The sequence below is a fragment of the Dipodomys ordii genome, unplaced genomic scaffold (assembly GCF_000151885.1).
Source record: "Dipodomys ordii isolate 6190 unplaced genomic scaffold, Dord_2.0 Scaffold196, whole genome shotgun sequence".
NCBI lineage: Eukaryota > Metazoa > Chordata > Mammalia > Rodentia > Heteromyidae > Dipodomys > Dipodomys ordii.
Window position 1 is genome coordinate 2,324,744 of NW_012267412.1, and position 69,820 is coordinate 2,394,563.

Sequence of the window (69,820 nt, forward strand, 5' to 3'; positions counted from 1 at the left end):
CTGCTTCAAATAAAGATGCTTTTTATCTTCTACAGATACTATTATCATGTTTTGCCTAAAGTAGGAATTACAGTAGTCCCTACCTCATAAAAATGGTTACAAAGACTGAATGAAATTGATGTATGTAAAAGCACTTACACTACAAACTCTGGCATATAGAAAAAAATGATATATGTTTACTATTAACACTAGTTCATCTGGTATCAAAAGGTGAGAATATGTATATCTGTTGCCTAATCCAGGATCCCTATTGGTACTTTCAGGAGACTAGTCTGGCTGAACTAGAGCTTGTAAAAGTTAGTTACTTTCTGCTGCAGCCCTCCTTCCCTTTGTTTGTGTCACAAATAATTGAAGTAAACGTTGCCTCACATATTGCTTACTACACTCATCCATGTCCATTTTCTTGTAAATTTTCCCGCCTTCCTGAGCAACTTCTCTTTCATACATACATATATATATATATATATATATATATATATATATATAATTTTTTTGTCAGTCATAGGCCTGAACTCTGGGCCTGGGCACTGTCCCTCAGCTCTTCAGCTCAAGGCTAGCCCCTCTACCACTTGAGCCACAGTGCCACTTCTGGCTTTTTCTGCTTATGTGATGCTGAGGAACTGAACCCAGGGCCTCATGCATGCGAGGCAAGCACTCTACCACTGAGCCACCTTCCCAGCCCTCTCTCTATATTTCAATACATATATCTTTCTTGTAAAGATACTGGACAGAGGGGTCACAGTTACATGAGTAAGATAATGAGTACATTTCCCATCAAGCATTGTTACCTCCTCCTTGGTTTTTTCCCTACCATCCCTTCCCTCCCCACTACCCTTCCAGGGTTCTTATCTTCCTTTTCAGAGGAGAGAAGGCTCTCTGCTCTGGAGGCCTGACGCCCTTCAGAATTCTTCTAAACAACATTTGTTGTGGGGAAGAAACATCAGTGCATACCCTGTATAGAAGAAGTAACATCAGGCTAGGTAAATGCATACGGACTGGAAAGCAGTGGTGGAGAAGGTGCTCTAGGCATAGCCCCAGGTCAACTGGCTCCGGCTCTAAAGATTGGAGAACATATCTGGCATTCCTAGACAGTCACCAAAGTACATAGACTTTGGGGAATTATGTACTTCTCTTTTTAAGTGACTGAAACTTTTAGATGGAAATCTTTGAAGAACTGTGAGGTGAATTTGTCAGCAATCTCAAAAATCCCAGACAGGAGAGGATCCTTCCTTCCTTTTCCTTCCATGTGGTTATCTTAAGGAAGGACTGATGTAGTCACCAAAGCTGCTTTGTGTTTACCATACTGTGAATCCTTCCTCTAGACCCAAAAAGGTCAAAACTAAGAAAACAGTTAAACCACAAGACCAAAGTAAAATGAGTGTCCAGGGTAGCTAAAGACAGATAGCTGTTGCTGGATTTCTTTTTGCAGAATAGAACCCTTTGCTCTAATCTCACACCAGCCATTCTCCTGTCAAACTATGGTTGAATACCATGTCCCACTGGATCCCTTCTTTTTACATCATCCAGCTGGAAAGTATTAATCTTCCATGTGAGTGGACTCCCACATTTTCTCTGTCCTCTCCTGGGACATTTAGCTCTTTCTGTCTTGTTACATGTTGTTAGTCCACATGTGTTAGCTTCTTGACCTCAGACATCATCCCATTCTGCAGGATTAGCTGAGGTCCCCTGAGAACCAATGTAACCCCTTTTACAGGCCTCTTCTGCAACATTTGATTCATTTCCTCTTAGTTATTTGCTACTCTACCAACCTCCACCCATTCTCCCTCACTACTTCTGAATCCCACTGGGCCACAAAAGGTGTTTTCTCATCATTGTGTCTCCAAAGCTTTTCACTCAGTGTCAGTAGTCATTAACTAAACCCTGTGAGATCAGAGATTGAGGTTGAGTTATTTCTTAATGTACCTGGCCCATAGAAACTTATTTCTTAATTGAAAGAAAATTCTAAGCTAGTGGCAATTTCTAAGCAAAGCTTCAATACTTTTCAAATTTACATAATTTAGATGGTAGTGGCTCATGATGAATGCCACATATGAGTAGAAGGAATAGTTTTGGGAAAAAATGTTTTGGTTCCTGATAGTTACATTTTCTGTTGCTTTGAAAGATGACTAGCCCTTGAAGTTTATAAGTCATAGGCCAGGAAGCAGTCTTGAGCCTTGCATGTAGTTCAGCTCAAATCTGATAGCTAAAAATCCAGGTGAACATGTATGTATGTATGTATGCATGTATGTATATATATATATATATATATATATGTAAAATGCTAATGTTTTAAGCAACAATCTCAACCATTGGGCCTCTATGTTAGAAAATTCACCCTGTATCTATACTCCTGCTAAAGACAATGATTGGAATTTTAATGTTGTTTTGATTGTTTTTTTATTTGCTGTTCTAGTATGGCCAGAGATGTTGAACATCTCTTTGTGTGTCTATTGACCATTCTTATTTCTTCTTCAGAGAAGTCTCTCTATAAGTCTTTAGCCCATTTATTAATTGGGTTGTTGTTTCTTTGAGGATTTGTTTTGGGGAGGTTTAATTTTTTGAGCTCTTAGTATATTTTAGATATGAGGCCCTTGTCTGATGCATAGCTAGTAAAGATCTTCTCCCATTCTGTGGGCTTTCTATTTATCTTGCTATGTCCTTTTGGCATGAAGAAACTCTTCAGTTTGATGCAATCCCATTTATCTAGTCTTTCTTTGATTTGTTCTGATGTTGGATCTTTACTTAGGAAGTTTTGACCTGTGCCAAGGAGCCCTAGTGTTTCTCATGCTTTCCTGTAATATTTTCAGGGTATGTGATCTCACATTGCGGTTTTTGATCCATTTGACATTGATTCATGTGCAGGATAATATATAAGGATCTAACTTCAATTTTCTGCACATGTATAGCCTACCCCAATCCAAAAGCCTATTATCAAGAAAACTAATAATAACAGATGCTGTCAGAGGCCAAAAGGGAAAGCTACTAAATTTGTTCAACCACTCTGGAAAACAGTATGGAGGTTCCACAAAAGACTAAACATAGAGCTTCCCTATGACCCAGTAATCCCACTGGTGGGCATTTACTCAAATGACCACAAACCAGGCTGCACTAAAACTATCAACACAATCATGTTCATTGCATCATTGTTTACCATAGTAAGATATGGAATCAACCCAGATGCCCTTCAGTGGACAAATAGATCAAGAAAATGAAATCCTATGTTTCCATCAGAAAGAATGGCAGTTCCCTATTGGCAAGGAAATGAAAAGACTTAGAAAATATACAATGCAAAGTAAGCCAGACCCAAAGAAACATAGGATGCATTGTTTCCCTCATTTATAATAATTAGAATGTGCCTATAAATCTACAAGTAAACCCAATAGATGGTAAAGGCAAATAATTGTCTTTTTAATTATTTGGACATGATTGATTAAACGACACTCTAAACATTCACACAATGAGAACAAAGGAGGATATTCTTAGGAGAGGATCACAAGGGCTCAATAGTTACGTACTTCTTTGGTTTATTCCTTATGTCACTGTGTTTTATTTCTGTACACTTTGTTCTATATGTAAGTCTATCTGATTTGAGGAGAAGGGGAGGCATAGAAACAGTGAGACAAAGGGTGAGCCAATTCAGCAGTGAAACCCATTAGACACTATGTTGGAAATGAACTGCACAACTTGTGGGGGGGGCGGTGGGGAGGGAAATTGGGAAGAGAAAAATGGAGAAAATAAGGGAGGGTGATACTTTTTAGAGGAGATGTACTCTTTACCTGATGTATGTAACTGTAACCCCTCAGTATATCACCTGTACAATAAAAATTTTTAAAGTAAAAAAAAAAAGATTAATTAAGAAAAACAAAGACAGTGATTGCTAGGCACCAATGGCTTGCACCTGAAATCTTAACTACTTAGGAGGCAGAGATTTGAGGATTGTGGTCCAAAGCCACAATCTCCAACTAACTAAAAAAAGGCTGGAAATGGAGTCATAGCTCAAGCATCAGCTTGGAGTAGCAAAAGCTAAAAAATAGCTTCCAGGCCCTAAGTTCAAGCCCCAGTAAATAAGTACACACACACACACACACATGACAAGGATTAATAGACTCTGTAGCCCAAAGGAGTATATTTTACATAATGAAATGCATGCATGCATGTATGTGTATATACATACTCACGTGCACATACACACACACCATTATGAATATACACATGAAAACTAGGCATACAGGTAAATGAATAGAAAAAATGCATCAAAATTATGATTCATGCATTCTCTTCCAGTTGAACAATACAAAAGCCTTATTACATGCTAGACATGAAAATATTATATGAACAAATAATAAATACTATGAATGTGTTGTGGTGATAAAAATGAGATGAATGTCCTTTATTATTTTTTATCCTAGTTTTTGGCCTAGGCTTATATTGATAAAAAATAAAATTCTTTAGGGCATAAAATATGTTTTTACAGTGAAAGCATACATAATTTTTTGTTTGTTATATCCTGGACACTTTAGAAATGTATTGTACCAGCTGAGTATCTATAGCTTATGCCTATAATCCTAGCTACTCAGGAGGCTGATGTCTGGAGGATTCATTCAAGACCAGCCTGGGGAGAAAAGTTAATTAGACTCCATTTGAAAATAATCTGCAAAAACTGAACTGAGAGCATGGTTCGAATGGTAGAGCACCACTATAAGCAAGCAAGCCAAGTAAGTTCAAGTTAAAATCTCTGTATCAAGAAGAAAGAAAGAAAGGAACAGAAGAATTATTTCATGGTTCTCATGAATAAGATGCTGAGTTTCTATCAAAGAAGAAATTATTGTGTCTCCGAGGAATTATCAGTTGAGAAATTCAATTTAAGAAACAAGAAAGAATGACCACACAACTCTTAAGTTGAAAAGAACTTCCTAATTTATTGATTTAGATTATCTCAATTAAGAATATAACTAGAACAACAAACCTGAGGGTCATGTTAACAAAACCTTAGAATTGAATACTTGGCCAGTTTCTCTGACAGTGTTCATCTGACATCATTTCAAAGTCATCTAAAGGCAAACCATCCCTTTTATTTGATGAATTATTGTAGAAGAGAAATTTATCTCATTGAAATCATTTTCCTGTGGTGGGCAGTTGTTTTTCTCTGTCTGTCTGTTTGTCTGTCTGTATGTCTCTCTCTGTCTCTGTCTCTCTCTCACACACACACACACATACACATGCATATGCACACGCACACACACACACACACACACACACACACACACACACACACTGGTCTAGGAGCTTGAAATTCAGGGTCTGTGTGCTGTTCCAGAGCCTTTTCACTCAATGTTAGTGCTCCACCTCTTGAACCACAACTCCACTTCCAGCTCTGTGTATGTGTGTGTGTGTGTGTGTGTGTGTGTGTGTGTGTGTGTGTGTGTGTAGTTAAATGGAGATAAGTCTTGTGGATTTTTCTGACTGGGCTGGCTTTGAGCCATGATTCTCTGATCTCAGCCTCCTGACTAGTTAGGATTTCAGGTGTGAGCCACCAGTACCCAGCTTGTTTGCGCTCTCTTGCTTCTCTTGTTCTCTCTCTCTCTCTCTTCCTTCCTTCCTTTCCTTTTTCTTTTCTTTTTTCTAAAATTTATTTTATTGCCTTTAAATTTTATTACCTTTAAATCAATTCTTCATATCAGTTGATGAATAGCATGCATCTTGATCAGTGTTCCATCTATGACAGTCCCACTCATCCTCTCCATTTTTACAAATGCACAATGAACATTATGACTGTGTTACTTGGAGCGGGCAGTCCTGTGCTTCAAGTAGTGTTTCCTTCAGTATTTGGTTGCCTTCTAGAGGAACTAGTTTAGGATGTGTGTAAACATCTGTCCCATAAGTTATGTGAAATTGTCCTCATGCATCACTACTAATATAGGTCCTCCCTGCAATATGGCCATGAATGATAAGCAGTATTTTCTACATGAGAAATGCTTGCAGTAAGATAACTGCCAGTCAAGCTGGGGATTTTTGTCTGGAAATATAGCATAGAATTTACAGAAGTCTGATAATGCAAGCTGCCTTAGTTGAAACTCCCTGAAAAATCAATAAAAATATTATCCAGATGTTATATTCACCAGTAATGGAATTCATTCAAATAATCATTACTGGTCTACGCCGACAGCTTCAAAATTGAATTTTTCTTGTGCTTACTGAAGCGAATAAAACTTGCCCTGGTAGCTAGCTGCTTTTACAATCTTTATAATCCACATCCTCACAGCTATGCAATGTCAGAACCAGTAGTGATATTTGACAGGGGGAGCATTAATGGCGACCACATGGATGGTCTAGGGGGAGCTATCTTTTCTGCTTGTCTGATAAAATTTGTAACATCATCTTCATTCACAAAGGATTACTTACTGACAAGAGTCTGTTTTAGAATCCTGTTCCAAGCTTTGTAAAACTTCTCTGACTCCAGATGGGTGCTGGTAATTCAGACCTATAATCATAGCTACTTAGGAAGCTGAGATCTGAGAATTGTGGTTCAAAGCCTGCCTGGGCAGGAAAGTCCATGAGACTCTCACCTCCAATTAACCACCAAAAACAAATGAACAAAAAGCTGGAAGTAAAGCCCTGGCTCAAGTGGTAGAAAGCTAGCTTTAAGGCAAAAAATTCAAGGACAGTGCCCAGGCCCTGAGTTCAAGCCCCAGGACCAAAACACATACACACACACACACACACACACACACACACACACACACACACACAATTCACCCAACCCGAGCTCTTATCTCTCCTCCCCCCCGCACCCCCAGTGCTCTGCAAAATATTAAGGGGATTGTATTAAATCACAGCCTCCTTAGAAAGAACATTTTGTTATGGTCAGGGGACAGCAAACTTCAAGGGCTTATTGGTTCAGGTCTGCTTGCAATGTGTTCCTTTTGATGTAGGGTAATATTTTTCCCTATGGTAGTTCTTGCTTCAACTATCTTATTTAAAAAATAATTAATATAATAATTCACTCAACCTTGCATAGAAAGGCTCTCAGCCAGATTGGAAATTAAATAACTATTTTCTATTGATGACATTTCCTTTTAAGTGGAAGTTCCAGAAATGGATGTTCCTGGGACAGCTCTAACTCATAAGAATTGAGGAGAGTATTAATTGCCCTTTTGCTATTTATAATAACAGTGTCACCACAGTTGAACATGTTGTCCATGAAAGTAATGTTTGTGAAGAAAAACTAGAGAGAATTAAGAAATAAAAGATAAAATCTATTCACAGAAGCAAAGATGAAAGGTCTTTCTGCCAAGATTCTTTCTGACAATTGATCTGCACCGGGAAAACAACAGAACACGGACACAAAATAAACCTGTTAGTAATGCCCAATTGTTTTGTTGGTTGTTCTTGTCACACGTTTTGAGCCTCTTGGTTGCTCTTCTAGAGTTACAGAGGGTGGAGGGAATCTCTTCTCTAATCCAGCAAGCAATGAGCAGTATGTAAAGGAAAAATCACTGATTCAGTGCTTAGCCATGAGATTTGCCCATGATTCTCTGAATCTGTTTCTTCACTGTGAAACAGGATCCTAATTTCTGGTGTGGTCACTCTACTGGCTTATACCAAAGATCAAATAAACTAACAAGCATAGAGAGGGATTCAAACTATAAAATGCTCCCATACCACTAAAATAATATCCCAACTTCACCATTTTGTATCATAATTTATCTGAATACATCTGTCTCCCTGATATGAGGTCCAAGTTAATCAGTTTGCCTACCAAATTAACAGGGCATTCCTGAGTCTCTTAAGGAACTAAGGTCTACATGACACTAAATGATACACAAAGGAAAAAGGAATCATACTCAATTTCCCACAATAAAGAACAAACATGGAAATACTTCACTGCATGATATCCTTTTTTTTTGAATAGCAGGTAAATATTTGTCCTTTAGTTCCTAATTAACCTCAGAAATTTCTTAGCTGCCACTAAGGATCTACTTGGAAGTGATGGGGAGACTTATGAACAAACATATGAATGCCCCGGGGTTCAGTGTCAAAATGCAGCACAGGAGAGAAAGAGAGAGAGAGATACATAGAGAATATATAATATATATGTCACGTATATGTTATAATATATGTGATATATTTATATACACAATATATACTTATATATTGCATATAAAACATATAAATATATATAACAGCATATTGAAGCCCACTAAAAACCATCATAATAGAGGAGTAAATTTAATCAAAGTCCACCTATAGCCTGGGCATTAGTCCTGCAGCTTTCTGATATAACATGGTTCAGGGCAGTTTACCGCAATAATATAAAGCACAGATAGAGATCTGTCTAGGAGACAAGCACACTCAAGTTTCCAGACACAGCATAGAATATGGGAGCATTGAGATTTGGGAACATCTACCTTGTGGGTCTCCATAAAGGACACAGTATGACAGACAATGTTTACATACTTCAAACAAATGAAATGTTTTGACTCTACCATACCAATGCCAGTAAAATCCTTCTACAAATCTTGCAGACCATGTTGTAAAACCAAAGCCCTATCACCTCAGTGTCTAGAAATTTTCAGAGTATTTATTGCTATGAAACCTTGGGCATACTGAAAAATCATTTCTGTTTGAGTTTTCACATCTGAGAAAGAAATAACCTTATTTAACTTGACAAGGTTTTGAGGAGCCTGAGCACTGTCCCTTAGCTTTTGTACTCAATGCTGGTGCTCTACCACTTGAACCATACCTCTATTTCCTTTTTGGTGGTTATTTGGAGACAAAAGCCTCACAGACTTTTCTGCCCCAGTCAACTTCAAACCACAGTCCTCAGATCTCAGCTCCTGAGTAGCTAGGATTACAGGCGTGAGCCACTGGTACCTCAACATTGAAGGAAAAATGTATGTGCCAATCACATAGTAAGGTTCTCAATCCATATGTCTTGTGCCTCCCATACAAGAGAGCCCATGCAACTCTTTGTCATGAATGAAAGGCTACTTTAGACTATGACTTTGACCCTGACCATGAGTGGGCAGTGGGTAGATCATGTCACACCCTTAATACAGAATCAAAATTAGTTTTCCAGTACTCAGCCATTGACTTCACATCACTTTCAAGAGCCTACTACATTAGAACATAATTTATAATCAGTGGCTTGGTAGCTCAGCTCTCTGCTCACTCTCTTTTCATCTGCTCAGTGTGACCACTGGCATTAACACCATGGATATATTCTACATTTTGAAAAGGAAAAAATAACCCCCACAAAACTAACCACCTCTGGGGAACTCACTCCTTCAAGAAAATCTCAGACCTCAGGAACAGCAAAGTATTGGTGGGTAGGACCCCCACAGCTTCCACACATTTCTGAAGCTTGTAAAAAATGATCTGTTTCACTGGACTCTTGCAGTGATCAATCATGCCCTCAGTAGTTGGTGCCAATTAAAAGCTAGTGTGATGCAAAAAAATAAAGGATATTCTAAACACTGACACCAAGTACTTCTCTGACACCAAGTACTTCTCTGATCTCTTTCCTCCTCCTCTTTTTCCAACTCTCAATTCTTTTACCAACTACCTTTCCAACCACTTTCATCTTTAACTATGGCTGGACTCTGAAAATCCTAGAATATAATGAAGCTAACATCATCTGAACCTTTTTACAAAAGGATGCTATTCCTAAGTGATTTCACATTGGCTAATATTATCTCCCCAAAACTTGGTGTAAGAGGGAAGCAGAGATTATTAGTGCTTTAGCCTCCTTCCCATCTTCCCAGAGCCCAAATCCATTCTCACACAGCTACCAGTTAATCTGCTAAAGATAACATTGGATTAAGTTATTCTTTTGCTTAAAATAAATCCCTAGCTCTTCCTCTTTGCCTAGAAAGTAAAGCCCTCCTAGGGCCAATCCATTCTTTGCAATTACTGGAATACATTAAGTGGCTTCTTGTCTTCCAAGACTTCCTTGTTCCCACATTCATCATACACCCTGGTCATCTAAGTAACTAACTTATAGTAGACATTAAGAATCAACTGAAGTCCAGCATTCGTGGCTTATCCCTGTAATCCTATCGTCCCAGGAGGCTAACGTCTGAAGACTTGGATTTGAAGCAAACCGATGTCCACTTCGAAGTTTTATCTCCAATTAACCAGCAGAAAAGCTGTAAATGAAGATATGGTTCAAGTGGTAGAGCACCAGCCTTGAACAAAGAAAGCTAAGGGACATTGCCCAGGCAGTGTTCAAGGACCAGCATCTCTCAGCAAAAGAAAAGAAAATAAAATCTTTTTCCCTTTAGAAATTCTTACCAAGCCTTCTTGAAATGCTTTAAGTGTCTCATGCTATAGTACTCTGGTACTAGTACTCGATTCTAAAAGCATTTTAAAGACTGTCTATTATAGCCAGTTAGTTTGCCTGCCTCATCTCCTCACCTCTAACTAGAATTCCTTTGGGGCAAGAATAGCCTTTATACTGTTTCCATTCTACTGTCTATGCAGCATCTTAGACAGGTTAAGCCATGAGTTCCCAACTTGGCTGCTTGTCATAGTCAGTTGAGCAGAGTGTTCACAATGCAGATTCCCTAAGATTTACCTTAAACCAAGTATAGGGGGTGGAACCTAGATGTAATGTTTTGTTGCAGCCTCACTAACAATGTGCAGTTGTGCTTAAGAAGAGTAATAAGGGTCAGGCGCTGGTGGCTCATGCCTGTAATCCTAGCTACTCAGGAGGCTGAGATCTGAGGATCGAGGTTCAAAGCCAGCCCGGGCAGGAGAGACTGTGAGACTCCTATCTCCAATAAACCACCAGAAAACCGGAAGTGGCGCTGTAGCTCAAGTGGTAGAGCGCTCGCCTTGAACTAAAGAGCTGAGGGACAGCGCCCAGGCCCAGAGTTCAAGCCCCAAGACCGACAAAAAAAAACAACAAAAAGAATAGTAATAAGGTTGGGTTGGGAATGTGGCTTATTGGTAGAGTGCTTGCCTTGCATTCATAAAGCCCTGGGTTCAATTCCTCAGTACCACATACACAGAAAACGCTAGAATTAGCACTGTGGCTCAAGTGGTAGAGTGATAGCCTTGAGCAAAAGAATCTCAGGGACAGTGCCTAGGCCCTGAGTTCAAGCCCCAGGACTGGCAATAAATAAATAAATAAATAAATGTATAGTAATAAGGTGATAGGTAGGTGCTGATTAATACTGAATAATGAATTAATGAATACACTAATAAAACCATTTTAGAAATGCTGAAATAAATTTTAAAAGTTGGAAATTTAAAGCAAAATGTACAAGAGAGAAAGAGAGAGACACACACAGAGAGGGACATACAAGGAGGGAGGAAGGGAGGAAAGAAGGGAGGGAGGGAGGAAGGAAGGAAGGAAGGTAGGTAGGAAGGAAGGAAGGAAGGAGGGAGGGAGGGAAGAGAAGGAGGGAAGGAGGAAGGAAGACAGGCAGGCAGGTGAGAGAGAGAAAGAAGGAAAGAAAGAGAGAAAGAACAAAAGAAAGAAAGAAAGAAAGGAAAGGAAGGAAGGAAGGAAGGAAGAAAGGAAGGAAGAAAAAGAGAGAGAGGGAGGGCAGGAAGGGGGAGGAAGGGAAAAGGAAAAAGAAATATTCTAGTAGAATACAAGAAAGATGTTATTACTCACTTCTAGTATAGCATTTATTTATAAATATGGGTGGAATAGAGTCTGTCTTGATCTAGAATTACTTGCTATTAACCTGGGCCATGCTAAGCTTTTACAGGAAAGGTTATGCCTTTTCATCCCGACATCGCTTAATCTCAATTTTGTAGAGCTGCAGCATCATGATATGACTCAAATAGCACCATACTTGGAGCTGGGAGGCTTGAGTTTCAAGTTTGGTTGTAGCATTCATTATTGCTTATTCTCAGCCAAGGATTGTCTCTAGTGTCTGATGTTCCATTAACAAAACCAAAGAAGTAGACTAGATTTATTTTTTAGGTCTAACACTTTTATTTCTGATGAATCTCAGAATGAAAATAACTAATTGATATTATACATATATATTATCTATTTTATTTCCCTAGTAATTCATTTTTTTCTTCTTTGGGGAGTAGGGTAACAAGGGGGTTTGGAGGAGCCTTGTACTTCCTAGGCTCTACCACTTGTGTTATACTCACAGCTCCCCTTCTTTTTTATTTATTTATTTATTTTTATTGTGAAAATACTGTACAGAGGGGTTATAATTACATGGACAAGATAGTGAGTACATTTCTTATCAAGCATTGTAGCCCTCTATGATGAAAACTTTAGATTTTTTTTTTAAACTGCTATTTCTAATTCAATGAGTGTAGGAGAACTTGGGTGAACACTGGCTTGGGTGATAGATATAAGACCCTAAGTATGATTAAGTGAGAAAGTACCTGAGGCCCAGAGCTCAAAGAGAGACTAGTTCCTTAACTACATCTTACTTTTCAGTTCAGCATGAATATGCCTAGAAGGAAGCATGACATTTTGTTCCTCTGAAAGAAAAATGAGTATTCAGCCCTGAGCCACCTTGAGGGCCACTAGAGATGCTCACCTTGGCATTCAGACACCAGCTGATTACATGGCAACATCACCACAGAAACTTCTCATGTAAGACCTGACTCCCTGGAGGAGCATAGTAGCATTCTGAGCAATGAGGAGGGAAGGCAAATTTTTTCTGACACCTCACAGGAAGGACACAAACTTCATTCATGTAGCCAAAATGATAGCATATAAATCAGAAAGATCATTTTTGTCAAGTGATTTTCATAACCTTATGAAAAAGAAGAAAAGCATGTTTGATCACTTTTTTACCTTTACAGCTTGGGGAATTGAATCTCAGAAAAGTTCTGCACCTTGGAAGGACGTCTGCAGATGTATACTCTGACTCAATGGTAGGGAATTGAAAGGAAATAATCTGGCTCTAAATGTAGTGTCCCTTTGGCTACATCATGTTGGCTCTTTTTCTTCTCATTTCTATTGGATCCTAACAAAAATCCTACCAGGAAAAAAGGGCGGGTATTTGTATGTCTATTTTACAGAGTAGGAAATTGGAGTTGAAAAGGACTTCTCAGTCTCATGGTAAAAAGCAGAGACATGTTGTGTCCTGTTTTGTTTTGTTTACAACATCATCACTCCTTCAAAATAAGTATCTTGTATAAACCTACCCATCAGAGAAGCAGAACAGAACAGGATGGATTGCAATTCTTAATTTTCAAACAACAAAACTGAGTTTTAGAGAAGTAACTCTGGAGGAAATTGTTTGAGAGTAATTTATGAGTTTGAACTGATATAAGTATGATCTTCTGGAAATTGGATTTGTTCTTGGCGGAAATGAGTCTCCAATCCATTGGAGGATTAAGGATCTCTTAGAAATATGGTATATGCACTAGAAGCATGACTTAGATTTCCAAAGAACCTCATCACATTCTTTCCAAAAGAGGGCTATCATTCACTCCTTATCCCAAATCCCATAGCTAGGATGTTATATCAGGATATGAACCCAAGACCTCCAATTTCTACATTCCATCATCTTTGACTAAATGACTTCTACAAAGATTTCAGATTTTATTTAGTCACTCTAAGTGTATATGGAACATTGGCCAGAGCAGTAAGAATATTGTGCAGATTTATTGGATAAAACATTGCTGAACTGTCCACTCACCCTATCCCTAGTACTGAATATGAGACAGGCTTTCTGGACAACATGGCATGATAGAATATTCCCTAATTTAGACTTTTCAAAGTCTGGACCTAGCTTGTAGTCCTGATTTCTCCATCAAAATCCTTGTAGGAACCTAAGCAAAGTTACTTTCCCTCCATGACACTGAGCAGTAGCTTTCTTTGTATAATGAAACTCTTATATGAGAGATTCCTTCTAATCATATTGGACTAGATAGTTTTGTTACTGGCCAAGTGAAAGCTGGAAGAGAATGAACTTGAAGTAAAAAGTTCATTCTAAGCTAAGCAGGTAGGTGTCTGCCTGTATTCTGCTAGACCTAAATCTATTTGCAGTTGAGAAATAATGAAATACTACTAATAATGAAATACTACTAATAATGAAACCACAGATTCTCTAGCCTCTTAAGTCCTAGATTTAAAAAAAATTTATTGTCAAGGTGCTGTACAGAGAGGTTACAGTCACATAAGGTAGTGATTGCATTTCTTGTCAAACTTGTTACCCCTTCCCTCATTTTTATTCCTCTTTCCCTCACCCCTTTTCCCTCCAAGTTGTACAGATCATTTCCAACATATCGTCTTATGAGTATTGCTGTTGCATAGGTTCCCCCTTTGTCCTTTGTCTCACCATTTTGTTGTTCTCCTTCCCTTCCCTAGTTCAGATAAACGTGTATACAATAACCAGGATATCAAAATTAACAAGGGGTGTTGACAACAAGGGGTAAAATGTAAGTGGAAAAACACAAAAGAAAAAAGAAATCACATAGTATATTGAGAACAACAACAACAACAACAAAACCTCTTGTGCCCATGTCTTAGAATTCATTTTGCTTAGCATCATTTTATATGTTCATATGTACACAGATATTGAGCTATTCTGCTCATCTGCTAAGGTTATCCTAGATATATACTATTTATTACAAATAAGGGAGACCATGGGACCTGTTTCTTTGGGTCTGGCTTACTTCACTTAATATGAATTATTCCAAGTCCTTCCATTTCCTTACAAATGGGGCAGTGTCATTCTTTCTGATGGAAGCATAGAATTCCATTGTATACATATATAACACATTTTCTTGCTCCATTCATCTACTGAAGGGCATCTGGGTTGGTTCCATGTCTTATTAATGGTGAATAATGCTGTGCTGGTAGCTTAGTGTGGCCTTGTTTGTGGTCATTTGAGTTAATGCCCAGAAGTGAGATTGCTGGGTTATAGGGAAGCTCTATGTGTAGTCTTTTGAGGAACCTTCATACTGCTTTCCAGTGTGGTTGAACTAGTTTACACTCCCACCAACAGTATAGTAGCAATAAGCAATAGATTATGATGAACCTTTGAGCTCCCTCCTCTCATCTCAGGTTGCCTCCATCTTTTGTCAATGGTTATCACTTTTTTCCCTGACATGGCCTATCTGTAACATATGAATCTCCCTGTTTTCATTATTGCCATTTTGTGACTGGCAATCAATTCTGCTCATTAACTCTTCCATCTGTCTCAGCTGAGACCTCCAAACACCAAAAGAAAAACAAAGTCTCTGAAAAGTTATTTTCTGAGGTAGAATAATTGAAACTTGCATATCTAGAGAATCTTTTGTCTGAAGCTCTCAGACAAAATTTTTAAATGTCAGCAGAAGCACATATTTTATACTAGTGAAGCAGGCATCATCATTCCAACCTAACCAAAAGAAAAGTAAAAAGAGGAAACCACTCAGCAACTTGCTTTTATCCTGTTTTCAATTTGTGATTCACAGAATGTGATCTCTTTCCTCTTTTTTCTTTATTTCATCACTTTGATCTTTATTCATATATATATCTATATATATGTATGTATGTATGTATGTATATAATCGCTAACAATCCATTCAGACCTAACCTCAGAGGCAGTTAATTCAGGATCATCACTATAAAGATGAAAATTCTGAAGAGGCCTTCCCATGCTATTCTTCAAAGATTTCCATGAAATACTTGATAGGAGACTATAGAGAGACTCCTCAGCACTGTGAGTAGTAATGAAGAGTCAGACTGCTGTATAGAGAGACTCCTCAGCACTGTGAGTAGTAATGAAGAGTCAGACTGCTGTATCACCAGCCAAAGTCAACAGCCCAAAGAATGATGCCATGCTCAGCTAACTCACATACAGAATCTCACTTTATTCTTGATGATCCTACATGTGGAGCATGCTTTCCCCAATATCAACCTGGCCTTCCCAGCACCTTTTTATCTTTGAGGCTATGAGAAAGGTTGCAACTGCTCTCACACCACCTAGAACTCTCTAACTCCCTCCCATGATGTACTTTCCTACCTGACATTCTTGTCATCTGATTTACAACTATATGTTCTCCTGGCAGATTGTGAGCTCCTGAGCACTAGGGGCTATATCTTTTACTGCCTTATTTCTGCACTGCCTGAAATACAGGAGTCACAGCACTAACATGTACTAAAGGACTAAACAAATGCCCCTCAACACCATGAGGAGCAGAAGGCATCACTCTTCTTATTTTGCAGATGAACTATCTGAGGCTCAGAGGAAACAAATGGCCAGGCCACTTGGCTCATAGGATCAGTCCTAGATCTTCTTTCACTGGCTTACTCTGCGCTCCAGGACATGCTCAGAAAGAAACACATTACCAAGTGCACACATTCCCACTCAGGAAGGAGTATCTAAGTCCAATGAGCTCTAAGAGCCCTGTGCCTCTAGGCACCCACCTCACCTGCTCTCTGGGGAGGCCAGTTCCCAGGCACCCACAGTATTTGATGAAGGCCTGCCAATCTAATCACCCCATTAAGGGAGAGCAAATAAAAAAAGGAAAGGAAGAAATAATTGCCAAGTCAACAAACCTAAATAGTCAGGGGGAATAAGGTCAACATGGTAATTATACTTCTCCAGAAAGGAAAACATGGGAATTAAGTGTTTCTAGTTCTTTTCTCTGCCAAATGAAGCCTCCTCTCCCAGTGAGCTGTGGAGCAGATCACCTAAACTAATAGCTTCTCTCCCCTCACCCTGCCATATTGCCTGTGTTGACAGAGGTGGGCCATTACTCTTCAGTGAAATTCATTGTCTGAACACTAGTTACTTGTCACCCTTCTGGAAACTGACCTACTCAAATATTTTCACAGCTAAATTGAGACAATTTTTCCTTCCACTTGTCCATATCAGGGTATTAAGGGATAGACTCATTGGTGAAAGGAAAATTACACTTTTCAGAGAAGAAAGAGAAGTCTCATGGGAAGAAGACAATGAAAAATTTTGGTGATGTTGAACAATTAAGTAGAAAATATTACGTGTGTGTGTGTGTGTGTGTGTATGTTGATATTAGGGCTTGAACACAAGGCCTTATGGTGTTGCTTGGCTTTTTCACTCAAGGATAACACTCTACCCCTTGAGACACAATTCCACTTTTGGCTTTTTGGTGGTTAATTGGAGATATGAGTTTCACATGATAATGGCTATTGTAACTGGGGTAAAGTGGAATCTCAATGTTGTTTTGATTTGCATTTCTTTTATGGCCAGAGATGTTGAGCACTTCTTCATGTGTCTGCTGGCCAGTCTTATTTCCTCTTCAGAGAAGCCTCTCTTTAAGCCTTTCACCCACTTGTTAATGGGAATTTGTTTCTTTGAGGATTTGTTTTGGGGGGATTTGATTTTCTGAGCTCTAAGTATATTTTAGATATGAAGCCCTTGGCTGTTGTATGGCTGGTGAAGATCTTCTCCCAATCTGTGAGCTTTCTATTTATCTTGCTAGCTATGTCCTTTGCCATGTAGAAGCTCTGCAGTTTAATGCAATCCCATTATTCACCATTCTTTGATTTGCTGTGTTTTGGGGTCTTTATTAAAAAAGTTTCAAACTGTGTCAAGGATCCCTAGTGTTTCCCCTATTACTTTCTGTAATATATTCAGGGTATCTACTTTTACCTTGAAGTCTTTGATCCATTTGAAATTGATCCTGGTACAAGGTAATAGATACATAGAGATCTAACTTCAGTTTTCTACAATTCTGGCCAATTCTGCCAGCACCATTTGTTGAAGAGGCTTTCTTCCATCCTGTTTTGTTTTGGGCTCTCTTATGAAAGATTAGGTGGCCATTGGTCTGCAGGTTTGTTTCTGGATCTTTAGTTCTATTCTATTGATTTTCGGGCCTTTCTTATGACAATACCAAGCTGGTTTTATTACTTAGGCTTTGTAATTGAGTTTGAAGTTTGGTTTTGATACTTTTTTCCCAGCACTGTTCTTCCTGCTAAGGATTGTTTTTGCTATTGGGGTGGCAGAATGTGGCCGAAAGGGAATGCTACTACACTGTTGGTGGTAGTATAAACTTGTTCAACCACTCTGGAAAGCAGTATGGAGGTTCTTCACAAAACTAAACATAGAGCTCCCCTAAACCTCAGCAATCCCACTCCTGGACATTTACTCAAATGACCATAAACAAGACCATACTAAACACAACCATGTTCATTGTAGAATTATTTACTGTAGCTAAGATATGGAACCAACCCAGATACCCTTCAGTGGATAAATAGATCAAGAAAATGTGGTATATATACACAATGGAGTTCTATGCTTCCATCAGAAAGAATGACCTGGCCCCATTCATAAGGAAATGGAAGACGTGGAAATAATTATATTAAGCAAAGCAAGCCAGGCCTTCATTTGTAATAACTAGAATATGTCTATGGTATTCTTAGCAGGGGATCACAATAGCCAAATTTCTAAGTGATAGGACCATATATAATGAAGCATATCAAAATGAACTCCAAGAATTGGAAACAAGATGTTCTCATTATATCTTAAATGCAGATATTTCTATTTTTTTCTTCCTGTCTTAGTTTTCTCTACCCTTTGTCTTATAGATAAGCTTATCTGATCCATGGAAGGGAAGGGAGATCACAGAAACAGCAGGACAAAGAATGATACTCACTAGACACTATGTTGGAAATGAACTTTACAGCTTGGGGGAGGAGAGTAGGGAGTGGTAAGTGGGAGAAAAAGAGGGAAGGGCTTATAGTGTTTAGAAAGAAATGTAGTCATTACTTACATAACTGTAACCTCCCTGTTCATCACCTTTATAAAAAATAAAAATAATAGAAATGAACTATACAACTTGGTGGGGGAGCTTGGGAGGGAAAAACTGGGAGAAAATGAGGGAGGGAGTGACACTGTTAAGAAAGAAATATATTCATGGGGCTTGGAAGGTAGCTCAGTGCTAGAGTGCTTGCCTTGCATGCATGAGACCCTGGGTTCAATTCCTCAGTACCACATAAGCAGAAAAAGCTGGAAGTGGTGCTATAGCTCAAGAGGTAGAGTGCTAGCCTTGAGCTGAAGAGCTGAGGGGCAGAGCCCAGGCTCAGAGTTCAGGTACCATGACCAACAAAAAAAAAAAAGAAAGAAAGAAAGAAAGAAATGTACTCATTACTTGGCTTATGTAACTGTAAGCTCTATATATATCACCTTTACAATAAAATCTTTAAAAAAATCTTTTGCAGACTTTCTTGCTCAGGCTGGCTTTGAATTGTGATTCTTAGACTCTTGAATAGCTAGGATTTCAGTGTGAACCACTGGTGCTTGGCTGTCACGTATCTGTCCAACTGCTTAAATGACATTCAGGTGTAGTCTTTGTCAGGTTTAAGCCCCTATAATACCTTGGTAGAAAGTTGAAGATAACGTGACTCTCCTCTATGTAGAAGAAAGAACTAAGAAAGAAGGAACATAGTTCTTTCTCTTCACATCAAGTGGTGTGAACTTACCTCAGTTCACACCTCTCTAGGTAAAAAGCATATTCTAGAATCCAAGTTTTAACTCTAGGTGAAATGTTTTACATCATTGGGATGATGTTATGTGGGTGTGCACACACACATGTGCATGTGTGTATAGAGTGGGAGACACTGGTTCTTTGCTCCCATCTACCTGCATCTTCTCTCCAAGTTGTCCTTTATATACACTCCTCATCTAGCCATAGCTCCACATCCACAGACAGCTCTCTCATAGACCCATAAGTGCTCCAGCTGTGTCACAGGTAAGAGTTTTTGCAGTTCCACAGGGTGTTTTGTCTTTGGAGCATTGACTGGGTTCCAGCAAGAATAGATTGCTCTGAATTTCAACACTCATAACTGCCCCACAGAATTACATGAAAAGAATCTGTATGTTGCTCAGTACAGTGCAGTACACAGGGAAAATGCTCATTAAATGTGAATGATTATTACTCATACCATGTTCACTCCTGAATCCTATTTGTGAAGTAGATGGACAGCTTATATCTCATCTAACATTATTGTTCTAAAGATTTTTACCAGATTTGATCTATGAATTGCCTCTTTCTAATCAGAAATGCGAGCTCTGTGGGGACAGGGACTTGGTCTGGAAAATTCACTGTTATTTTCTTGGTGCTTAGAGCTAAGCCTAATATACAATAAGTACAAGTAATAGTGTGGTTGGAAAAGATGGGGGAGAATGATAGAAGGAATGACATTGCTCAAGATGCAAACTCACAAATTTATGTGTTGAATTGAAACCCTTCTATACAACTAAAGATAGTATTTTAAATAAATATTGAACATAGGTAAATAATGAACATTCTATATCCTTAATCAAGAATTTAATTCACAAACTGATCAAAACCTATCCATCAATATGTAACTTCCATTTAGAGTATATTTGGCTCATTTTATGAACTGAAGGGGTAGAATGGTGACAAAGATGAATGTGATAAATCTCTGATCTCAAGAAGTTATGAGTTACTTATGTCTAAATGTCTAAACATGTGACTGTGACACAGCTGAAGGGCAAATATAAGATTCAAAAATATAAGATTCAAAAAATAAAGCTACTGAAGACTGAATGCAAGGGAAAGTCACAAAAGGCACAGTATTTGATAAATATAATCTATCAGTAAAAGTTCAGCCTCCAATACCTCAGCCACCCTGTGAGCTTCCCAAACACCTCCATGATGCCAAGGAATATGAAGCTGGCTAGCATGACTCCCAACTTAGTATCTGAAGAAAGCACACAGTTGCCAGCACTTCCTCTGTGAATGACAGTCTGCTAGCTGAGAGGTGCAGTCCCAGGTTTTCCTAATGACAACGCTGCCTTCAGGGAGATATCACAAGTTTACTGTAGATCTATGAAAACTGACTCTGGGATGGGGAACTATTTCATCCAAAGTGACACAGCCAATGGAGCCCATGACACCTGCCTCTGCAGCCTCTCACATTTTCCCAGTTGATACTTCTTCCCCCTCACTTGAAGCTGTAGACTTGTTCAAATTCACTTGGTCTGTTAGTTTGCAAAAGAGGTACTCTTCTAAAACATGCGTGAGAGGAACAAGAACTAAACCTCTATGTCTCCTTTGCCCAGTGAAAAGGGACCCTTAGGTATTTCATCAAAGACAAAAAGAAGGATTAATGAAATGCAAAAAGATTCACTGCACTGGAATTCATTTGGCTTGCCAGTTCTACCCTTTTCCCTGATGAGATTATTCCCTGGTGACAAGCTCTTTCAAAAATTTCTCTCAATTCCTTTCTGCAATGCAGAGTAATTGTGTGTCATCAAAAGCCTAGGAATAGACAAGATTACAAAATTGTTGCTGTGCTCTCAGTAAAATCATTATTACTCACTAGCTAATGTTTGGAAATCGAAATGCTCCCTTTAAGTGTCATTAAACACAAATATTTATCAATGCTGCAGTAGAATGTTCTCCTGAGGGAGGCTAAGTGTTTGTGGGGGTGTATATGTGTGTGCATAATTAGACTCTGGCTTTCAATGCATACAAGATGGCTTACTAAAGTTATAACCTTCACATGCCCACCTGTGGGCAAATGAAGTATTTTGTTTGTTCTTAGAATATATTGAAAATCTCTAAAGTATTTTCCAAAGAGAGCCAGGGAAATTCTGTTTCTCTGTCATTATGAGAAGTTCTGCCTATGATAAAATGAAGTTGATTTCCTTGTCAGGCCTTCTCTGACTAGTCTAGTCCTCCAACAAGACTGGTGGAAGAGATGAAGGTGAGCATGAAAATAATGAATAAATAATGATTCGGTATAACTGTGGCTAATAGATGTGTCATTGGTAAGATCTCCCACCACTGCTTGAAGAAAATAAAAATTTAAATCTGTCTTTAGCTTACCTACATGAAGACTTTCAAGTTAGCATCTTTTAAAATGGGTGAGCTTATGAGTTACTTATGCCAGGTTCCCACAAAGCCAAGTCAGAGACTCAGGTTGTTGTTCCGTTGATGTATTGCTTGTACTATGTTTGGGATAAAGGGGGAAAGAGAGGCAGGACAGGGTAAGGAGAAAAGCCAAGTCAGGTCCAATCCCACAGAAGCATTAGTCACAGACAGAATCTGTCCCACCCCTATGTACGCCGAAGCCAGACTACGATTGGCTGAGGACTATCCCCAGAAAGGTTCCCATTTGTCAAAAAAATTACATAATTGGGGTAGGTGAACATGCACAACAGCTGGGATGGGCAAAGGGATCAGTGTGGTGCACAGAAAGCATCCATCATGGGAGGTGTTATTACCCTCTTCTAAGAACATTGTCTTTAATTCTGTAGAGTAAGGTACATAGTCTTCACCTTGAAATCTGAAGAAACCCTTTGTATTCTTGTTTCAACCTCACATGTGTGAACTAGATTTCCTAAAATTCTAAGACTACTGAAATATTTATTCAAATGTCTATATGTAGCTGGGAACTGGTTGCTCACACCTGTAATCCTAGCTTCTCAGAAGGCTGAGATCTGGGGATCATAATTTGAAACCAGTCAGAGCAAGAAAGGCCAGGAGACTCTGATCTCCAATTCACAACCAAAAAGCTGGAAGTGGAGCCATGGTTCAACCAATAGAGTGCTAACCCGGGCCATGAGTTTTTAAAACCCCTGGACCAGCACAAAAAAACAAGACAAATGAACAAACAAACAAATATCTATATTATATTGAACAACCAGGAGACTAGAGTTGGAGAATATCCCTTACTTCCTGCTGGCATTAGCTCTCCCTGCCTTAGAAGGAATTCTCAGCCTGACCTCCTGTGTGACTTTATCTTACCTGCCAGCCATACCCTTTCTCACCCCTATCACAGCCCAACCTTTACCAGTATAATAGATTTTAGACACCTCTCCAAAGTGCTGTGTTCTTTCAACTCTTCTCTACTTTATGACATTTATGACCAATATAAGACAGAATAGTACAACAAACTAAAATCCACTTAGTCAAACTTTTTTGTAACCAGTCTTTTTTTCCTAAAAGCACAGATTATATTAATCTGTTGCCTTCTTTATACTGCTCATGGTCTTTTTCTTAAAGAACCAAGTCATAAATCCCTAGTGTGGAAAGCTCTTTAAACGCTTTGCTGCCTTCATTCTCCAAATTTAGCCCTAATCTAAATGCCAACTCCTCTATGAAGCCTCTCTGGCCCTACTCAAGTTTCCCCATCCCTCTGAAGCATATTGGTATCTTGACTAATCACTGGCTTTATTATGTTATATAAGATGATTTTCAGGTATCTACCTCCCTTATCAGATTGTGAGCTTCCTAAAGGCAATACTTCCACAGAAGCTTTGAACCCAGCTCACTGAGCGAAAACATGTTGAATGTATGGAAGAATGTACTTCAGAATCTTGGGCTCCTGAAAAAGACCTAATTGACTTGTTGAGACTTCCACAGAGAATTTGTTTAAAAGGACTTTAGATTAGCATAATAACAGAAACGACAATGAAATATCCTAAAACTTTTTGAATATTTATTATATTATAATCTGTGCTTACCAGTTTATATGGATTAACTGATTTAAACTTACCACACAGGGACTTTTTCATCTCTATTTTACAAATGTAGAAACTTTAACACAGAAATTGTCTTTCTACTTCTAGATCACCCAGCTGTAAGTGTAAGAACAAGGGCCTCAGAGCTGAAGTTTGGGCTTCAACTCCATGCTCTTAACCACTAAGTGAGCAGGAAGGGGAAGATTTTAAACTCACACATTCATCTGAACCATCAAATTAGGAGCATGCAAACCCATTCAAAAGACTTTTGTGATAAACAGGTAGGAATGCCTCACCTACTTTTTTCAAAAGGAGTAAGTAATTGAATGAGAATGAGAACAAAGAAAGCAGATTCTGAGATACATCCCCATTCCATAGAACAGGTTCTTGAATACGATTTATATTTTTATATTTATAACTGCTGTTTTGTTTTGATTTTCCAGAAAGGCTCTGAACCGGAATAGGGAGAATATTCTCTGGATCTTGTTTTTTTCATAACAAAATGGACTCACCCTGTTCTATTCATCTAAGAATGCCTTTGTCCAGAGTCAGTTATAAGTTTATAAGCAATACAGATTTGGAAATTGTATTCGATCCACCTATCACTATATTACCAGATTCTAACATAGTACCAAGCATATAATAGGGCTCCAGAAATACTCACAGGTGGAATGAATCAAGGAAGAGCTAGTAGGGTAACACAATGTTTCTCAAAGTGTAGTTCAGGGACCCCTGCTCCAAGATTACCTAGACACCTTTCTTTTTTTTTATTGTGAAAATACTGTACAGAGGGGTTACAATTACATGGGCAAGCTAATGAGTACATTTCTTATCAAGCATTGTAGCCTCCTCCTTTGTTTCCCCTTCCCATCTCTTACCCCCCCCCACCTAATCCTCCCCCCCCACACCAAAGTTGTAAAGTTTGTTTTTCCACATAACGACTTGTACATTTCATTGCTGCAATGGATCCACCTGTATTGGACACCTTTATTAAACTGCAGATTCCCAAATTCAAAGTACCTTCCACATTTGATATTTAAGAACACCTGAGGTTAACTATCTTCAAACAACTCAAATTTAATAATTTAAAATAACTTCCAGGAGTAGCTGTTCTTATAATCTAACAAAAGGAAGCTCACAGAAGAAATCTCTGTTTAGTCAGCTTCTCACTCTTGGACCTCCCTTTCACCGTTCTCCTCCTCTTCCTCCTCTATGGAGAACAGTCCTGGAAGAAAGACTGTGCCCTGTCCCCAGGAATTTGAGGAAAGAAATAATAGCTTACTTTTATGGCATACTAAATACTAGAGCAGAAATCATCTATGACATCAATGCCCCAATTAGTCATAGTGAGGATGGTCTATATCTTGTGTGGTATCTCTTGCCCTTAGGTAGTACCCTTAAAATGTTGGCAAAGAATATTACATTATTGTACAACTAAGACTCACAAAATACTGTAAGGAGATAGTATCACTTTTTACAGAAGAGGACCTTGAAGTTCATTTTCACAGCCAGTTAATATATATATTTTTTTCTTTTAGAAGACATTTTTAAAGTTTTCTTTAAATAGTTGTACAAAGGGATTGCCATTTAACAAAGCAGTTTATGAATACAATGTATCTTGATCACTGCCATTCTTCTCAATATTCTCAGCCACTCCTCCCCACCCACCCATTTCCTTACTTATCTCCCCCTTTCTCTTCTTTATTCATTTTACTATACTAATCAAGTCCTCTATCTTTATCTTTCTTTGACTCCCATAAATACATGGTCTATTAAGCAAAAATAAGATATGCTCACAATTAACTATGGTATTATTATACTTCTGCCTTTCTTTTTGATATTTCTCCTGTTTCTGTTATACTCACTACTGTATCCTTTTACAAAGTTGATTAAGGCCATGATCATAGTAGCTTGGAGAGAACTAGATTTTGAATTGCCTATTGAATGAATGGATGGAAGCAAATATGTTAATGGTGAGCAATAATTTCTGAGTTCACTGAGGGCATCATTTTAGTTCAAGAAGTGATCCAAGCAGACTTCAAACAGCAGGCAACACTTGGTGAAGAGAATTTTCTAAAAGTACTTGACTGAAGTACTTTTCAGAGATGGATATGAGAAAAGCAAAGAGGTAGCCAGAGCCCAGTGAGTTGGGGGAGATATTTAGTGTACGGGAAGCTTAAGGATGATGAGAAAATGGATGAGAAATGTGGCAGGATGGAGACTCGGAGCAGCACACAATCAGGGCACTTGGGATTTGGCCACAGTAAGTGTGAGGGTAGCAGATACAATCCCAGTGGTGCAGAGTGAGAAGGCAGTGCCTAAGACCTGCAGAAACAATCTTTTTCTGAGTTCATTCTGGAAACTGACAGCCAAAAGTTCTAACCCTCAGCTTTGGTTTCAGCTGAAGAAAATGACATGAGTTATACAATTCTATGTAAAAGGAAACATTTTCCACAGGTTAGCACATTTCTTTCTCTCCAGCTCAGTGAAGCTCCGTGAATTTGTGAAAAGCTCTGAGGGCCTTGTCAGGAAGGTGTCTATAAATCTCTTCACTTTCAGCGATACATTCTTGAGGACTTGTTTATGAGAAACAACATTTTCCCAATAGGATCTTATTGTTCCAATAAGATGCACTGCCCACAGGTCTAACTAGGTACAGACATATATTGGTCTGATTATCAGGCCTTCAGAGCAGGGTCATGTCCCTTGCCTCTCTGGGCCACTTTTGTGGTATAGATGATAAAAGGGGAACAAGAATAAGGAGTCTGTAGAAAACACAAGGGATCTGCAAACAGCTCTCAATAGCTGATTCTTTCTCAGACATGAGTCCTTCCTGAGCAGTGAATAACTGGCCAAAATAGACTTTGACAACACACCAAGATATGGTGACCCAGAGTCCTGCAGTGGAGAATTGACAGAACAGAATCCCATTGTCAAGAGTCAATTTCAAGTGGGGAAGAAATCAAATCAACTGAAGTCTATGAAGCATGAGAGCCACTAAGCAAGTGTGTTCCGTGTGGCTTTCTTCCCACCTTTACCCTTCTCCTTGACCTCATCATATCCTTTTGTCTGTCCTCAGGATCTTTCCTATCTCAAGCACTCAAACCTTCTGTCCCTTTGACTGTATTCTGATACTGGAGTTTAAACAGATAAAAACAAGTGCTCCCTGTCCTCAACTCCCCATGCAAAAACGTGCGTGCGTGCACACACACACACACACACACACACACACACACACTGGCATTTACATTTTAACAAGGATGAGATGCCTCAGAAGAGCACATTTTATTTTTAATGGTTGCAAGAGATTCTTTCTATTTCATTCTCTGCTTCTCCAAATTACTCCACATCACAAACCAACCTGCTATATAGAACACTGAACCAGAATTCCAAACACTTGAGTGTTAATCCCAGTTCTGCCATTAATAGACTATAGGAGTTATACTGTGGAGGAGGAACAAAGAAACAAAAAAAATCACATGGTACATTATAAATACATTAGAAACAGTAGCAAGAAAGGAAAAAAAAAACAACACTTGTGTCCCTGTTTTCACTGTATTTGATGTTGGTGCCCTGCATCTTGTATATGCACTTCTCTAATTTGGGGAGGGGAAGGGAAAAAACAAAATGCTTAAATAGGGATACAGGTTGACCCATTGTAACAATGAGATGTACAAGACACTATGTTGAAAAATGAACTTTACAATTTAGGCGGGGGGGGGGGGAGTGTAGTTGTGGAGGTGAGAGGGAAGGGATGGTAGGGGAAAAACAAAGGAGGAGGCAACAATGCTTGATAGGAAATGTACTCATCACCTTGTTCATGTAACTGTAACCCCTCTGTACAGCATTTTTACAATAAAAACATATTAAAAATAGACTATAGGAAAAAGAAGTGCTTTAGTTTCTTTTTGCTGCTGTAACGAAAGTAGGTGATACATAGAAAACAGATATTTGCTTTTCACAGATGTTCTGGAGAATGAGAAGCTCAAGATTAAGTCTCAGGCTTGGAATCTGGATGGTACTTTGAATGGCCAAGAGTGGAAAGATAAGAAGGCATAGTTCTCTCCAGTCCTTTAAGAAAGTAGCTAGTTCCATCCCAAAGGTCCTACCTCTAAGAATATTGTTTTGGGAGATATGTTTCAATATGAATTTTAGAGAGCACACAAACATTCAAACATTCAAAGAAAAGGCAGTTGATTGGACCTTCAGGTTTTTCATTTCCTTATATTGAAATGAAAATGGAAAAGGTTTATAGATTAATGGGCCTCCCACTGTGTCATCTCTTGGACAGCTTTCTAGTATTGTTTCCATGGTTCTGATGAGATATCATTACACTGACCTGTTTTAAAACTTTCTGTAGTTCCCTGTAATTAATTCAGGGTAATCACTATGCTTCTTATTTGAATATAGGGCGTCCTATACAAATGAATCCCATCCTACCTTTATTCTATATCCTTTCTTTTATTTCTCTTTTTTCTTTATTTATTTTAATGTTTTTTATTGTAAAAATACTGTACAGAGGGGTTACATGAGCAAGGTAAGGAGTACATTTCCTATCAAGCATTGTTACCTCCTCCTGATGAACAATGTTATGTAGTATTGGTTCCAAGTGTTTTACAATCATTAATTCACCTATCCTTACAAATGTTAGTTATTCCATTTTAAAGGTAGGAAAATAAATCCAAAATGCAAGTAATTCATTCAAAAATTTCAGGTTACTTAATGGTAAAGCTATGATCCAAACACAAGCCAAAACTTTTGCACAAGGGGCCTCTCCCTGAGTTTGTCTCACACTGTGTAGCACACTGTGTATGTCCTGTTCAACACCAACTCTGTGTCTTTATTTGTACTGTGCCCTTCCTATAAAATGTTCTTTCTCTCCTTACTCTACACTCATCTAGACCTCTTCCATCTTTCAGGCCTAACCCCAACTCTCTCAAGAGGTTGCTCTTGTTGCCCTTCTTCTCTGCTGCCTTGTCCCCTTGGACCCTCTCTTAGTCCCTTTCCTGTGCTATAACAAAATACATTATACTGAAGAACTTATAAAGAAAAAATTTAAAGCCACATGAAACTTGGTAATTTATAAGAATAGAGGATTACTTAGTTTTGAAAATAGGAAGTCTAAAAGCCTGACATTAGCTTTTCTTGGAATCTGATAATTTTCTTCTGAATCATTATATGGCAGGAGGCATCACACAGTAAGACAGTAAGCAAGCACATCAGCTAAGGTCTCCCTTCCTCTTCTCATAAAACCACTAAGGCCATTATGGAAGCCTCACTCTTAGAACCTCTTCTAATTCTAATTGACACTGAAAGATACCACCTTCAAATAGCATTAACACTTAAGTTTGGAGATTAAGATCCCAACATATGAAATTTGGGAGGACATATTCAAACTATCTTGATTTACTGTAGTATCTGTTGCTTATCTGTCCCTATGAACGTATCCTTGGATGACAAGGCTTTAATGACAAGAATGAGTCATGATTGATCTTATACTTCCTAAAGCATATTAACCACCATCCTGCAACAGACTTTCTTTTTGGTGATGTTTCAGCAAATTTTAGGCTCTTCACATTGGTACAAGGGCACAGCCAGGCAAGAAGAATCCAACTCATTTTATAGATGAGGAATCTAAAGCTCAGAAAGGAGAAGAGATTTTTCTTACAGGTAGAAATAGCCACAAAGACAAATTGAATAAAGATGTTTCTATTCCTAGTCCTCTGGTCTTTCTCTCTGTTATTACTTATCTTTCTTTCCTTCCTTCTTCCTTTCTTTCTTTCTATCTTCCTTCCTCCCTTCCTTCCTTCTTTCATTTCAGCAGTACTATAGATTGAATTCAGGACCTTATGCTTGTTAGGCATGCTGTCTATCTCTTCAACAACACCCACAGTCTTTGATCTTTCTTTTTCAGCAGTATTGAGTCATTGGCCTTTTTTTGAGTATGCAGCAAGTATTTGTTGACACTTTTCAGAAGCCACATAATGTGATGCAATAAAGTTACATACAACCAGGAACATTTGCTGAGCTCCAGGGGTATACCACATGCTGCTCTAAATGTTCCACTGGTAGATCAGGTTGAGAGCTGATCTCAACCTGAGGAGAGCTCCATTGTTGCCATCAAGAGCTAAAGAAAACCACAAACCACAGCCAGAAAGAAGCCAAAGCAGTAAAAATGGGTTGTGCTCCAAGCACAACTACAATAGGGGAGAGAAACCATAATACACAAATGTGCTCAATTCCCTCACAAATGTGCTCAATTCCATCAATTCCAAATATAATCAGACTAAATGGAGGTTGATTAGCAAGCAAGTTAAGGAAGGAGTATTAACAGATGAAAAATTACTAACAGGAGACATTAAATCTGGGGAAATTCTAGCTGAACCAAATTAACAGGATTCTTGCCTGAGAGAGGCTAATGTGACCTGATGTCACTAGGAGTTCGATCAGATATCACAGGTGGGAAGAAGTCCAAAACTGACTTAGTAAGAGTCTTACAAGAACTGGAATGTAGAAGAAAGTACAAGGGCCTTGTTGAGAAGGAGATCAGGAGAACCTGACTAAAGTTTAATCAAGCAAAGAATCTTTGTCATGATACCATTTTCCTCATGAAGAAAAGAGTCACAGAGATATATAATCACAACTGTAAATAATGGAGCCAGAATTTGAACACAGGAAATCTGACTCCTCAAGTAGACAGTTTCCTCTGCTGGCTCAAAAGTCAGTAAATCTAGGTTCTGCCACTTCAGGTTCTCACAGCTGATTAGGATATCCTAAGCAAGGCCAAGGATACAGAAGGCCTTCATTAAATGGAAGCTATGGAAGTTGCCACAAAACGTCTCATAAGAGCTCAGACTGGCAAAAGCTTTTCATGGCAAGGAAAGAATTTGGCAAATGGAACTGTGTACTCAGCTATTTATTTTCAGCTCACATCCACCAAGTACAGATAAAACATTGAGTGCATCACTCAGTCATGAGAGAGAGAGGTAGGCGAGACTGAAGGTCTGACATTGGATTTTAAAAGCTCTCAAATAATTACAGTGTTCAGAGTAAACAAGGCCTTTATGCTTCATTAGGCCACATGTATTATGCCTCCATTAACACACAGCAGTGCTTTCCCATTTCCCATTTTGTGAGACACGCTGAGAAGGGAGCTGAAGTCATCAGTGTTAATTGATAGCGAACAGAAACAAACTTACTAAAAGGGAAATGATTTTTAGGCCCTAATTTGATTAATTATTAAACTCCTGGTACCTATTTTGATGGTGTAAAAGGAAAACCAGATATTGTTAATATTTATTCATGTAAAGAGCCAGCCTGGTTATAGCCTCCACATGCCTCTACCTTTTAGTTGTTGTTCTTGAGTCTTCCATGGTAAGTAAGAAAGCCAGAGACGTATAGAGATAATTAAAAATAAAATGCTATTCCTACTTCCATTCCCCAGAAAACTCAGGACATGTCTTAGGTATAACAATTTGGAGAAAAAGCCTTCACTTTTTTTTCTCCTGGACTGTCCTCTTTCAACCTGTCTTGATGTGTCAATAGCCCATAATAATCACAGCTTTAGTACATAGTAAAAATGCATAGTAATTAGGATAAGAACTTGTCTGAGCAAATGTTATAACACCTATATATTTATAGATGAATATGTAAGTATAGATGCAGATAAGTAGATGGCAGGTAGGTAGGTAGGGAGAGAGAGAGAGAGAGAGAGAGAGAGAGAGAGAGAGAGAGAGAGAATGACAGACATAGACATTGAAACAGACATAGAATAGCCACAAACATAAGTGTGCTGTTCTGGCTAGTGATTAAAGGCTAGACTGTGGAGCTGGATTACTAGTTCAGATATGATTACTGACTAGCTGGTGCGCTTGAACAATATACCTAAACCTAACAATTAACTTGTGTCATTGTTGTGAAATTAAATGAATGAAATAATGTGAAACAACTTCAGTCACTGCAAGCATTTTGTTAGTATCAGTTGTTACTATAGTCACTATTTTCTGTAGGTGCTGAGCCATTCTATGGAGAGGAGGTTTACAGGAGTAAATCAGACTTAGTTCTCTGTCCTCAGGAACTTTGTTACTGAACGCCTTTATGACATTTGCTATTGATAACTGATATAACTTGGGAAAGAGTAAAGAACTTGTAGAGAAAAGTTAAGAAAGGCATTGAAGGTTCAGACAAGATAAACTTCCCAGCTAGGTAGGCAGTGGATGTTGTGTTGTGTGAGAGACTAGGAAGACATGTTGGAGGGAAGAGTGTGGACAAGCACCTAGAATAAGAAGGTATGGAGTGTCTCTACCAAGAGCAGTCATACAGACTACTATTACACTAACCTTGAGAAGCAATAAAGAGAGGGGATGAGTCAGTTTGGAGACTGTGAACAAGAATGTCCAAGTCGGTATGAGCCAAGTTCACAGTTGCAGATGGTTCAAAGAGCATGTCACAAAACTACAGGGGTAGGGAAGCTGGAGTTCACCAGCAAAACACAGAACACCAGCAAGAGAAGGAACTCAGCAGCCACACAGAGAAAGGAGATGACACACTCTCCTTGCTCTTTCTCAACCATAAATGACAGATTTAAGCCAAATAATCAATGCTTTGGCATTCCAGGACTCTAAAATTTTGCCAAGAGCTGGGTACCTCCCTCTCTGTCCCACCATTGCCCACACAACACATTTGTCGCCCCCTCCAATTCCTTCATTTCTATATAAGCAGAGAGGATTCAAGTAGCAATAGTTAACCTCTAAGTAATGATAATAGTAAAGGGTTAAAAGTATAAAATTTGCAGGTAGGGATGGAGTTCAGAGCTGAGTGCTTCTGCAGACAGGATGAAAACAATTATACAGCATGACTACTCTTTCTGAACCTTCGTGTCTTGAGAGTGAATCTATTAAGTAGCTCAAACCACTCTTTTTTAATGAAGTGGTTCATTTGGACAAACACTTCAAGCTAAGAGGCAATGTTACTGCAGCTGGAATTAGAGCGCTCTGCAAAACATTACAGTCTCTTACTGTCCTTTATCCTCCCCAGTCTAGAGCAAGTTGAATTATTTGAATTAATGTTCAGCCAATTGAAATTTAAGCCATTCTGTTCCCCAAGTTTCTCAAGATTCTATGTCACTTGACATGATTGACTTTTTATTAACTTTAATGGAAGATGTGGGCGTGAAGTCCATTTTGTTCTCTGGGACATTTACTTCTTGTTGGTAAATTCTGGAATTTTATTTGACTCATGATTATAAATATACACTGGGTAATGACTACTAAGCCACACTGGGTCCTGAATAAGATGAAACTTCTACTTCCAACTCATTTAATAAACTAACCTATGTTCAGGATTTGAAGAATCACAAGGTCACCGAGTCCTGAGGGATTTTTGTGTTGTTGTTGTGTATTTGAGCAAGCAGAATTTTTGTGCTTAGTATAAGTTGAGATAGAAATTGAAAAAGCAACAAAATCAATGTATTATGTTCTATTAACATAGAATATAATTATCATGTTCAGAATACAATCAACATGTTCTATTCACATGGCTGATTTGCTTTATTTCATCAGAGGATGAAATAAGCAAATAAACAAAACCCATCCCATGTGGAAGGAGTTTCTTGTATTTGTTGTAACAAAGAACAACAAACTTGCAGTATGGAAGCAATGTTTGACAAGAAATGTAATCACTACCTATGTATGTAACTGTAACCCCTCTGCACATCATTTTGGCAATAAAATTAAGTTTAACTAAAAAAAACAAAACAAAAAATATCACCAAAATGTAAGTTTTTATTTATTTGGTTGCTTGGATTTTTGTGTAGCTTTTTCTCCTGTTCCTCCTCCTCTTCCCTCTCTTCTTTCTCCTCCTCATCCTCATCTTTTACATTTCTATCTTCTCTCCTACTTCTTTTACATTTTACAGTTCTAAAGATCAAAAGTCCAGATCCAGTTACAGTGTCTCAAGGTCTCAGAAAGATAATGCAGCCTACAGATGCTCTAGGAGACAATATATTTCCTAATATTTCTAGAGCTGCCTTCCTCAGATTATGGATCCTTCCTCATTTTTCCAGGCAGAAGCCTACACCATGTTTTTCTCTCTCCTATCCTTTATCTTCTGTGCCAAACTTTCCCCTACTTCCCTCTGATAAAGACAGAATGCATTTGTGTACTAGAAATTAGTCAGTTAATCTTCTATCTCAAAATCCACAATTTCATCACCTCTGTGAAGTGGTTTTGCTCTGTAAGGTAATGTTCAAGGTTCTGAGGGTCAGGATCTAGAGCTCTTGGGGGGCATTTCTCAGTCTACCACAAATGTTCATGACCTAGTTATATGTGAAAGGAGTATGGAAGGTGGATGAGCAATGTCTTCCAAAGTTAAGTTAATGTGAGGGCTTGGTAAGGGAATCTGAGCTCAGAAAGCCCACAGATCCTCTTTTCCATAGCATTTGCACAGGTATCCCAGCAGGATGTGAGACTCTTAGAAAGTCTCCCATTTCCGTTTCTGAGGGTTCATGCACTTCCTGTAAGGCCTACCCTTGCATTTTACTCTCTGAACCAGATTATTTCTGATCTTTCTTGTTTCCAAGTCTACCCTGAAAAGAGAAGGAAAAAGCAAGCATTTAAGATCCTAAGCTCCTTTGTTCAGTTTTGAGCTATTGCTCCCAGACATAATCAGGAGCAAACTCAGGAGTAACAGGTAACTCCACAGCCCTAAGAAGATCTTGAAACATGTGGCCCTGCCACAGTGTGATGGCTCTAGAAAGAGATTTCTGAAATCTGTTGGAGTATCCTATGCTCCCCAGGGTAGTGTGAGACCCTGACTTCACTGAAAAGGGCCTGAATCAGGGATGCAGCTGCACATACAGAGGCTGCTTGTCCAAGCTCATCTAGCTTCCAACAGAGATCAAGATTGTGAGGGTCAGGATCTAGAGCTCTTTGGGAGACATTTCTCAGTCTACCACAAATGTTCATCACCTAGTCAGATGTGAAAGGGGTATGGAAGATGGATGAGTAATGCCTCCCAAAGTTAAGTTAATGTGAGCCACTCTGCAAGTCACACAGACCAGAAGAAATGAGAGGAGAAATACCTCTAAGTCTTAATCCTCCTCCCCAGGCTGAATGTCTTTTTTTTTCTTATTTAAGCATCTCATCCTAATGAAGTTGATACATTTGAACTCTGCTCTTCTCACTCACCCTGCCCAGTACCTATTTCCCTTCCAAGGTTCAGGGAGTCTTAGAACTGGCACCATATGTGGATAGATGATGTCCTTCTCTTCTCTGTAAAAAACAAAACAAAAAGACTACCCAGACATAAAGGATGCTGGCCCTTTCTCACTCCCAACATATTTTTTCAACCCCATCTCTCATAGATGAATCCCCTTACTCATTAATATCTAATATTCTGGGTCTTGGGGTTGCATTTAAATCAAGTCTTCTGTCAAGCTTATTGGGCCTAGCATTTTAATTGCTCTCTTTTTATTATTATTTGATGTCTTCTTTTTATTTAATGACTCCTAAGGGCTCCCATGGTATCCAAATTATGTAAGTGCTGGGCCAGGGATAAATGATGCCAGCAGCTTTACAGCCCAGAAGGAAAACATTTAAAGGGAATTTAATTTCATTCTCCTTACATTTGAGAACCCAAAGAAAATAATGGAGAAATTTCAGTTTTTCTCTTTCTGCAACCAGGGGAGAATTTGCAAGAGGAAAAGCTTTTCCTAATAATCAGTGGTGTTTTTTTTTTTAAGTATTCCAAATATGGAGTCAGCTTGCTTAGCCATTTCTTTGTTGTTCTTAATTTGAACAATCCAATGCGATTGCTTTTCAATGTATCTCTAGGGTTTCAGCTATTTTTAATTAGTGTGGCTTCATTTTTTTTATGGCCTTCACTCGAGCTCATTTGTTTTTGATTTTTGCACTTTACCCATCCTTGCCTCCTCACCTAACTCTTCTCTCTCCCCATCACATTCACCCATGGTTTATAGAAGCTAGTAAAATTCTGAATTATCTGTGTCTATAAAGACAGAAATCTCCATTTCTTTCTCTATGCCTTTCATCTCTCTCCCCCCTCCTCTTAAAAGGGATTGGAAATTTATGAGGATTTGTTCTCTCTGTAATGAGGGAAAGCCCAATGAACCGTTTCCTAAGGAAGAAAAAGAAAATAAGAGGTGAGCAATCATGCTTTTTAACACCCCAGTTTTACAGAATAATTCAAAGCTATACCTTGTTTAAAGCCACAGGGCAAGTTAAAAAGGCTGAGCTGAGCTGGGCAGTGGTAGCTCACTCCTGTAATCCTAGCTACTTAGGGGGCTGAGATATGAGGATTGTGGTCGGAGGTAACCTGGGCAGAAAAGACTCTTATGTCCAGTTAACCGCTCAAAAACTGAAAGTGGAGCTGTGATTCAAGTGGTAGAACACTAGCCTTGAGTACTAAGAGGCTCAGGGCCCTGAGTTAAAGCCCCTTACAGAGAGAGAGGGGGGGGGGCATGCAGGCTGAGAAAGAATTCTCTCTAACTGGTGCCACACAAAGAAGCTTACCTCACTCTGCATACCTAGCTGCGCTGTGCTGAGAGCTGAAGGACAAAGTAGCAAGTGTAGGTCATTTTGTCCCTCAGCTCTTATCTCTTCTTCCCAGAGCTCCTGAGCTCCTGTCTCTGCCCCAGAGCCTGTAAGTGCCTATCTCTCCTCCTTAAAGTCACTGCAGGGTTGTATTGTGGCTCTCCCGTTGACAGAATACATAATTGAGTCATTAAGCTAGTATTGCAGAAGATACTCATATGGAATATGACACAAGGAACAAAGACTGTCACAAACCCAAGAGCTCAGAGAAGAATAAATTTCATGAGAGGGCCAGATAAACCCGTGAAAAAAGTATGAGAGCCTCAAACATGTTCTATGCAACAAACCAGAAAAATTTCTAATATTGATAATGGTGAAAGAAAAGAAAAAAAAACAGTATTTCAATCAACTAAGAAATAAAACTTAGACTGCATGGATTCTTATATTTGGCTTCTTGATCATTCTCCATAGTTCTTGAAGATTGTGATAAAAGTTGTCCATTATTTTTCTTTATTGTTGCTTGATACCATTAGAAATTAATAACAAAGTGTGTAAGCACATAGAAGTTGAACAATGCACATTTGAATGAAAAGCAAGTCACTGAAGAAATCAGGGAGGAAATCATAAACATCTTAGAATTAAATGAAAATGAAAACAATTTAACAAACTTTGCAACTCAGGAAAAGCAGCTAAGAGAAAAGTTAATATCCATGAGTACTTACGTTTAAAGAAAATCAAAATGGTGTCAATGGCTCACACCTGTAACCCTAGCTATTCAGAAGGCTGAGATCTCATGATCATTTTTCAAAGCCAACCCTTGGCAAGAAAGTTAATGAGACTCTTATTTCCAATTAACCACCAGAAATCTGGAAGTGGCACTGTGGCTCAAAGTGGAAAAGCTCAGGGACAGTGCCCAGGCCCTGAGGTCAAGCCCCATGACACAATCTCTCTCTCTCTCTCTCTGTTTCTCTCTGTCTCTTTTTCTCTCTCTCTCTCTCTCTCACACACACACACATGCACACATACACACACACAAAGAAAAGAAAAAGGAAAGGAAATCAAAGAGATCTAAAATAACGTAATGACATACCTCACCTTCATAAGAAGAAGAAAAACAAGCCAAGCTCCAAATCAGCACACAGAAGGTAATAACAAAAATCATGAAAAACTAAAATTCAATATTCTTACATCTATATTCATCAAAAATTGGTTCTAAACTTTCTTTTTTGGTTGTATCTTTACACAGATTGGGAAATAGGGTGATATTGGCTTTATAGAATGAGTTTGACAGCATTCCTTTCTCTTTTTATTTTTTGGAATAATTACTTCTTCCTTAAAGATCTGGTAGAATTCAGCAGTGAATCTATATCATCTTGGGCTTTTATTGTTGATGATGGTGGTAGTGGTGGGAAATTCTTCACTATTGTTTCAATCTCCTAACTCATTTTTGATATATTTGTTTGTATCCTATTGTTTCAATTTTGGCAAGTTATATGTGTCTAGAAATTTATCCATTTCTTCTAGATTTTCTAAGTTTTTGGAGTATAAGTTTTCAAAATATTCAGTCCATATTTCTTGCTGAAGAGAAGTCTGAAAACATTGTCTTCCAATCATTGATCCTCAGAGATTCATCTGTGGCTTCCCTAATGTATTGGTATTGATTCTCTCTAGGCAAGGGTCTGTAGCAATTCCCCTCTACATTCCTGGGCTAGTAGATACTATTTTAACATCTTCACTGCTAGAAGAGTACACCTCCTAGTGGATTAAGTACAGGTCCAAATAGGTAGTGCTCCCCAATTCCCTGGCTCTTCTGTTGGACAGAGACTTTTAATTGGGTGACAAGGCTGCTTCAGGATGGTATAGTGCAGTTGGCACTTTCCATCTTGAGCCTAGGGATCATTTTGCTACTCACTCCATATTTTGATACTCATTCTGCCCAAGGTTGATGTCCTCTTCTCCAAAGTCTGACTAATACCCAAATGTAAAGCACTCTTTATTCCATTTCTTTAACCAGATTAGCTATTTCTCCTTTTATGGGTTTTGATGGTTCTAAAAGCAGGAATGGGACTCATTGCACCTAAATTCTTCCATTCACAGCCATGGAGTTATTCATTGTATTCTCTCATCATTTTAGTAACAATAGAATTAGTCATAGTTGCCTTCTTTAACTTATATTAGTAAATTTTGTTTGCTTTTTAATCTCAGTTTTTCTAGCTAGAGATTTTTCAGTTTTATGGATCTTTTATAGCAATAAGATTTTTTTACATTAATTTTCCTAAACAATTTTTATTTTCATTTTTATTCTAAATTTTTTTATTCTAATTTTTCCTGTTTAAGCTTTATTCACACATTTCCTTCTAGTTTCCTACAATAGAAGTTTATTTATTTTAGCTTTCTTCTTTCCTAATATACTATTCATTGCTTTAATTTTTCTGCTACCCACTGATTTTGCTTCCTCTCAAATTTCAATAAACAATATTTATATCTTCCTTTAGTTAAAACTATATTGTAGTTTCTCTTGTGACTTTTTCCCTTTCATTTATGTGTCATTTAGAATTATATTGTTTAATCTTCAAATCGTTTGGAAAGTTATAGCGACTTTTCTGTTGTCATTTTCTAGTTTAATCACATTGTGTTCTATTTTTTTCTAATTTTGTATTTTTAGTTCATTCTAGTTTGGCCTGTGGATGTTTCTTTATCAGTATTTCCTTTATTAGAATGTAAATTGTAATGTGTTATGGGCCAGTGTGGTTTATACCAGTTAGTGTTCTATGTAACTTTAAGGAGAATGTGATTCTGCTCTTATTAAATGAAACAATCTATATATACTAACTAGATCTAACTGATTGATGTTGCTGTTCAGATCCTATATATTTTTTCTGATTTCTTGCCTCTTAGTCTTCCAATTATTTGTAATAATAACAAAAGAGTAGATGAATGGATTAAGAAAATGTGGTATATTATGGAATATGGTATATATTTCATATACCAAATGTGGTATATATTATGGAATTCTAAGCCTCCATCAGAAAGAATGACATTGCCCCATTTGTTAAGAAATGGAAAAACTTGGAAAAATTATATTAAGTAAAGTAAGCCAGGCCAAAAGAAACATAGGTCCCATGGTTTCCTTTATTTACAATAACTAGTATAAGTTTAGGACAAGCAGAAAAGATCAAAAGCTATGTACATATGACCATATAAGATGATGTTAAGTGAAATGAAACCCAAGATAGGAACACAAGTGGTTTTTTTCTTTCTTGCTATTGTTTTTAATGTATTTAAAAATGTACTATGTGATTTTTTTTTGTTTCTCTTGTATGTTCTCTCCCCTCAGTATACCTTTGCATCTTATATATAGATTTTTCTAATTTGGGGAGGGGAAGGGAAATAACAAAATACTGAAATAAAGGTACAAGTTTACCTATTGTAACAATGAGATGTACAAGACACTATGTTGAAAACAAACTACAACTTGGGTGGGGGCCAGGTAGAGAGGGAAGGGATGGTAGGGGAAAACAAAAAAGGAGGTAACAATGTTGATAGGAAATGTATGCATTACCTTACTCATCTAACTGTGACCCTTCTGTACAGTATTTTTACAGTAAAAAAGCATGAAAAATAAAAAAGTTGTACTTTGTAGGTGTTTGCAGGTATCTACATGTATTAGGTTTCTGCAGGTAACAGAAATTTTGGTTTCCTTTCAGTTTCCTTGGAAGTCATCTTTGGACTTTCCTAACTAACTCCTTATGTAAAAGCATAGTCTTACAGCTATCTCAGTTATTATGTTCTGTTATTCTAGAGAAGGCCTATTAATACGGTGGTAAGATGTTGGACAGGAAAAATACTCCATAATCTCTTTGCTAAATCTAAGTTTTGTTAGTGGTCCTGAGTTTTTCTTACAGCCAGGAATATAGAATATATTTAGTATGTACAAGGCCCCATGTTTGATCCTAGAGAGGGAGAGACAAGACCGACAGAAACAGAGAAAAGAAGGAAGAAAGGAAGGAAGGAAGGAGGAAGGAAGGAAGGAAGGAAAGAAGGGAGGGAGGGAAAGGAAAGAGAAAAAAAAGTGTTTTCTTTTCCAGATCAGAAAAGACTCTTGCAGAGAAACTGAAGAATCTAATGGGGCTCTTGGATATAAAACACATAAAACTATGGATATCTTCCTAAGACAAGGTTCCCAAGAGATTTAATTCTCCAGCTTACCCTATGCTGAGCCTCCAGAAATATGTCAAAATTATAATGAAGTGTTCCTACTCATGACTGACTACAGTGGAGTATAATTCTAGTGAGTTGATCTGGTTGTGGTGATATATATTGGCTTGCTTTCTTGTTTGTTTTCTGTATTTTCTTTTTGGTACTGGGGATTGAATTTGGGATGTTGCACTTGCTAAGTAAGTGCTTTGTCACTGAGCTACATCCTAGCCTTAACTTGTTTTATGGTGATGGCTTTCCCTGTGATCTCAATTCTTTGATAGATCTACTGAAAGTCTTATTTTAGTTTGTTTAATCTTATTCTTGTAATTTGGAGAGAGGATGTCCAAGGTTTTTCTGTATCAAAATTAAAACCATAGCCTTCTTGCTATTATTATTAGCATTTTATTGTTTAGCATCATCATCATTATGATTGTTAATTCTATTTTCCTAAAATCCTTTTTGTTATGCTTTGCTTTTGGAAGCTGGTACTACAGTTTGATCTCAGGGCCCCACACTCATTCAGCTTGCTCCCTTGATTGGCTTTCCACTGATTGTTAACCACAATTGAACTTTCTTCTCTGTCTTCCTTTGGGTTTCCCTTTTGGTTTTTCATTATTTACAAGGATTTCTCTTTTAATACTTAACCACCTGCATGAAGAATGACTTTCTCTGGGACTCTTAGGTCCTACCTCAGTTCTTTCCACAGAATGGATGATTCAGGCTATATAAACCCAAACATATGAGCACAAAATGACTTTCTTACTACATTTAGAGCAGATTTATTAAATACACAGAAAATAAAGATATGATTCCCCTTCGCAAATTCCTAACCTAAAATGCTCTGATTCTTTATTAATCCCATTAAGTCTCCAGCTCCCAAATTTCCCCTATGCTCTAAATTCTATCTCTTTCCAATAGACTATCTTGATGACTCAACATAAACTTGTTCTTTCCTTTCCCAGTCTTCTGTGATATAAAAAATATTTACAAAGGCACTTATTATGTACCTTAAATATTAGCTATTTTATTCACTGGGACACGAATATTTTGAGGGCTGAATTTTTATGGGATTCAGTCTTGCAGCATCTAAAGTAACAGAGTACTGCTTTGTGCAGAATGTTATAATATCTCCCAAGACTAGTACCATTTAATGGAAACTGAGATTCTAACATCATTGAAACATTAGTTTGTTCTATTAGTTTTTTTATCTTTTTTCTTTTGTTTCTTTTTTCATTTCTTTCTCCCTTCTTTTTTTCTTCTTCCAGCAAGAATATCCTCATATAAAAAAACTGAACTTAGAATAGGGAAAAGAGAAAAGAATCAAATAAACTTCTCCTTCTGAAAGTTTCATATGCAATGTGAGGCATTATTGTTAAGATTTTTTTCCAAAAATGACCCAGCTCACTGATTAGTCCAATAATGGTCTTATGCAGCAGTCAAGGCAACATGGTTATTGCTATCTTACAAGTGAAGAGAAATTTAGACGTGTTAAATGATAGAGTAGTTGTGTAGATGCTGAACACTAGGTGAGACTGGTGGCTCTAGATATCAAGGGCAATCTTGTAAGGATTTGCAAACAGAATTATAGAATAAAAAGAAATGCAAAAACACATGTTTCCTATACTAACATATCATAAGAGCAAAATTATTTACACATGAAAGAGTTCCTGAAACCTTATTCTAATAAGGTGAAATTTCCATTTTTTTCTATGAAAAATAACCAATGAAATTACTGCCACTCAGTAGAAAGTTTGCAAATTAGACTGGGTAGCACACAGTGCATGGGAAATTATAACAGTCATCTGAAATATAGATATGCTGGTACACACTTGTTGGCCTAATTACTCAGAAGGTTGAGGCAGGGCAATCTGTTGAAAGCACAAGTTTGAAACCAGCGTGGGTAACATACCAAGATACTATCTGAAAATAGGTTTCTTCATAGATTTATTTTACCTGTTCTCCAAAACTGTCCAAACATTGTCATTTGTTTATTCCCCTGTGTGTGGTAACTGAACAATTTAACCTCTGTTGACTTTAGCAGTCTCATGACTGTGTACTACGGGTTTGTCTCTAGATCTACCCCCTAGAAGCAACTTGATGCTAGTTGGCAGGGTGCCAATTTAACTCTTGTTCCTAGCTTGGGCCATATTAACTCAAACTTTCTGTCCTCATATAGTCCTAAAGGATTTCAACCAATTCTATACCTCATAAGATGTTATTCCTGTTTATTGCTTTGTTATCATGCAGCCAAGAACAGATGAACAGGAAGCAGCAACTTTTCTAAACATCTTGGTAAACCTATACCTTCCATAGGGGAGCAAATAAAATACACACCTCTACCCATCATTACACCCCTCTCCACACATATATCTAAGAGCCTTTAACTCCAGTAAGCCTCTAGGATCAAACTAAGACATCCTTACTGTACTTTGCTACTTCCTACAAGAGAAAAGAGAGCAGTGAGCTCAGATTTGGAAATCAATATGTGCTACATTTGGACATATTACAAACGCTCATTAGCTATGTTTCAGGTGATAGGAAGGCTCAAAAGAAAAGAACTCTCTGCAAGTCTAGGCTGCAGTACTATTTTGACTGTAAATCCCAAAAGCTCTACAGTATTTGATATATGTGTGTGGCACATAGCAAGGTTTTAGGGTATATTGGGCTGACTGTGTAGGTGATTCACACTTCGGAATTTAACGCTTCTGTTTTCTACAGAAAATTATGCTCCTTAAACAAATAAACAGATTCTGACTTCTTCTTAGACCCTATTACAGATTGGATGCTTGGCCTTAATCATGGATGTCAGAAATGGCTCAGGATGTTGGAGTGTCACATAAGAATAAAGACAGCACTCAAAAGGAACCTGGCAATGCAAAGTTTACTTCTGCAGAAGGGTGTACCACCAGTCAAAAATCTCGCAGGCAAGCACACAAAGCAGGCAGGCTGCTCCCATTTTATCTCCAACCCAGCAGGCTCCTCCTTTCTGCTCACATTGACAGAGCTCAGGTTCATAGTCCACAAAAGGATGTGGCTTAGTTAACAAGATGTAACTAAAATTCAAGGAGCTTCTAACAGGATGTCTTCATTAAAGTGTGGCAGGAAAAGGATGTAACTAAAATGCAATTAACAATGGCCAAAACAGGAACTTTTCCAGAAAAACAATTCTCACAAAATTAACACCAAGAAAGCAAACTACTTTGATAGAATAGATGCTTTTCTCACATGGACCACCAATTTATAATGAAACATGAACTTCCAAAACTTGCATTTTTGTCCCATCCACCAACCCATACCTTTCAGTGCACATAGCAGCACTCCAGCAACAGAGAAGTGATCTGTAGGCAAGCAATCTTAAGCACATCTTGAAGGCACAAGTAAGTTGCATGCAGAAGTGGCTTAGATACTCATAGTCCCTACTCCTATTACATCATATCTTCTATGTATCTGAAGCCATAATCTGAGCCTCATGGAGGATCTGCTTGACTAAAGGAAAAAGTAGTGACCAGTCAGTCTATAGAGGCATCCACCCCAAATAGAATAGTTCTAGCACTACAGCCACACTGGTGACTCTGATGGGAGACACCTCCAAATGAACAGAACCTGAAGAAGTACATACAATCGCTTGCTTTTCTGCATCAGAGAGAGGGAGCTCTTGGTGTACAAGGAAGGAGGTTGTACTTCCTTTGTAGTAGTCAGTGTTCACTTTTGGTATTGCACTGTGTTCTGTGGTCAGTTTTCAGGAATAGGTAAACAAATTTGAACAGTTCTTACAAAGAGCATCCAAGATGGTATACAGACGTGCCAAAGTAGTATATAGGGATAAACATATAACAGCAGGACCCATCAGCTGCACTGGACATTGACCAAAATGAACTACGCAACACAATGGCGGCGATGGGAGAGAGGGAACAAGTGGGAAAGAGGGACCAGCTGATGCTGTGCAAAACAAAAGAAATGTACATACCACCCAATGTGGAAGAAATAACTGTATTACAAAGCTCATAGAATTAATAAATGTTATAGACCATGATAGACAATTTGCTCCATGAAAGTTGGAATGTGTTTGTGACTTTAACTAAGCATCACTAGCCCACAATACTCTGAAATTTGGGAAATTATGTAACCACTTGATCACAATAAAAATTTTGAAAAAACAAAAAAAAACAAAGAGTGCTAAAGAAATTTAAAGAATTTAGTCTGAGGAATAAAGGATTCAGAAAATAATTGTTTATATATTTTCTATTAAAGGGGCAATTCTTCAGAAGATCCAGCTTTTTTTAAAACTCAACTCATGGTTGAGTTTGGGTAAGTGTTTGAGTATTTTAGACTTTGCCAGAAAACCATGCAGACATCCAGGTACAAGAAACAAAGAAAAGGTTTATTGCCAGCAAAAGGACTGGCAAGACCCTTTCTCACAAGAGAGGAATGAGAAGTGCTGGCTATTCTCTGAGGTGACCTACATAACCTAAGATGTTTAGGAGGGGCTAGAAAGAGCTAGGAGGCGGAGACACTGGTGTGGACATGTAGACCAGGGGCTTCATTATGGAGGACTAGGATTTATGGCTGCTGTTCACATAGTAGATAAGGGGTCCTGCAGCTGCCCGGACCTGAAAGTCTCTCTTAAAGGCTCTTCTTGCCTTATATGGTGGCAGCTGCCATAGAGAAGTATCATCCCAAAGTAAAGGGAGTGAGAGGCTGATCACTTACTGTCTTTACTAAATGGACCTAGTGTTGCCTAAGAAACAAGCACACTAAGCTTTGGAAAGGGGAAGGAATGTGCTATGGGAAGAGAGCTCATTGGCTAACAGTAAGTTATTTAAATACCTGCACACCAGTTTCTACATCTCAAAAAGGCAAACAACAACAACAAACCAACAACAACAGAGGTATAGGTTTCTACCTTCATTATAAACATGTACATTATGACATGTGTGCTGGATGCTAGTGGCTCATGCCTGTAATCCTGCTAATCAGGAGGCTGAGATCTGAAGATCTCATTTTGAAGTCAGCATGAGCGGGCTTCAAAATGAGAGTAAATAAGACTCTTATTTACTCTTATAACCACCAAAAAGCCAGAAGTTGGGCTGTGGCTTAAATGGTAGAGCACTACTCTTGAGAGAAAAGCTCAGGGACAGCACCCAGGCTCTGAGTTAAAGCCCTAAGACTTGCACACACACACACACACACACACACACACACACACACACACACACACACAAATGCAATATATGTGAAGATTCAATGAGATAGCAATTACAGAGTAGTTCTATAAACTGAAAAGTATTTTAAAAATATAATCACCTCTTCTTTTTTCTTTTATCAAAAGCATTGGCTTGTATATGCCAGTCACATGCTGGGAATTCTGAAAGACATGAAGTCTAATCAAGTCTAGTCTTCTTAGTCTCAGAACTTTTGTTTTATTTAGAAAGTTAATAAATGTAAGTAGTTAAGTTGGTACATGCATCCATTTCTGCATTTATATACATGCAAAACTAACAATACAAGATACCAGGAGTGTGGGTATAAATTGTCTAGGGGAATATCTCATAGACAGAGCCCTGGGCTAGCATGTGTTGGTTCCATCACCATCACACACCAAGAAAATAATAAAATAGGATAAATGTTAACTAAAAGAACAGCAAAATTTACCCAGCTTGTAATGAATAGAGTGATTTATTAGCGCATATGTATGATAAGTATGTTGAGATTTTTTTATATAAGATCAGATTGCATTTGAACATGATACCACTAAAGATTTAGAGATTGTACATTTTTTCACTATTCTTTCTAAGCACAGACCTCCAACATAGTTGACAAAAGGTTTCAGGAACAGCCTGCTTCCTCATGAAGAGTGAAAAAGATATCCCAACTATACTGAAAAATAGACCTGTACTATACTAGGATTGATCATGGTCAGCCATGAATTAATCTCTACGCACAAGGATGATATATTCTAATCCATTCTAGTTCTAATATCATTCCTGGATTAAAAATGAAGTCAATCTAACTGACTAAGAATACACAGACAGGTGGTTAGCCAAAATTAGTTAGGACATGGCTGTCATAAAGTGGAATGAATATTAGAGAAGAAAAACTGAAAGAAGGAAAAAGCAGCAGCAGCAGCAGCAACTTTAGATATCTGCCCAGTGCAAAGGCAAATATGTGAACCCTAGCTAAGATCTTGACAATTCAGATGAAATGAAGAGCTGGAGAGCCAAATAATTCTATCTAAGGCTATAGAGCTTGCTTAGAGATCTTACTCACAAAGACACTGGGTTCAGCCATATGTAATAAGAAATGAAAGTAATGATGGAGAAGAGAGTGATGAGAAGGCTCATAAAATCATTGCCTTCAGCAGAGTTTGTGGAAGTGAGTGGGTGAATGAGTGGGCAAATATGGATGGAAAAGTAAGGGAGAAAGAACTATGTCCTAGTTAAGTTTGTAAGTCTTGCTCTCATAGTGTGCATCTTGGAGTCAATAAATTGCTACCCAAGGAGAGCAGTTCCAGGGAGCTTAATGTTTTCCTTCAGCAAATGTACCATCTGACCTTAATGCAACATTAGAAATGAAAATGTACATTACCATTTTTTATATACAGGAAAATTAGAATTAAGCAGCAATTATCTCAAAGTGCATTATCTTTCCTATTTGAACTGCCTGAATTTCCTTAAGATATTATTGATTTTAATAATACTGTTTTATCACAATGACCATGTCACCATCTTAATGTACTTTCTATGTGAATCTAATAGAAATGAGGTGGCTACTTACATGACCCAAAACATCTATCAGAAACTCTTGAGAAACATATAAACTTGAGTGGTACAAATGCTTGTAAAAGTTAGCTTCATTTATAAATTAAAAAAAAATTTCAGGACATCAAATCTTAGCCTCAGGCCAGTATTTCAAAGGATATCACTACAGAACCAGAGGATGAAGGACATGCTTTTATTCATTATGTGTTGTTTATAGGAAAATATGCTCGGTGTGGCAGTTCCTGTCTATAATCCCAGCTGTCCCAGAGGCTGAAACTGGAGGATCATGAGTTCAAACCCAGCCTAGGCAACAAAATGAGGTTCTGTCTCAAAACAAAAAGAAGTGGGGAAGGAAAAAGGGAAGGAAGAAGGAAGGAAGGAAGGAAGGAAGGAAGGAAGGAAGGAAGGAAGGAAGGAAGGAAGGGAGGGAGGGAGGGAGGGAGAGAGGGAGGGAGGAGAGAAAAGGAGGGCAGGGGAGAGGAGGGGAAGGGAAGGGGAAGGAATCCAGAAGGGGAGTACTTTGCAGAGAAGAAAGTTTTCTTACAGTTTTGGAGGCCAAAAGCTCAAGGTCTGTAGGTTCTATCTGCTCAATCTCTGATGTGAGTCTCCTGAATTTGTCAAAATACAAGGAGTGGCATCACATAACTGGACTATATGTAAGAGAAAGGTCATATGATGAGACAGGAAGCAAGAGTTATCAAGTAAGGGCTATCCTCACTATTTTATAACAACCTACTCTCACAGGAACTAACCTATGACTGTGGGACCATCTACTTCAAATATCAGCATTAATCCCTTCCATAACTTATCTCCTTCCATCATGGCCCACCTCTTAAAGATCCACCTTGTCCCAGTACTTTTACTAAGGACCAAGTTTCTAGCATATGAACCTTTGGAAACATTCATATGGCTACTGCAAGGTAATAAATGAGACAAATGTCATTGCTTGTTCACTTAAAACTAGGGACAAGAGATTGTAGATGTTTTAAGCCAGTGAATGAGAGATGGAATAGTAAAAGGAAAAACCTGGGATTCTAATTTATTTCCATTTATTCCATTCATACATTTAGTAAAATGAATGTTATATTAAATATGAGAAAAGAAACACAACAGACAGTTCTTGGAAAGTATGCCTGTAAAAACGTTACAAAATCAAACCCTAATCCCAGAGTTTAAACTCTCTTCTTTGCGGGAGACCAGTGACTCATGCCTGTAATCCTAGCTATTCAGGAGACTGAGATCTGAAGATCGTGGTTCATAGCTACCCTAGGGAGTAAAGTCTTTGAGATTCTTATCTTTGATTTACTTTCCCTCAAAATCCAGAAGTGGAGCTGTGACTCAAGTGATGCAGCACTAGCCTTGAGCAGAAAACCTAGGGACAGTGTCCAGGCTCTCTCACTGAAAGAAATAACATGTTGCTCAAGATTACTGAAGCATGTAACAAGAAAGAAAAAAAAACATCTGAAAGGGTCATTGTGGGTAGAATACAAGAAACCCAAACTAAACAGGAAGTTAAAAATTATTCCCTCCATTGGGAGAAAATGGGAGAGATGGTAACACTTCAAAAAAGAATGTACTCATTACCTGACTTATGTAATTGAAACTCCTCTGTGTCTTTACAATTAATAAATTATACTTTTTGTATAACAAAACAAAATGAAACAAAATCTGTATATGTAATCTTAAATGGCTCAAAATCATAACTCCCTAAGCACTCATATCAATGTAAAAATAGAAAAAGTCCATCACATCTGTCAAGGACACTAGGATCTCTTAATATAACACTCTATCTGCAGAGATGGGGAAACTGAGGCTGAAAGGCAAGTAATTGTGTTCAAAGGTCTCATTCAATGTAAGCTTTTAATGAAGGCTAAGTATATATGTGAGCCGGTGACTACCTAATTCTATTTTCCACAGTGAGAATTTTCCAGCTCCTAATAAATAACTGATAACTAAAGATGATATTACAAAACTTAAAAATCCCCTGGCACTCATAGAGTATATATACTACTGGGAAAACAATTAAATTGTGATCCCTGTATGCTTCAATACTAATAATGTGGCTCTATTACTCCACTGAGCTGGTTGGTAACCAGATGTACATAAGGCACTTAGCATAGACAAATCTTTTAAATGTACGTGCATTAATACCCAACTAAAATTCTTGTAAATAAAGGGTGCACTGGCACCTCAAATGATGTTCTGTTTTCACAGAGATTAGTAAAGTGGCTTAGATGGTTTTATTCCCTCTTGTTTGATCAGCTGCTAGGGAATTAACATCCACAAAGCCGCATTCATATTAAAAACGTGTTATCTAGCACAAATATTTTAAAAGATGTAAAATTCCCTTTGGTTTTTATATATTCCAACAGTAAGTTCATATGATGCCTATTTATACTTAATCCACATATTTAGATATTGTTTATTCTTCCAGAAGCTCTGGATAAATACGAAGGGAGCTAAAATGATATCATAAGGGTATTTCTTTCCATGAATTAAATTATGAATGTTTTTGTCTTTGCCTTAAGTGGTACCACTTAGAGTGTAATACTATTGGTTATAACGTATTATTTTTTATTCTTTTTTTGATAAAATATATAAGATTTAAGATGTCTTTCAGATATTCTGCCATAATGATTTTAACTTCTGATACCTTTGATACAGTACAGCATTCAGTGAGGTGACCCCCACACAAATGTTTCTTGAAACACGTAGAACTCCCATGCCAGAACCTAATAATGAAGGTTATATTCCCCACTGAATAAAAATTAGGAGCTTCCTTTTAAGTCAGGTATTGTCATTTAGCACTTTTAGTTGCAGAGAAGATTGTCAAAGAAGATATAACACCATCCAGTGCTGATTATGTGAATAACTGCTTGTAAACAAGAAACAAATTGTAAATGTTAACAGTTTATTTTAGGTACCTATACCAGTTTCTTTCTCCAATTTGTAAATGGATTTTCCTGTCATTTATATAGCTTACATATCAACATGCTGGATTTCACTCTGCTTGCCCAGAAACACTTAATCTTCATTCTGACAACTCAATATATTATTTTAAATGGATTTACTATGTAGCTGTTTGTGGCAATCCCTTTCCAGTAATTATAGCTGATTTTGAGTTTAAATGTATGCAGCAAATTGAAGTTATTTCAACTGAAAATGACCCAGATTCTAAGAGTTACCATTTGAAACATAATCCACATTGCTACCAAAAAAATTTTAAATAGAGATCTGTGAGAATTGGTGTGCATGAGTATCTGAAGTAAGTTTACTAAAACCACAACTCACGTTCGTCATGTATTACTGAACAGAATGATTTACTCAATAAGAAACGAAGTCACTGTTTTTCCATAATTTCATGATAATTTTATTTTATATTTACAGTTTTCAATTTCTAATTCAAGGGTCTTGCTGAGGACTCTGGGGATTTGGGGGAGAGAGATGGGGTTTGGAGGAGAGGGACTGGGAGGTCTGATGTAGGCAACTATGATTAGAAGGGCTAACAGGATGTGAACGTCTTCCAGAAGAAATTCTTGCAGCCAGCTTTGCGTTCTCGGGGTGCCATCGCTGGGTTTGAGTTTGCAGATCTCTGCAGCTCCAGCCTCATCTCATCCTGCTCGGCAGCCTGGGGCAGATCTTCAGGTTCCAGGGCATCATTCTCAGTCTGGTTGGGCTCAGACAGCAGCTCTGCCAAGAAATACTTGGCCAGTTCCTGTATGGGGCAGAAGGGAAAGGGAAAGACAGAGCGGTGAAGGAGGATGAAAAAAGACATGGAAAATCCCTTATAGAAGCACCTGGAGTCATACTTTGGTATGGTTTTCACAACTGTGTTTTTGTGACAATTAAAATCAATGAAGGTTAAAAAATAAAGGAAGTTTCTATAAATCACTCGATAATTTGAAAGCTTCAAAAGGGCAAATGTTGCTATATTCCTGCTGCAAGTGCTATACTCCTGTTGAGAGAAGAGAGAGAACGAGAGAGAGAGAGTCTGCAAACAGTTTTATAAAGTCCACATCATGAGCTAGAAAGTGGGGATCTTACCATTTTCACAAACACATTGCTTTGTCTTGCACAGTGCCCCTTACCCCTAGTCCAGAAAGAAAGGAAGATCACACTTCAGCACCCAGGTCAGCACCTTTCCTGGGCAGCACCCAGGAGAGATGCTACCTTTTCTTTGTGCTCCATCAGCCCGATTTTCAAATTTTCTTGAACGTCAGGAAGAAAAAACTCACCGGAACTGTGATCTTCTGCACCGATCAGAAAAGAAAGGGGTACACAGGCAATTCTAGACTCGAAAAGTTTCTCTGGGAGGTGTGAGAGCTGAAGGAGTCTGGAAAGAACTGAAATTCTCTTAAAATAAAAACACCTGTCAAGCTCAAACTCAGAGGGCAGGAGCCTGCTAAGGGAGGGCAGGGAAAAGGTAAAACAAAACAAAACAAGATTTCAAGGAAGTTTCTTTACCTGCTTTCCTGCAGCAGCAGCCAGAGACTTCTGCAGAAACTGACGGAGCCTGGGGTCCGAGGGCGCACCGGTGACACCTCCCAGGGCCAGGATGATGGAGATCGCGGCCAGCGCGCACTGCAGGCGGCAGGACAGCATGGTGTCACTGCCTGAGGAACCGGTCTGGAGAGCGGTGGTCACACTCTGGGCGCAGAACCGATCTGCAGGCTGCAGCGAGGCTGGAAACCTCGCGTCTCCTGCAGAAGCTTGTGCACTCTCCACCGTCTCCCCCCTTTTTAAACTGTCTCTCTGACGTCAGCCTAGGAGGCGCCCCCAGATCTCACCAGTGCTTTTACGCACCATTAGCCTGGCAAAATCAATCACAGACATGAAGGGGAGGCGACAATCTAAAGTGGCTTAAAGAAAAAGAATTGTGCATACACATGGGGACACACAATTCCACCTGCCACACTATTTATGCACTATTTTATTTTCACTCGGTGCTACCGGCATACACATTCCCTAATTGCAATCATACATATATGCATCCAAAGAATCAGGCTGACACAGCCCCCGAAAGGCAAACAAACTATCATATGTAAATGTGTTGTGCATGAATGTACTCCACTCATCGTCAGGCTAACCATGTTAGGGGCCCCAAGCAAATGCAAGTGTATGAAAAAAGATTTCGACTCACTACTCCAAAAACAGACTGGAGAATAAATGATGGACCTTAGAAGAACTATCTTTTCTCAATCTTATTTCTTCTGTAAAAAAAAAAAACCCTTATAGAACATGTGTTATATTCTAAAAGAAACTTACTTTCCTCTATAACCATTTTAGAGGCCCCAAGCAAATGCAGGTGTATGAAAGAAGAGATTCTGACTCATTAGTCCAAAAACAGATTGGAGAATAAATGATGGACCTTAGAAGGATGGAGTATCTTCTCTCATTCTTATTTCCTCTGCAAAAGCCTTACAAAACATGTGTTAGATTCTAAAAGAAACTTACTTTCCTCTATAACAGGGGGAAGAAAATATGTTTGGCTCTCAACTTCCTTCTTCCTTTCTCACCAAGTATGGGGCTTGTATTCTTACTGCAACAGAAGAAAAGGATGGGGGCAGAGGAGGAGACAGAGGTTGATTCTATTTAGGTACTCAGAAATTTGGAGCTAGAAAGGAATCTCAGAAAACAGCCGTAAACCTCAGAATTGCTAAGGTTTAGTAGTGGGCAGTAAGTGCCCTGCTCTGGCTCACTTTCTAAACAGCTGGAATAAAGACCAGACTTCTACTATCTTAGGCCAGACTTCTTTTCACATGGCTGTGAAAGTATCAACAATTCCTGGACAATAACAACAGTTCTAGCCAGGTGCCTGTGGCTCATGCCTGTAATCCTAGCTACTCAGGAGGCTGAGATCTAAGGATCATGGTTCAAAGCCAGCCTGGGCAGGAAAGTTCATAAGAGACTCTCATCTCCTCCTAACCACCAGGAAATCAGAAGTGGCGCTGTGGCTCAAGTAGTAGAGCCCTTGCTTTGGGCTGAAGAGCTCAGGAACAGCATCCAGGCCCAGAGTTCAAGCCCCACGACTGACAAAAACAAAACAAAACAAAACAAAAAAACAAAAACCAGTTCTAGATCAACATGGATATAGAAACACCCAGTCTCTCAGAAGTGGTTGTGGCTCAGGTGGTAGAGTGGTAACCTTAAGCACAAAGAGGCTCAGGGTTAGTGCTGAAGCCTTGAGTTCAAGTCCTACAACTGACAAAGACAAAAACAAAAACAAACAAAAACAAACACCTAGTATCTCTGGACATAGTTGTCAATTGTTTGCCTCTATGTTGGAAAAGAATAAAAAAACCCTTTGTTAAGTAATCGCCTGAAGTTTAATTAAAACTGTCCTGGAAGTCTGTCTGTAATCAGGTTGGGTATTACTGTCCAGAGCAATATTCAAAGCTTTCTGAAAGCTTTGGAAAAAAACTCCCTATCAAAGAAAGATGAGCTAATTTCCTAGCATAGATCAGATAATGTTTACAGACTCTTTAAGGAGTGATAGTTTATGAGCTGTAAAGAAGCCAAGTGCCAGTAAACTCTGGAATCCTAGCTACTCAGGAGGCTGAGATCTAAGCATTGTAGTTCAAAAGCTGGGCAAGAAAGTCCATGAGAATCTTATCTACAGTTAAGCAAAAAAGCAGAAAGTGAAGATAGAGCTCAGGGTGTACAATGCCAGATTTGGGAGGGAAAAAAAAACTAAGCAGGAGTGTGAGACTCTGGTGCATGTACATGCATATATACACACAAACACAAGTCAATATTAGCTAATCAGAATGCTACATCTTCAGAAACAGAAACAGAAGCAGAAAACATGTCCAATAATGCTATCAAGAGTTAGAATGTCCCCCCAAACAAGATCCAAACCAGTGTCAAGAGGTAGGAAAGGTTAGGAGGCACCCTAAATGGCTAAGATCACTATTCCTTTTTATGTTTGTAAATTAAGGCAAAGAGAGAAAACATAGTAAAGACCATTCAAGTCTCCAGGGCTTAAAAATTCCAGACAAGGCACAGCACAAGGCAAAGCATGAAAAGGTCACTTACATGTTAGAATGGTCTGGGAGAGCAGTAACTCTAGAACCATAAAACTAAACTATAGGAAATCTAGGTCATTTGCTCTATACATACTGGAACCTTCTATGGCTCTTAATTGAGAATTTTGTGTCTATGTTAGCCCAGCTTTCCTAATCTTCTATCGCCTCTACCGAGGGCCTGGCCATTGGCTGCTCTGTGGAATAGGAGAAGTTTTTCATCAAACAGGAGCTTAGGAAATAACAAAGAACATCCTTTCTATCTTGCACTATGCTCTTCTGGAATCTATTTTTCTTTTTTCCTTTTTTTGGGTCTGGTTGTGGGGTCTGAATTCTGGGCCTGGGTGCTATCCCTCAGCTCTTCAGCACAAGGCTAGCGCTCTACCACTTGAGCCACAGTGCCACTTCCGGCTTTTTTCTTATGTGGTGCTGAGGAATCGAACCCAGGGCCTCATGCATGCAAGGCAAGCGCTCTACCACTGAGCCACCTCCCCAGTCCCTGGGATCTATTTTTCAGCCCTCCCTGTCTCTTGTTCCTCTCCTTCCATATCACTGCTCTTTCATTCTCTCCTCCCTCACCTTTTGCTAAGTATCTTCCCAAGATTTCTCCCTCAGTCCTTCTTGAGTCTTTTTTTCCTCTCCTCCTATACTCATTTCTCTTTTCTTTTCCCTTTCCCCAATCATGCTCTGACTTCATTCTGGCTCAGTGGAGCTCTTTCTTGCCTTCTCTCTACTCTCCCTTCCTTGTCACTCTGCCTAGCCAAAACCTATCACAGTCTCTGCCTCTAGGCATCACTCTTCTCTTGTGTCCCTTTCTTTCTTCTCTCCTCAAAAGTTTCTTGCCAAAAATAACTCCTGAGCTGAAGTTGTATGAGTACCTATTGGGAACTAGTGAATTCTGATTTGCTTCTCAGACTCCTGTTGAAGTGTGGAGGTATAGATAAGATGACTTATAGGGTTTTGTTGTGTTTTGTTTTTTAATCCTTTGGTTTTTATGAACCTAAGGTCCAGTTAAAAGAAGAGAGGAGGGGCTGGGAAGGTAGCTCAGTAGTAAAGTGTTTGCCTTATATGCAGAGGCCCTAGGTTCGATTCCTCAGCACCACATAAGCGGAAAAAGCCGGAAGTGGTGCTGTGGCTCAAGTGGTCGAGCACTAGCCTTGAGCTGAAGAGCTGAGGGGCAGTGCCCAGGCCCAGAATTCAGGCCCACGACCCACAAAAAAAAAAAAAAGAGGAGAGGGAAAAGGGGAACCAAATTATTTTTGCTTTAAGAGTGGCTTTGCATTCAAGCACTTAAGAAGTCTGCAAACTGAGCCCTCTGAAGTGAACACCCAGAGACTATTTCCCAAGTCCCAAAGGCTGGAAGGGGAAGATGGTCTGGGTTGCAGTGGAAATTCTGTCTCCCACCGTAGTCATCATGACACCTTCCTCCTAACATAACAAAACATTTTTTCATCGGGTACTTCAGAGTATGTTCCTCTCACCTCACAGGAGGAAACTGAGGCATCGAGAGCAGGCACACAAAAGGTAGCATGGCCAAAGGAAAATGCCACGTCTTCCCCAGACCCAGATACCTGCCATTCAGTCTTTACCCAGGATACAAACTCCTTGGGATAGTATAGTCTTCTTCAATGCCCAGCTCTTCTGGCCAGTATATGGTTTTCCATCTCCCTCATGAAATGTACATTCGGGGGAGACTACCTTTTAGTATGAGTAGAAATTCATCTTAGTGAGAAATAATGCCAAATAATGTAAGCAAACACAGACATTCAGTATGAAGCAATGCAGAACAGGATTGCCTGCACGAAGCATAGATCTGGGTTCTGGTTTGCCACATCAACTGTAAGACATTCTCTCTGGTCCTTGATTGCCTTGTTTGCAAGAAAAAAATCTCAGGAGATCATCTTTGTGGTTCCCTTCAGCACCAGTAGTCCACAGATTTAAATCACAAGAAATGAACATGCAGGCTACTGCGTACTCTGGTGTGAAATGATGTTATTTTCCTCAAATTGGGGGTCTATACTGGATAAAAACCTGGTTTTGGATATTGGGGATCTTGAGGGCAGAGGATACTTCACAGGCCTACTAGAAAAATTGATTCTTGTTTCTACTTCTGCCTCCCCTTTAAGAATCTTTTTGCTACAAATAAATATGATGAAGGTATATTATTTTGATGCCAATTACATGGTGGTGAATTGGGCATATAGAGTCCCCCAAAAGAAGACAATAACCTTATCAATTAGGATATTTTTAGATTATATAGATAAAAGCAAGCTATAGAGCATTTTGGCAGGTGGGAGACTCTAGGCAAGAGACCAGAACAAAGTGAAGGCATTTACCATTCAACTGTCTCAACAAGGACTTCCAACCAAGGACCAGGCAGTTGCAATGCAAAGGAACTGGCATGGGATAGATAAAACAGAGAGAAAGGTGAAGTTAGGAGATGAAGTTGGAGATTCAGGAAGGAGCCAGACCACAGTCAGCTTTGACGGCCATGGTTTGGAATCCATTGAGGGATATTGGTAATGGGACTTAGCTGATGTAATTATTTTTATTTAATACTTTCTGCTTAGTAGGAAAGTAATGATAGGAAAGAAAGAGTAAAAGCAAGAATGTCACTTAGGAATCTAAGAATCTCTGAGAAAAAGAAGGGAAGCCAGGACAAAACATATTTTCCCTTTAATTGTTGTGACTAATTAAGGCTCACATAAGGGCTCTTCAAACCTGTCCATTCTAAGCCTTCTGCAGCCAACCCCTATGCCTATTTCAGTCCCAAAGACTGGGAAGAAGCAAGTGGCTTATAGGTCTTATTGGGAAACTCATGCTCTGGATTTAGTTTGGATGAGAGAGATGTGTTTTGGGTGGAATGAAGATGATGACTGAATACTCTTGGGTTCATTTTGAGGTATAGTAGGTTAGATATGCTGATAGTTTGTTTGGATATTGAGTAAAGGAAGAGGCAAGAATAATCAACACTACCTACAGATTCATGTAGACATTCTCTAAAGTACCTTCGAGTTTCACAAATTCCTGAGAGTACAAGAAGTAGAATCATGCTAATTTCTCTTCCTGGACATTTTGCAAATAGAAAACCTCTTTTATTTAAATAAATAAAGTAAGAGAGTCATCAAAAAACTAAGTAAAAAGAAAGTCATGGACTGGATATTCAAGGCCTTAAACCTACATGTTCAAATTTCCCCTTCTTACAATGGGCCTCATAATCCTTTCATCTTGTAAAACAAGACTTGGGAACTAGATCAGACAACGTAAGTGAAAATGTTTGGTCATGTGTAAGAGTTGTGAGACTAGGCCAGGTTTTATTGTTGCTATTCAGATAGAGATAGCCAATCCTAAATCAAAGGGTGACATCCAGTGAGCCCACCAATCACATGGAAGGTGGTGATCCAGACCTCTTGGATGAAAGCCATGGCCCAGCCAGGTAGGCAGGCAGGCATGCAGGAAGGCTGGTAGGTTTCCTTACCTTGGGCACACAGAGGTGTAAGCTGGAAGTTCGGGAAGAGTTCCTCAGAAAGGCAACAGATGGGTACTGAAATCCTTTCACTAGAAAATTACCTTTACAGCTGGTTGTCAGTGGCTTACATCTGTAATCCTAGCTACTCAGAAGACTGAGATCTGAGGATCACAGCTGAAGCCTGTTCCAGCAGGAAAGTCCATGAGACTCTTAGCTCCAATTAAACACCCAAAGCTGGAAGTGGAGCTGTGGTTCAGTGGTACAGTGCTAAGATTGAGCAAAAATGTTCAGGGGACAGTAAAGGAAGAAAATTATCTTTTCTCTTACATATATTTACCTTGGAGTAATAACACATTACAGTTAATTTTGCTGAATTGTGTTCTATATTTATGGTTGGCTAATGGAAGGTTTGATTTAAATAATGGTGGAGGGAGATGAACTCAGTATACAACTCATGCAGCAGAGGACAGTGTTGACAGAATGCTACTTTGGGGCTAATGGCTTTTCTTTTCTCATTGGTTCCTACTAATCTTCTCTCTCATGTTCTTCTTTATTTTCTTGGCTCCCATTGTATTCTTGTTCAATTGCAACTTTTTTTCCCCCCTCTGGGAACTCCAGGGGCAACAGGCTTGGCTTCACATGGTTAAAGCCAAATCATCTGCTTCATTGGCTTTCTTGATACTTCTCCAATAATTGAAGGCAGAGACATAATTGGAGTTAGAAATGGATATACCTGCAGATGAGAAACTTAAAAAAAATTATTTAGCATCACCTCTCAGTTTACCTATGGGAAAACTGAAGGCAGAAAGAGATTGTCTTCCTAGAGACCGTGTAACTAGTATCAATCAGAACCTCTGACTGTCTCAGCTCCCTATTATTTCCAGAGACTGTGCACTGGGAATTCCTTGGATCTTTTCCCATCCAGTGGCAGAAATAATGGTATGAGACTGCCATCTCTTGTCCTGTTCCCTATGGACGCTGTAGGGTGCCTAAAGCAAAACATTACTGTGACAAGGGTTTTATCCTACAGAGGAAGCTTTGGGGATTACTCTGCAGAGACATGGGTATCCCCACATCAGGCTTTCATGCTCAGTGTCTCTATCCTCTCCCCCCCCTTTTTTTTGCATTTCCTAATCTTACAAAACAGCTGGACCTGCTCATCATCTTTCTGCCATGTTTGCTTTAACAGTTGAGAGGATATTGTTAAGCTGCCCTCTCCTGCTCTCTGCTGGCTTATTTGAGAAAAGACAACTTTATATAAAATTTTAGCATAGACTTTATTCTCCATGTACTCACTAACATTTTTAAAAAGGCAAAAGTACTAAACAGTACATGTAGGATGTACCATGCCTGGTTCTGGAGTTGCAAAAATGTATACAAAATAAATTCTAATATTCAGTTCTTGAATACTTTGTGTCTGATGTTGTGCTACTCATTCTGAGGTGACAGAAACACAGTCCTTGGCTTCCAAAAGAAGCCAAGCTTTGGTAAATAATGCAGATTTTTGTCTTGAGCCAAATAATTAAATTAGGGACTACAAATGCTTCCTATCCAAGTGTTCTCATCATGGTCTTTCCAAGGTAGGACTAAGGCCCCTAGCACACAGTTCGCAAGGGCTGCCAACAAGGGGAAGAGGTCCCACTGACAAGATGTTGTCACCCTGTTTTCATAAGAACAAAAACCATTTAATACGAATGCAGAGCTTGAAAAGGAAACAGAAAAGTAGAAAACAGCAGTTCAAATACAAGCTTTCTTCTTGTATTTCAAGGGATCAGCTCCAGCATCATGAACTTTGATTCACAGTCTGTATCACATTTATAGTTAAGTGTTAAAGTTCAGCAGCTTAATCCCCCTTTGTCTTTCACCTACCCACCAATGGAATCTCACATGCTCTGGTCTTACTGAAGGAAGAGTTCTCCCACCCATGTCCGTGTGCGCCGACGGCTCCCTCTTGTGGATGTTCATGTCATTGCTTCTGTGCTTAGCCAGAGCAATCTTGTCTCCAGGTCCCAATGCCAGAACCAAGGATAGTTCCCTGACCTGCTGCTCTTTCCGTGCTGCTGGAAATTACCATGCACTGTCCCTGCACCTATAGTTTTCAATTTTTTGATAGTAAATTATCTAAGTGAGACACCTTTCTTTTTTTTTGTTTTTTTTTGGTCCGGTCGTAGGGCCTGAACTCTGGGTCTGGGTGCTGCCCCTCAGCTCTTCAGCTCAAGGCTAGTGCTCTACCACTTGAGCCACAGCGCCACTTCTGGCTTTTTTCTTTTTGCTTATGTGGTGCTGGGGAATCAAACTCCAGGCCTCATGCATGCAAGGCAAGCATTCTACCACTGAGCCACTTTCCCAGCCCCAACACCTTTCATTTTTTAACATAATATACACATGCATATACCTGCACACTTTTCTGAAAATAATTATTTACCTTTATTGTGAAACCTTTATCACTTTTCTATTTATCTTTCTCTATAATGCAGAAATTGAATGAATTGCAATTAAGTCACAGCCCTCATTTGAAATGTTCTGCCATCAGCCAGGACTCCTTGCATTTCAATCTGCTAGATGACTCCTCTCCCACATGGTTGCCTGACACTGGTGGGGTACCAGACAACCATCTTCCATCTTTTCAAAGTATCTTATCACAGAGCTGTCTAGGCCTCTGCTACTCAAACAACAGTGTTTATTTACTATAGCGGTAGCTGGATGGTGGTCCTCCAAAGCACATATCTATGTCTTAACCCCCTAGAAACTTTGCTTATGACAAGTCTTTGCAGAGAAAGCTAAGGATTTTCAAATGAGAACACCCTGGACTATCCATGTAGCCCCTAGAATTGTAATAATACATTTTTTGACTTTAAAGAAACCTGCTTGCCCAGTTGCTGGTGGCTCAGGCCTATAATCCTAGTTACTCAGGAGACAGAGATATGAAGATCATGGTTTGAAGCCAGACAGGTCAGAAAAGTCCATCAGATTTATCTTTAACTGACTACCATAAAGCAGAAAGTGGAGGTATGGTTCAATTTGTAGAGCATCAGCCTTGAGCCAAAAATCCAAGCAAAAATATGAGGCCCTGAATTAAAACCCTATTATTGGCAAGAAAAAAAGGAAGGAAGGAAGATAGAAAAAGGAAGGGAGAGATAGAGGGCATTACAGAACCTAGAGGAACACAAACAACTAGATAGCTGCATGAAATTCTGGTTGTGTCTTCTCTGTACCAAGCATCATGACTATCCTCCAAAGCTTAGCCTTTTAATGGAGCCAGGCTACTTCACCAGCCAGATATACTCTTCCTCCAGGTAAGACGTTTGTACCAGGTTTTAGAGCCTATTCCTCTTACTGTATTCTATTGCAAAATCCCTCCATCTTATTGCCTTTGAGCAAATATGTCTTGATCAACCAAATACTAACCATGTGCATGTTTAAGTGTTTAACCTGAGAGTGTTTTCTTAATTCTCATGGGTATCAGCTATTGAACTGGAGGCCAGGCATGGTATCATTGAGTGTGATAATAAAAACTCAAAGAATGAAATAATTTACCTCCAAATTCTCAGCTTATTAGTGACAGGTTAGCTATTTATCTAAATGTTAATCACATCAATGTAAGAGTTTTAGGGATTTTCCCCATTCTAACAGTATTATGGGAAATATGCTGCCTAGATAGAAAGGTCAAATGTCCATTCCTCAGGCATATTTTGCATCTCCTCAGCTTTTCCACCTGTTTATATCACCATCTGCTTCATTTGCTTAAGGGAAATCATTGCTTGCCCTCATTTTTCCTAGCTCTGCACTTCCTAGTCATGAAAACTTTCTAATAAATTGATGAACCAGTCTTGGGGAAAAAATAAACCATTGGCTAAGCAACATTTGACAGCAGGAGTCACAGGGAAACAGATGTCAGCTTTGGGTTCCTAACAAGAGGTCTAATTCAGCAGAAAAATTGTGTTCTGTTCTTACCAAAGAGAAAAGAGCCCTGGGCAGAAAAGTTTTTTTTTTAATTTTTATTTATTTTTATTGTGAAAATACTGTACAGAGGGGTTACAATTACATGGGCAAGATGAGTACATTTCTTAACAAGCATTGTAGCCTCCTCCTTTGTTTCCCCTTCCCATCCCTTCCCATCCTCTCCCGCCCCCTCACCCAAACCTCCCCACCTCCCCCACCAAAGTTGTAAAGTTCATTTTCGACATAACGACTTGTACTTCTCATTGTTGTTTTGTGTAGTATGCAACAACTGTAGAAGGTAATGTCCCAGCGCCCTCTAGTGCTTAGATCCCATGCCTAGTTAAATCTATGTCTTTCAGATTCTAACCCCATTTGCTTTTTAAAAAAGGATTCTGGAAGTGGCGGCTCATGTGCTACTCGCTACTCAGGAGGCTGAGATCTCAGGATTGTGGTTTGAAGCCAGCCCAGGCAGGAAAGTCCAGGAGACTCTTTATTTCCAATAATGTACTCAGAAAAATCCGGAAATGGCACTGTGGCTCAAGAGGTAGAGTGTTAGCTTTATGAACATGGAGGCTCAGGGACAGTGCCCAGGCCCTTAGTTCAAGCCCGAGGATAGGAAAAAAAAAAAGGATTTTGGTCGTTTCTAAAGGCTCTACACCTTGATGACTTTATAGGACTGGAGCAAAAACAGATACTCTTATCTTTCTAGAATGTAGAATACAAAGGAGCAAATTTACACATATAAGGAGTTCTGAAACAAGTACTTTATAACTTCAAGGTTCTTCAAACATCTTAAATATCATATAATATAGTGTTAAGACTCAGTACTAGTCAGTTCAATTACATGTTGAACTGATGCCATAATTAAGATCTCTGATAGGTAGTGTTTTAATCCAACAATTTTCAGAGCACTCTAATAAGAGGAGGGAGTAAGAAAAGTACCACAGACAAAATAAGACAAAGAAAACCATCTGTGTGAAGCTTGTTCTTACCTTTTCTCCCCAAACTAACTAGCTCAATTCAATTTTATTTATTTATTTACACTATCCTCAAGTTGTAAGAAAGGGTTTCAGCACAACATTTCATTGATCCCTTTATCCATTGTCAGGAATTGGGAGTGTTTCCATTGCATGGATATAGTAAATAGTGCAGTAATTAAAAATGGATTTGCAAGAATCTTTCATTATATTCTGATTTGTAAATGTCTAAGTGTATCATTGGATCATTGGCAAGTTCTATGCTTAGTTTTTTGAGGAATATCAAAACCGCCTTCCAAATAGTTGCACTAATTTACATTCCCACCAACAATCTAATATGGTTCCTTTATCCCACACATCCCCACCAACATTTATTGTTTGTATTCTTGATATTGGCCAATCTTATTTGGGTAAGATGACATCTCAATGTTGTTCTGATGGATGTTTTGTTCTTTTGTTGGACAGTGAGCTATGTTATTTGGCAGCAACAGACAACTGGAGATAAGTATGCACAGAGATGAGTTTAGACCATGCACTACCAATGGTCAAGGCAGTGAAAGGTATGAAAAGGAACAAAAGAGCAAGATAAGCTAATTAGAAAGGAGACAAGTAAACTAAATATGGGAAAACGAGCAGGAAGCAGAAGACAAAAAAACCCCCACATACTACATACTAACAGCAGAAAATAACCAATTAATATTTTTCTAGTATTCCTAGGACGTATTTGGGTTTTGAGGGAAATTAGGCAGTAGTAGAAGAATAAGAGATAAATGGGTATGGGAGGAATTATTCTAGTGTGAGGGTTATGCAGAGGGTCAGCTATGTAGAGGGGTGAAAATATACTTGAAAAGAGAGGATTAGATACTAGGGTACAATTTAGATATAAAGGCTTCCATTTTTAAAAGGAAAAAAAGAGAACATAAAAGGTGATAGGAAGTTTAAGGATTAAATGCAGATTGAAGAAATTAAAAGATTCATGACCTTTTCCTGATTTACAACTGGGAAAAAACCAGAGTTGAACAAGTGAAACACTCAATGGGACCAATAAGTGTCAGAGGCTAATAAACTTATGCAAAGCAGTTTTGAAGTCCTACTTTTCATATTGCATTCTATGTATATCACAGCATGTGCTACAATGTTGGGCTCTGCTACTTTCAGAAGACCTTTAAGTAGGGGGAAGGCCTCAGAGGTTACGCTGCTAGCTGGTACTTTGTGTCTCTGTTGTTAGGCTCAGAGGAAATCCCATCAACAGCCAATCTCAGTTTCCCTATGTTGAACTTATTCACGCTGTTTTATTCAGGGACTCAGAATGTCTAGGGTCCCTCAGTGATTCCCCAGGTATGATCCAAAGTCACCATCCTCAGGCCTTCCCTGTTGGGTGGGCATTCCCTAGCCTGCCATCCTTAAATATCTTTTCAGCCTAAACCTAAACCTTGTGGCTAAAGCCTCTGCACAACTCAGTTTGAGATTTGGGGACCTTGGGAGCAAAAAATGACTTAGGTTTGACAGAAGAAAAGGGACTCATCCTTGGAGAGAAGCAGGCTATTAGTATACAGATTAGTCAGCTTCCAGAGTGACTAAAGCAGGGCTGTCCTCTCATTGCCCAGAGACAGGTGAAGCTTCTGGAGGGATACAAGTGTCATCTTGCATGTGATCTTGCTAGGTCAGGAATGCACTTGAGAGAGGCTGGCTTGCCTCTGCTGGGGTGGATCCAGGGGACAATTTCTGCTACCTTAATTGCAGTGTATGCAGATAAAATGACAACTAAAGGGCCCTTCTATTAGGGACATGTTAGGGCATGTGCTCCTGGTTGGTGGTCTAGCCATGCAGGTTGGGTGGGCCCTGGGGGATAGAAGCAGTAGTGTCAGTTGTGAAGTGGTGGGTAGCTCTGGCAGGACAAAGGGAAATTTAGAATAGTGACTAGTCTTCACAAGGAGAAACTAGACCTTATAATCACTACTACAGGAAGAAGCATCCCTCTGTGGGTCTGACTGCAAATACACCAGAGGAGTAAATCTACAGTGGCCAAAAAAAACTTAGGAGTAGCTATAGTAAAAAGTTTCAAACAGCAACTGTTTACATAATGCAGTGATTTCCATGTTACATAGCATTTTAGCATATTCATTAAGATTGACATCATTGTAGGTGCCACTAAGCTTATCTCATTACCATTAAACACACACATACATACACACACACACACACACACACGTGCTCAAATATATTTGCAAACAGGGAAGTTTGGTATAAATAAGAGGTCTGAGGAACAAGGAGAGCCCTGAGAACTTCGAAAACTTAATATTCTTCAAAAGCACAGACAATAGCAAGGAGAGGAGAGCTGCAGACTGGGGGGTGGGGGGTGGGGCAACCCTCTACTCCCGGTGGGTGAGGACTGTCCCAGAAGGGTTCAGTCATCTGCTTGGGGACAGGGCTGTGGGACAACACTGCTGTTTCTGAGTCAGGGGTCATTGTACATTGAACAAGGAAGAGGTCACATGGGCCACCATCCCCCACACTGGACTTGTCTGGGGGGGGGTCCCACAGGCGTGCAGGACAGGGGCTTGGAGCTGTCCTTTGGTCTTGCTTAGTTCTCCTTCATAGGTTGAACCATGAGGCCAGCGGTGAGCATCCTGTCTAAGAGGATCAGGTGGGGACTGGTCATGCACAGCTTCGCAGCTCTGTGCCACGTGGGGAGTCGCCAGGTTGGGAGGAGGTTCCCTCTACCACTGACTCACTTAAGAGACGGGCACTGCCAAAGCTGAACGGCACACTCGGCTCCAAGGCTGCTCCCGGGCCCCTCAGGCCTTGCGCGACAAAGCGGGGCAGGGAGCCGAGTCAGTAGCCCTCAAGCTGCCCCTGGCAGGTGGCGCGGCCCTGGGGGTGCCCTGGAGGGCACGTACTCACTGAGGTCCCTCCGGCGGGAGCCCTGCATGTTCCAGAGGGCTGAGTCACCGCAGAGGTGCGGGAGGAACGCGGCCGAGGGGCTGGAGTCTTCCGCTGGGGGCGGGAGCCGCGGGCGCCTCGGGTTCACCCCCACGCCAACCCCATCCCCACGGCTGCAGGCTGGGTCCTCAGCGCGCGCATGCTCTGTAGGTGTGAAAGGCCACAGCGACTCAGCGTGCGTCACGTAGGGGTCAAAGGCCACGCGTTCTGGCCGCAGACTCAAGCCACCATGGTGTCCTCCGTGACGGACTACCTGGGGACTACACAGGTCATCTTTACCTCAGGCTACCACGTAGCGGCTTGCGGGGCTCCAGAAAACACACAGCAGGTCCTCGAGGTAGCTCTCACGAGACCCCCCCCCGCCCCTCCCCGCAGGGGAAGAAGCCATCTTGGCCGGCTCGTCTGGCTGATGGCGTGGCCCGCCATCTTGGCCGGTGTGGCCCGCCATCTTGGCCGGTGTGGCCGCCATCTTGGCCTCGTGGAAGGGGTCCCTCATCGGCTGGGCGCTGGGCCCGTGGGTTGTGGAGGGCCGCCTTGGTCTGGGCCGCTCCGTGTTGGAGAGCTTGCTACAATCCTCGATGCGTCCAGCTCCTGTCCGTGGCCAGCGAAGAGACCCAGCCGCAGGGAACCGGAGGCCGAGGCACCAGTGTACCGGGTAAAGTGGCGGCAGGGGGGCCGGGTGCCCACAGGGCGGCGGGCCGCTCGCGGGCCCACAGCGCTTCACTGGGTGCACGAGGCCGAGGCGCACAGTGGGCAGGGCCTGGGGTGGCTGGCAGGATGCTACTCGGCAGAGGCCCTGGGGAGGGGTGCGGGGTCTGGGCCGAAAGCAGGCCGTGCCTTCACTAGGGAGCACAAGTGTGACTTGGTCTCCCCGCAGTCTCCCATGGTGGCACCAGGGTGGAGCTGGCCCCTGGACATCATCTTGAGTGCTCCCCAGGTCCGGTTGCTATCCAACCGTCCCCTGTAGCCAGACTCCAGCCCTACCATAACTTCTAAATTCCATATTTTAAGCACGCATAAAAAATGGAGCCCTGCAAATGACATTATTTTATACCTAATGGCTGTATAAAATTCTAGTGTGAACTCTAGTGTGCAGCATTGGAGCTCATGGGAAGCTGATGAAAGTTGACCGTGCAACTTGTGGGTACAGATAGGAGGGAGGGACTGGGAGAGAAGGAGGGAACAGAAGACGCTGTACAAAAGGAAATGTACTCATTACCTGATTCATGTAACTAATTCCTCGGTATATCACCTCAATAATAACAATAAAGTAAATAACTTTTAAAATTGGAGCTTAAAAAATGAATATTGGCCATAAAAATGTCAGTTGCTTTCTGTTTTTTTTTTTTTTACAAAATGCCAGCCCATGTTCGTGCAGTGCATTTTGAGTCATAGTTAATGCAGTTTCTATATAACAATCCTCTTCTCTTGTCTTTTACTCTTGGAAGAAACAACATGAAATGTTGGTATAATTTGCAACAATCTGATCGAGGCTGATTATAATTTTGTACTGAGCTGTCTCTATAATATATTTATGTTAGTGGGTTTTATAAAGCAAAAATTGAAATGTTACCATAAGTAGTGAGACTTGTATAATAAACCCTGTTTCCCAGCTGCCATCATAACTAACTCATGGCTAAGCTTTTCTACCTTACCATTTATCACTTCACTTGTCCTCTACTGCTCTGTGACAATTTACCCATCTTAGCAGCTTAAAACAACTATTCTCTCATAGGTTTTTGGTCCAAAATTCAGGACAGGTATGGCTGAATGGATTGTTTTTCTAGATTGTGGATGTCAGATGTTTTCTGGACTGGCGCATCATCTGAAATGTGCATAATGGCGCACCTGAAGTGCTGGGTACTATGCTGTGATGACTGAAAGCCAGACCTGTACATTAAAAAAATGACTTGTACACTCATAATTGTGTTCCCTGGGCTGGAATAGACAGACGTCTAGAGTGTTACCTGTAATGCCTTCATAAGGCTTTACCAGCCTGAGTTGAGGCACACACTGCTGCTTTTTATTTGTTTTATGTTTGTTTGAGTACATATTGCCGGGCTGGCCTAGAGCCCCTGAGCTTAAGTGATTCCTCCTACCTCAGCTTTTGGCGTAGCTGAGACTACAGGCACACCCTATTCAGTTTTTACTTTTTGTAGCTTTTTGTTTTAATTTTTTTGTTTTTGTGGGTTTTTTTTTTTTTGTTGTTGTTGTGGGACTTTTACTCTGGGCCTGGATGCTGACCCTGAGCTCATCAGCTAAGTTGAGTGCTCTCCCACTTGAGCCACAGTGCCATTTTTTTTTTTCTGGTTGTTTATTGGAATTGAGTCTCATGGACTTTCCTGCCCAGGCTGGCTTTGAACCGTGATCCTCAGATCTCAGACTCCTGAGTAGCTAGGCTTACAGGCATGAGTCAGCAGTGCCTGGCATCACTTTTCATTTTTTATGCCGGTCCTGGGGATTGAGCCCAGCACCTGGATGCCATCCCTAAACATTATTGTTCAAGACTAGTGCTCTGAACGCTTGAGCCACAGCTTCCTTTTAGCTTCTTTGATTGGTTATTTTTGATGGTTAATTCCTGCTTGGGCTGGCTTTAAACCCAGCCCTCAGATCTCAGCCTCTTGAGCACCAGTGCCAGTTCTGATGCAGTTTTAGAGATTTTTTTTAATTCTATAAGGTGACCTTTTGCTCAATGCAGCAAATCCCCAGGTAGATATCTATTTGGTTTTGTTTATACTTCTGTGCTATCTGGTCATTAAAAAAAAACAAACTTGACTTTTTCCATATGTCATCATGTTTTGGGGATTCCTCCCCAAAAGACACTGATACAACATGTATCAGTGTCTTATATTTCATGGCTGGAAGTATGTTCCACTGATGAAAAGACATAGTATTCAACTTACATCATAAAACACTTTTTGCCCTGACCTACTGTTTCCCAGTCTTCCTGAAGTGAATGGGCAGTTTTTTCCTGGCAAAACTCCTGCCTACTCTGCTGACTTGATGACTTCCCCATTATCTTGAGAATAGGAGTGAATAGGGTGAGCCCACCCTTTATAGTCTAGGAAGGTGAAGCACACCAGTGAATTTTCCTTGCTAACAGTAACTGGGAGCATGATATATACTGCTGTCCACATACTCAAAGATGATAACACACACATTTGTGACCTGAGGATGTATCATTGGAACTCTCAGGATTCTTGATGTCACTGCTGGAATTCAGTGGAGGCTGTTACCATTCCAATTCTTTGTGAGTCACCAACCTCTCAGAGATAAATTCATTGTAGATGGATTTTCTGTAATAGACTAAGCATTCTTCAGAGTAAGCAGGAAGGTGATGGTACTTAACTGTGCCTATCCAGAGAAGATTGCTGCTTGTAGGCCTGTTTTCTTTTTTCTGTTTCTTAGGTCTGTAACCAGAACTTGAACTCAGTAGCTGACACTTTTGATCATTGACTGCCATGCTTCCAACTGAGGCACACCTCCATACCCTGGGGACCCTGCCAACCTGCATTGTCTCCTGGGAAGACTTTTACTGAAATTGTGCACCTGAAATGAGTAAGTACCTTCTTTCTTCTTCCTTAGGATATTAATGTTCTTCATCATGTGGTTTGTGTAATAATTATCTTTTGTCTCTCCTCTCCTTCCCCCACCCCTCTCATTTTGAACCTGTACTAGGGCTTCAAATCAGGCTTGGGCACTGTCCCTGAATTTTTTGCTTAGGCTAGTGTCTAGCATTTGAATTACAGCTTCACTTATGTTTTTTTGGTGTTTAATTGGAAATAAGAGTCATAAACTTTCTTGCCTATACTTTCTTCAAACTGCAGTCTTAAGATCGCAGCCTCCTTATTAGATAGGATTATAGGTATGAGCCACTGTTGCTGTCTCTTTTCTATATAAAACTTTATAGTTCAAAATAGAAAGCACCTCTGTTCTTCTTGTAATTGTGTCTTTAGCCCTTGAAAGAGGCATAAAAACTGTCTAAAGTGTGTTAAATGAATAAAGAATGAACAGCACTCAATAAGTGGGGCTGTTTTGTTATGTTCATTATTTTGACAATGGAATATCACATTCTGTATGATACTTAATGGAATAGTCAAAGAACCTCTCAGTGTAACAGGGTAGTAAAAGAACTTCCAAGTTTAGTTATTGCTAAAGGTAGCCTGGATTTGAGGAGGTTACACAAAGAAGACTGACATATCCTTTGTGGTTTCAGGAGAGCAGATAAAGAAAAGCAAGACAACAGTTTCATTCCCTTTGATATATGTATCAGTCACATTTTAAGAACTTCTGATGAAAAATAGCCATTCAATCGATTACTTTGATTAATGGAAATAATAGATTTGTATCTAAGTTTAGAATGCTAATAATTTTTAAAAAGTAAAGAGGCAGGGAAGGTGGCTCAGTGGTAGACTGCTTGCCTTGCGTGCCTGAGGCCCTGGGTTCGATTCCTCAGCACCACATGAGCAAAAAGAAAAAAGCCGGAAGTGGTGCTGTGGCTCAAGTGGTAGAGCGCTAGCCTTGAGCTGAAGAGCTGAGGGACAGCGCCCAGGCCCAGAGTTCAG

The 69,820-nt window shown here is 39.5% G+C and overlaps 1 protein-coding gene across 1 annotated transcript; it reads right to left on the minus strand.

Moving 5' to 3' along the window:
* Window positions 1-50,249: 50,249 nt before the first annotated feature.
* On the minus strand, window positions 50,250-51,629 carry Sst (somatostatin). The gene is made up of 2 exons (XM_013034783.1): window positions 51,367-51,629; window positions 50,250-50,617 (listed from the first exon to the last, which is right to left on the minus strand). Exons 1-2 carry the CDS (start codon window positions 51,502-51,504, stop codon window positions 50,405-50,407), a joined length of 351 nt encoding a protein of 116 aa, XP_012890237.1. The 5' UTR covers window positions 51,505-51,629; the 3' UTR covers window positions 50,250-50,404.
* Between the last annotated feature and the right edge of the window lie 18,191 nt (window positions 51,630-69,820).

Coding starts and splice junctions, on each gene's coding strand:
- Sst (XM_013034783.1), bottom strand. CDS start 51,504: ATGCTGTCCTGCCGCCTGCAGTGCGCGCTGGCCGCGATCTCCATCATC. Junction 50,618..51,366: donor CTGCTGCTGCAGGAAAGCAG/GTAAAGAAACTT, acceptor TGCCCCATACAG/GAACTGGCCAAGTATTTCTT.